The 67,900-nt window shown below is 34.2% G+C and overlaps 2 long non-coding RNA genes across 2 annotated transcripts; both read left to right on the forward strand.

The window, feature by feature from the left end:
• Positions 1 to 5,507: 5,507 nt before the first annotated feature.
• On the forward strand, positions 5,508 to 8,048 carry LOC143046608 (uncharacterized). The gene is made up of 3 exons (XR_012969181.1): positions 5,508 to 5,682; positions 6,790 to 6,887; positions 7,974 to 8,048. It is a non-coding gene; the product is annotated as an uncharacterized LOC143046608 (long non-coding RNA).
• A 14,578-nt stretch (positions 8,049 to 22,626) lies between these two features.
• LOC143046609 (uncharacterized) lies at positions 22,627 to 53,193 on the forward strand. The gene is made up of 5 exons (XR_012969182.1): positions 22,627 to 22,686; positions 31,802 to 31,934; positions 36,472 to 37,085; positions 51,817 to 52,170; positions 52,898 to 53,193. It is a non-coding gene; the product is annotated as an uncharacterized LOC143046609 (long non-coding RNA).
• The last annotated feature ends 14,707 nt before the right edge of the window (positions 53,194 to 67,900 follow it).

Consider the following 67,900-nt stretch of genomic DNA (forward strand, 5'->3'; position numbering starts at 1 on the left):
GTATCTATGATGAGTTTAACACTATTTCTTAATAAATGAATCGATAAAGGAATCAGATTCTACAAAACATCAAGGATTGTCTTCATGTTCCCCCAAAACGCAAAATCATATTGACGAATTATATTATCACAAACATAACGAATTCACCTTTCAATCATATGACGTCATAGTTATATTGCTTTAAATTACTTTTTATCCTGCTTGACATATGTTAAGAAAATATTTCAAAAGATATTCGAAATAGAGCAAAACGTGCAATTATAGCTCCTTATGGTAGGAGGAGATAATAACTTGTTTTTCAATTGTAGCTCAAGTGAATGTTTAAGCTGTCATTAAAACCAGGTTTAACAGACCATGTTCTTATATAAAAAAAAGTCTGTATATCAAGAAAATATAATCAGTCTCCTATGAATATAACTTTATTTCCCATTCGTAGAGTTGATTGATATAGTCTTACGTTTGTATTGTGATGTTCTATGTACTTCTCCTTTTTGAATTTACTTTGAGTAAGTTGATTATTTTTAAATTACAACCTTTATTACATACCCTTGCGTAGTTCTTTGACTTTGCGTTTTGCATGAGGAGGGACTTCGTTTTAGTTTTAAAGGTTCGTATTTACAACATTTAGGAGGCAAAACAAAGACTTCTTACAAAATAACGAATAGAGGCCCAATTTAATAAAACTATAGTGTAAAATACTCTTGACAATGTCATACTGTCAAGAATATGAATATTGTGTTTCATTCGTTTGATGTGTTTAAACTTTTGATTTTGCCATTTGATTAGAGACTTTTCTTTTTGAATTTTCCTCAGAGTTCAGTATTTTTGAGATTTTTCTGCAGTTAACTTCAATTTCAATTATTGATATAAAAACACTGCTCATAAAATAGAACGTGAACAAGTCCAAAAAAATATGTATAAAATAATTTTATATATTAAACTCGATGCATTTGACTAGTCATGTAGAGTTTGACATACCAAATGTTGCATGTTTAAGGATGGTGTATATATTCATGTAGTGAAACATGTAAACAAATTTTAATGTAGGGAAAACTTGTAAATTACACATTATTCCATTTGTATTTATGAATATTACTGTTACTGTTTAGTATGTTTTTATTGATATCCAATTGACGTGGCTCGGTACTTGTACATCTCGTCATTGTGTTATTGTTCTATGAAATTCTCGTACTCTTGACTTTTATTTTTGCTAAATTATATGTGCTTTGTCTATGTGCCCTTTGGTGTTTCTTTGATATATGTGACGCGGCTCTGTTCTTTTACATCACGTTATTGTACTATTGTAAACATTTTTGTATTCTTGTCTTTCATTTTTGCTAATGTGCTTTGTCTACATGCCTTTTTATGTTTCTTTGATACATACACATGACGTGGCTCAGTACTTATAAGTCCCGTCATTGAGTTAATAAACTATGGGAAATTTGAGTATTCTTGTCTTTAGTTTTTGCTGTTATGCTTAGTCTATATGCCATTCTGTGCTTCTTAGTTACATATTTGTTTGTTTTTATAGGGATTTAGATTATAACACAATTATGTATCCCTGTTTTGACATTTTCATCTATTATGTCTGTTTTGTTTTGTTCACACATCGTTGTCGATATAATGGAATTTGATGCGACTGTTATACAAGTGAGCGATTTATCTAGCTTTCAAACCAGGTTTAATCCACATTAGAAAATGCCTGTACCAAGTCAGGAATATGACAGTTGTTATCCTTTCGTTTGATGTGGTGAGCTTTTGACTTTGACATTTGATTAGAGACTTTCCTTTTTGAATTTTCCACTGAATTCAGTATTTTGGTGATTTGTCGGAAGAGCATTAGTCAAGGAACGAAATAAACTAGAAATATCAATAGGTCATGGAGATCCTTTTCGAGATACTTGATTTTTTCAAATATAGAGGGAAAAGGCTGACTCGGACTTTTACCTTATATTTGCATTGATATATAATTGGGTCTCAAATCAAAAGAAAAGAAATCTAGTATCTGCCTAAATCTTGGTTAATTAACTTTTATGAGTTATTTAGTCTTATATGAAAATAAAATGGGTGTTATGGGGCAAAATATTTTACCTTGTCTTGTAGGGAAAAAACTAAGGGGTTCGAACATGTGACCCAAATTTCAACATCTCACCTTAGTACATCATTAAGCTTATCTTAGCAGATTATTTATAAAACGAAACATCGGCACACAAACTGATGACAAGTGTGCTGTTTGGTTAAATTGCATTTATAAAATGAAACGTATTAAACAATTGCCTCGAGGTATACATATCCGTGGATGCTTTTTCTAAAAAAACATAGTGTGTCCCTTGCACTCAACTTTGTTCGTGATCGCATTTTCTGAAGATTAAACCGTTTGTTTTTAGTATGTGTGCATTGGCAATATTACATATTTACTTAATACATGTATATGCTATAATTACGGAAGATAGTCTATAGTACATCGATAAAATCAAGACAAAGACATGTAGTTAGCTTTTGAATCATTTTACATACTTATGAATAAATAAAAATGGTAAAAGTCCCAGGCAATCGTGATGGGGAGGATATTTGTATTACTTGAAAGTTAACTTGTATGATTATTCTTTTCGTTGGAGCTAGTTTGAAACGCTTTTATTGTTCTATTTTATCTAAGCACAGAAGCTACCGCACCAAGATAACCTAATGGTAAAATTGAAGTCATCAAATCAAAAAAATTTACGGCAATATATTTTGGTTAACCATTATGTTATATCAGTCACAAATGATCCCGAATAAGTTTCACTTAAAAAACACGATCCTGTCCATTTTGTGATACCACTGAGTTGCTAATCAACGAATGTTTACCACCATGAGCCACATGGGCTTCCCTATTTCAACAGGAATGTCTTACAACACCGAACCGGAGAAGTTGAGCTTAAGAAATGCATTACCAACAGATGTAGAAAATTTCATTTCACACAAAATTTAAGTATCTTTATATTGATGTATCATTCATAGTGGTGTTATAGTTACAAACGCGCATTCCCATTTGAAAAAAAACTTAAACAAAAAGCCAGATTGCCTTGCTGACTTATCTGTCAGTGGAAAATTAGTTGGTCAATCTTTCAAATACGACACTTAGTAATTCTCTGAAACTGACATTATCAAGATGCTTGAATTTTTTATTGACAACATATTTGTTACGTTCGGAGGACGTGTTTTTCAACAGACTGTCGGCATTTCAATGGGAACCAATTGTGCCCCTCTTCTTGCCGACATGTTTCTTTATTATCATGAGGCTGACTTCATACAGGAACTTCTTAGGAAGAAAGATAAGAAGTTAGCAATATCCTTTAACTCTACATTCCGCTATATAGATGACGTTCTTTCACTAAATAATTCAAATTTGGTGACTATGTTGAATGCATCTATCCCATCGAACTGGAGATAAAGGATACAACAGATGCATTTAAGTCGGCCTCATATCTTGACTTACATCTAGAAATTGACAATGAGGGTCGGTTGAAAACAAATGAAATGAGATGATTTCAGCTTTCCAATTGTGAACTTTCCATTTCTAAGTAGCAACATTCCAGCAGCACCTGAATACGGGGTATATATCTGCCAAATGATACGAAATTCCCATGCTTGCATTTCCTATAACGATTTTCCTGATAGAGGGTTGTTGTTTACAAGGAAGCTATTAAATCAAGAGTTCAAAATTGTGAAGTTGAAATCATCTCTTCGTAAATTTTACGGACGCCATCAAGAGTTGATTGACCGTTATGGAATAACCGTTTCACTAATGATATCGGATATGTCCCTTACGTCGTAACTACAATACACTTCCCTTTCATAAATGTGACCTACCGAATTAGACTATTTACCGGACTTTTTTTTATCTCATAAGCAACACGATTGGTGCCACATGTGGAGCAGGATCTGCTTACTCTTCCAGAGCACCTGATATCACCCCTAGTTTTTGGTGGGGTTCGTGTTGTTTATTCTTTAGAGTTCTATGTTGTGTCATGTGTACTTTTGTTTGTCTGTTTGTTTGTTTGTTCTTTTCATTTTTAGCCATGGCGTTGTCAGTTATTTTTCGATTTATGAGTTCGACTGTCCCTCTGGTATCTTTCGTCCCTTTTTTAAGCGCCACTTTTGAGCTAATTCCTGTCATCCAGTTTTTTATACTCACAGAAGTGATCCCATAGAAAACTAAAAAGAAGATATAAAGAAAGCACAATATTATTTTTTTTATTTGTCACGTACATCGTGAACTAAGTCTTCAAAAAAAAATGTGTCGTGATAGTCATTGAGATAACATTCAACAAGAGGCCAAAAAAATACCAGTTTTGTTTTTGCCATTCTTGTCTCAAATTCACTACATCATAAGTACATTGTTCATTTAAATTTTAACAGTAGATTTATTCATATTTTTATCATAATTATAACGTATGGTGTATATTTTATTTTAAAACAACTGATGCAAATGACTAATGTTGTCAGCAGATGGTATTACATTATTAGTTATATATATAGTCATCATCAATACACACCTTGTTATTTGAGAACAATGGACTCTCTTAAAGCATGTGTCGTTTCTTTCTGTCTTTTCACTCTAATCAAATCAGGTAAGACTTATTTTTGGGGTTTTCTACTACTGTTTGTCTTTTTTTCTTTTTTAATCATGGCGTTGTCAGTTTATATTCGATCTATGAGTTTGAATGTCCCTTGGTATCTTTCGTTACTCTTTTATTGTTCCTTTGCAGGTCACATAAACAAGCCCGTTGTTGTCGTTATAGTTTGTATATATCCCACGGTCCATATTATAACGTGAATCTGCAGTCGTAATTTTGCCATTGTCAGTAGTCTATCCATTAATTCATAATAAATTGAAAATCGAGATTTGGTTTATTCCGTCAAACCGTTCGAGTAGAAACGAATAGTATTTGATGTATCAAATTTGCTTTTTCAAAAATTATATTTATTTGCATAAAATATTGTATTGCTTGGAAGGTATCGCAAAAGTATATATTTTCTGCTACCTGGATAGACATTTCTAGCGCTCATTTTTTTTTTTTCGAACACCCCTCCGAAAGTGTTCCGTGTCACATATTTGAGACTACAAATGCAAGTTTTAGGGGGAAATACTTCTTGGCGACCTGCCACTATATTTTATTTTTTTTTTCATTTTTTTATTTAAACAAAAAAGCAAAGGAACAGTCTTTTTATGGCGGTTCTTCATCTCAAAATAATTGCGAGGCCTTAAACATGGATTGAAAACAAACTCTCTCCTAACTGCAAGTTTAAGACGGCCTCAAGCACTGGATTGAACCGATTTTTTGGCAAACTGATGATCAAGCCAGAACTGTGAAGTCACACCATCAAGGAAACAAACCCTGTATTATGAGTTTTGAGAAAATATTTTGTTGGTAATTTGATTTACTGAATTTTAAAAGTAAATTACATGTATTTAAAGTATTTAAGAACAATAATTTACTTATATATGCTTTTTTCACCAGGTCAGAGTTTGTGTTCTTTTCAATGCAGCTGGCAAAATAAAACGTTCAATATAACTGGAGGTTCATTCAATGGAGGATACCTGAAATTCTTTACAACAAAATTACATATCTTTTTCGGTGGTGAATTAATATCAATTGGTGAATGTTATGCTAGATCGGGACCTTTCCATACAGAGCGGTATTAACATTTTACGTATACTAAATATATTGTTTTAATTAAAAACAAAAAAGGCAATGTCAAAAGTATAAAACAGTATGTTCCTGATCATATTCAATTACTCTTTTAAATTGTCAACAGATCAGTTTTATTTATATAGAATTCTTCATTTTAATTTTTCTGATCTAACACTAAAAGGAATTAAAATTGAATGAAAATGAGGAATATGTTAAAGAAACACCAATCCAACCAAAGTGCAGACAACAGCCGAAAGGCTAACCTGAATGGGTCTTCAACGCAGCGAGAAATTTTTCGCAACCGGAGGTGGTGATCAGCTGGCCCTTGAATACATTTGTGTACTAGTTCAGTGAAAATGGACGTCATACTATACTTCTTGCTCGTTTGTGTTAAGTAAATAAACTCATCATAGATACCAGGACTTAATTTTGTATATACGCCAGACGCGCGTTTCGTCTACAAAAGACTCATCAGTGACGCTCGAATCCAAAAAAAAATAAAAAGGCCAAATAAAGTACGAAGTTGAAGAGCACTGAGGACCAAAATGCATGAAATTGTTCACTACAAAATCAATATGTTTTGATATGGTTAATATTTGTATTTATAACGTTAAATGGGTTTCTACATTTATGTCATAACAAACCTGAACACTCAAGCAAGTCATATCAAATCTCAAATGAAACTATTTAAATCACACTCTTTCTAGCGGCTTGAAAAAATCCATTTTTTTTATTTATCACTGATTATGAACTATAATTAAAAAAAATAGGGGTCTCTTATGCAAAGTTGACCTATGAGGATTTTGTCTAATCGCTTCAATTCCCTTTTGGTCATACATATAGATTGTATGCATTCCTGGCTTAAAAGGTTTATGTTTCCTGATGAAGGTACATTGGTACGCGCTCCGGAATTTTTAAAGCATTATTTTTTATATAGTATTATTTTTTTTCAATCATACAATTCGATTTAAATAGATTATACACATTTCCAAAGGGATATGAATGTGTTACACATTTTGGTGTTAAAGAAATCAAAATATGTGCAAAAGGCTTTTCAATTTGACAAAGACAGCACAATGCCAGTGATATTTCTCATTTGCATTTGTATTAGGGTTGCAGTTAATGAGACCCATAATGGATATTTTTGTTTGAAAGATATGAATCTTGATCCAAACGATTCTGGTCTGCTCTATTATCTGAGTAAATTTAGTGAGTATCTTATATTTAGTTTTTGAATTATTTACTTTAAAATTGCTTCTTCTTTTTAAAGAGGAAGTGTGCAAGCAATTTAATCCATGTACAAATATATCAGATCTTTAAATGTTTTGCTGTATACATTTTATTCGTTGTTCTCATACATTTCATTAATATTGGAAAAGGTCAGTAAAGTTGTTTACATATTAACGTGTGATACTGAAATACTGGCTTCTGGAATAACCCTATTCGTGTATATTATAGACCACGCATCCGAGACGTAACTCGTAATCACATATACTTTGCCCTTGTGTAATCAATCATTTTCTAATCTGAACACGATCTTTACAAACACTATCTTTATTTAGTAAGATAGACTGCAATTTATCACAATAACAATAATTTGATACCAACTTTTTGTACGAAACAGTGCTTTGATGATTTCTAAATATGAAAGTACTACAGATATAAAACTTAGAAGCATTTAAATCAGACATTTCGGTAATAAATTAACCTTCTGACGTGCCTTCATTAACTAGACATTTCTTTTTTTCCGTTTATCATCCTTCTTTCTTTACTGTGTGTTTTAGCTTTACAACATATGGTCTAGATAGGCTGGAAAAAAGAGCGCACGTTAAACTGGTTCATCCATACTACAATTTGAGCAATTATCTTCACGCTATTAAAACCATGTGTTGTTCGTTTTCCTTTATTTGATAGTATAATTGGGTTTGTTTTGTTTTGTGTTTTGGTAGTAAGCAACTTTAGTTTTATGCCTTTAAGAAAATGTCTGTATCTTAAAAGAAAATTGAAGAAAAAATAAAGCTGTTAATCTGTTAAAATATAATCGACAGAATATTAAGAAAAGATAAAAACACAACAAACTTTGCAGAAAACAGTCAAAAGACAAATAACAGTTATCATAGAATACAACTGAGACAATTATAGTTTTTGACGCTATAAAAGTACGGAGTAAACACATCTGCTGTGGTAGTGTAACCAATGTATGGTCCAGTAGTTGTACCTTTTAATGTAAATCTTTTGCTATTTCACGAAATAGTGCATATCAACAAAACTAACATAAATATAACTATATTACAGCGATACTTGAAGGCAATCCAACAATCTGTGATATTTGCACGGGTTCTAATTTGAATGATTTTGTTCTGGACATCGGTAAGTAAAGAACATCTACTTAAATCTAATAGATAAAACAATGTTTAATTTTTCATACGTTAAGTACAGTAATGTGTTCCCGATGCGTTTTAAACGTTCATGTAAATTTTAATGTCATTTGTATGAATAAGAATATGCTGTTTTATTAGTGACAAACGGGCTAGAAAGACTTATAACGTAGACAGATTATAATTAAACTTTAATATAACATATTCATCCATGATTTAACATGAAATGATAAATGGTAAAGGCTGAATATTTTGAATGAAATTATTGAGCTAGTTACAGCTGTTTTGTTTAGATAATTTTTGCAAGAATTATTTATTCCTTTTATACCTATTCAACCTTAAAAGACTAAATATTTTATTTCTCCATGCAGAAGAAACTGGTGAGTTAATGCATGATTGTTTACTACTTTAAAATCGCATACCAATAATATTGTATAGCTAAATTCAAAGAAAAATTAGTTGATATGAACAAGAGTGGACCTAGTTAAAACAAAATTTATCTTTGACACGTTTTTTCTTTTCTTTTCTTTTCTACATGTGGTCTATAGTATGAACCGTTTAGTTACGTTAATGTTAAAATAGTATAACAATTTAAATGTCCGTAGCATGATGATACATATTCCCAATGTTACAGCCCTCGCTGTAACATTGGGAGTATGTATCATTGATTGATTGATTGTTTCCGAATGTAATTGGTCATATGATGTACTCCTTTTATCAAAGGTACAGGATTATAATTTTATACACCAGACGCGTGTTTTGTCTACATAAGACTCATCAGTGACGCTCAAATCAAAATAGTTGTATAGCCAAACAAGTACAAAGTTGAAGAGCATTGAGGATCCAAAATTACAAAAAGTTGTGCCAAATACGACTGAGGTAATTTATGCCTGGGGTAAGAAAATCCTTAGTTTTTCGAAAAATCAAAGGAAATTTAGAACATTGTTATGTTCTACGTTAAATTTTACTGACAGCTAATTTATATATTAATTCGTACCAATCTTACTCCGGTAAATATGCATTTTAACAATAAATGTAATGACCGATGGCCAAAAGTCACAACTCGACTGAGGGAAAACTAATCCGAAACTGAAGGATAAAATCAACTACAAAAGGAAAACAACAGGAACATCAGGAACACCGCACTGTATCAATTGTTACTACACCTGATGCGCATTTCGCCAATCGCTATCTTTTCATTGATGCACCAGGTTAATATATTTAAAACCAAAACCGAATAGAAACTTTAAGGATATGATATAATAGAATATGACCAGTATAAGAAGACTTACATTTGAGCCTTTGAAATTGCAACAATAATAAGTATTCAGACTTCATACACAGGATAGTACAAATCCATCAGCATTTAAATCATTAAACAGTAACAAGTGTAACTGATGTAAATTACGGCAATCGATTTGTTTTCGGTTATGCTCGAGATTAAACTACTCAAACACCAAACCACTAATAGAAAATTTAAAACATGGACAGCTCCAGTGTTGACACTATGTGTTCAACTGTATATACGTTAAAAATAAGTCACATACTTTCAAGTTTCAGAACATGTTTAATTTTCTAAAGAAAGTTTTATATTCTTTTAATACTTTAGACTGTGTAGTCGGTGAGTATATTCTTAGTTTATTGTTATAAAACAATTTAGGATGAAGAGCTATAATCCAAAAGGTCCAAAAAGTACAGCCAAATCTGTGGAAGGAATCAGAGCTTTGCATGAGGGAGATACATTCCTCAATTAATAATTTCGATCATTTTTCTATCATTTCTAACAGTAGTACTCCAATTAATCAGTGTTACAGCATTAAATAAACAGTGGCAAGGAATAGAGGGAATCTGCAGTAATTAACAATTCATGTCACACTTTGCCGGTGACAGTAATTACAGAAGGCAGTAAAGCCATTCATGTTTACGTATCGTTAATGTCCATTCCTAGCTAAAGCACAAGGTTGACCCCAACATTTGTTCGGCTAACTCCGTACCAACTCAGGAATTGTTCTGTTAATTGAAAGCGTTTATTAGGCTTTCTTTTTTTTACCTCGCTCAAGGATGTTCGCTACTCAAAATAACAAGCTTTTTAAAGACTGATATAAATTGATTGTACATAAATAAAGGACATAACAAAACAGAAACCAATTATGGTCAGAGTGTTTGTTTCTTCGAGATACCAGCCATTGAAAATTTGGCGGAAAATAATTGTCTCTAAGCTTTTCATACATTTAACATTAGCACCTTTTTTCTTTAAAAATGTACAACCAAATAATAATGTTTTTATTGCATTTTCAAAATTGGCTTTTTAAACTATATGTATTAAGAATAGAAAGGTAAGGGTTAATTGGGTTTTTTTTATAAACACAAATGTATAAAACCAGAGGATAACTGGTAAAAGTTCAAAACATCCTTAATTGTTTGTAATTAATAATTAAACCTCTTTTTTGCTTTTCAGTAAAGGTACCTGGTAAGCATGGTCTATACTAAGATTCCAGTTGCTGCGTTCGCATGTATTATCACCTGATGTTTCAGAGTCAAAATGACCATTGTTGTAATCATAGAAACTTTAATATTCAACCATGTGAAAAGATAAATATTTTTTTATTTCGGATTCTTGCTAACATTAGTTATTAAAAGGAAGATTTTAGTTTATATTTACATGATGCTTACAATTAAATATACTGTCAATGAATGTTTTGAAAAACGACTGCGTATATATCTTTATTATCATAAAGCCAATGCATTACATTGGTATAGAGATAACATCAATAACTATTTATATAACAATATATACAAATTTACAAAACAAGCCAAGAAGACGAACAATATAGGGTTATTGCATGAATATTGGGGAATATTGTCCCGAGTAGAATTTTATATTGCACAAGCTTGCGACGTCATGAATTTTGAAGATTTATTGCACTAGTGCAATATTGGAATTTATTGCACGCTAACTTTTGGTTACTTTCTCTGGGAAATATTCTATTGCTATACAATAAAAGTATTTATAGTAATGACGTTTAGTTGTGAATAAGTTAATATGCAATACAAACTCTTTTGTAAGTTGATGAATTGTAACTACGATGGTATACATTCATTTTAACACAATAAGTATACCTATAGCAGAGTGAGCCAAGGCTCCGTGTTGCAGACCGTACATTGACCTATAATAGTTTACTTTTATAAAATACAACTTGGAATGAGAGTTTTCTCATTGGCACTCATACCACATCATCTTAAATCTATTACATATTTTGAAAATCATTCTGAAAATTTTAACAAATGCAAATCGTACAAGTGCAGCTAAAAATATATAAGATATTCATTGTAATAAACATGCATGTTTGTGTATAAATATTTAGTATTTATATCTGTTTCAGAACTTGGGTGTAACATTCCAGCTGTTTGCCCCGTCACTCACAAGGGCCAAATCAGATGTACAGGCTGCGAACCTTCCGACAGTAATGATGATGGACTGTGTTGTGCATAAATCATACGGTCAAAAAAATAACTCGCTTGAATTTTATTATTCTTAAAGATGCAATAAACGTTTTATTAAATGTATGGCATCTTTTTCCTCTTTCCCGTGCCTTTTGTTCATCCTCACTAGCGTTTGACTCCAGTGAGAAGGTTGATATGTATGTGGTATTATCTTTCTAAACATAAAACTCTTCACTGCGAAGATATAACAGTAGATTTCTGTATTATATAACGTAGAAAGAAACTTATTATAGCAAGAATTTCTCATGTATAATAAGGTTATCTAGTGATAACATTTACCCAGACTTTGCGTACCGCTTAGATTATACATGTCCACTGTCAAAGTTAACTCAAAATATATATTATGAAAATTTTGAAACTAGATGAAAAATTTTAAATTATCAAGAAACACTAAATGAGTAAAAGAGTTTATAATCCTAAAAGGGGCGAAAGATTCCAGAGAGACATTCGAACTCATAAATAGTTTATAATCTTAAAAGAGGGGCGAAAGATACCAGAGAGACATTCAAACTCATAAATAGTTTATAATCTTAAAAGAGGGGCGAAACATACCAGAGACACATTCAAACTCGTAAATAGTTTATAATCTTAAAAGACGGGCGAGAGATACCAGAGACACATTCAAACTCATAAATAGTTTATAATCTTAAAAGAGGGGCGAAAGATACCAGAGAGACATTCAAACTCATAAATAGTTTATAATCTTAAAAGAGGGGCGAAAGATACCAGAGACACATTCAAACTCGTAAATAGTTTATAATCTTAAAAGAGGGGCGAAAGATACCAGAGAGACATTAAAACTCGTAAATAGTTTATAATCTTAAAAGAGGGGCGAAAGATACCAGAGACACATTCAAACTCGGGTAGGGTAATTAGTTTAGGTTTTGCAAAACGTTTGGTCCTCAATGCTCTTCAGCTTCGTACTTTATTTGACCTTTTTAACTTTTTTTGGATTTGAGCGTCACTGATGAGTCTTTTAGACTCGTAAATAAAAAATAGCATCTTGGTATCTATGATGAATTAATTAACAGCCACTGGGTCGATGCCACTGCTGGTGGAGTTTTAATTTCCCGAGGGTGTCACAAGCCAGTAGTCAGTACCTCTGTGCTGACATGAATTGGTCATATTTATAAATTAACTGTTTACAATACTTTTGAATTTGAAATACTAAGGCTTTTCTACCTCAGGAATAGAATACCTTAGCTGGATTTGCCAAAACTTTTCGGAATGTCGGTCATCAATGTTCTTCAACTTCGTACTTTTAACTTTTTTAGAATTGGGCGTCACTGGTGAGTCTTTTTTAGACGAAACGCGCGTCTGGCGTAAACACAAAATTTAATTCTGGTTTCTATGATGAGTTTATTATAAATTACTCAAAAAAATCCATATTTTCACCGTAACGTAATTAGTCAGTGCTATATTCTTCATGACAATGTGTTAAAATCTAAAAAAGTTGTACTATAATTATCATTCGGAAACCTAAAATACATTTTCAATTTCATGATAATTATGTAGCATAGACTTTGAACCGTTAATCTCGAAAAACGTCAATTCAAAATCCCACCTGTATTTGGTAAAGTGATTCTTTAATTAGCATTTTAATTGAAAAGTAGACAGATAGAGGGACATATACGTCATAATAAACATTCACGTCGTTGAGATTGATGGGTAAAAAGACAAAAAAATAAAGGTATAAAAAATTTTTAAAAATGTAATTATAAAAATACATGTTGTTATTTATTCAGTTGATATGAATATCTGATAATCCACTGATCGATTCATCAAAGGAAAGTTTATATCTTAAAAAAAGGAAATATAATCATATATGATACCTGTATCAGTATGCCGGTGTCTGACTCAAGTCATGGCCCTCGTCATATATCAAAGTGCCGGAGCCTAACTCAAGTCATGGCCCTCGTCATATATCAAAGTGCCAGAGCCTAACTCAAGTCATGGCCCTCGTCATATATCAAAGTGGCGGAGCCTAACTCAAGTCATGGCCCTCGTCATATATCAAAGTGGCGGAGCCTAACTCAAGTCATGGCCCTCGTCATATATCAAAGTGCCGGAGCCTAACTCAAGTCATGGCCCTCGTCATATATCAAAGTGCCGGAGCCTAACTCAAGTCATGGCCCTCGTCATATATCAAAGTGCCGGAGCCTAACTCAAGTCATGGCCCTCGTCATATATCAAAGTGCCGGAACCTAACTCAAGTCATGGCCCTCGTCATATATCAAAGTGCCGGAGCCTAACTCAAGTCATGGCCCTCGTCATATATCAAAGTGGCGGAGCCTAACTCAAGTCATGGCCCTCGTCATATATCAAAGTGGAGGAGCCTAACTCAAGTCATGGCCCCCGTCATATATCAAAGTGCCGGAGCCTATCTCAAGTCATGGCCCCCGTCATATATCAAAGTGCCGGAGCCTAACTCAAGTCATGGCCCTCGTCATATATCAAAGTGCCGGAGCCTAACTCAAGTCATGGCCCTCGTCATATATCAAAGTGGCGGAGCCTAACTCAAGTCATGGCCCTCGTCATATATCAAAGTGGCGGAGCCTAACTCAAGTCATGGCCCTCGTCATATATCAAAGTGGCGAAGCCTAACTCAAGTCATGGCCCTCGTCATATATCAAAGTGCCGGAGCCTAACTCAAGTCATGGCCCTCGTCATATAACAAAGTGCCGGAGCCTAACTCAAGTCATGGCCCTCGTCATATATCAAAGTGGCGGAGCCTAACTCAAGTCATGGCCCTCGTCATATATCAAAGTGGCGGAGCCTAACTCAAGTCATGGCCCTCGTCATATAACAAAGTGCCGGAGCCTAACTCAAGTCATGGCCCTCGTCATATATCAAAGTGCCGGAGCCTAACTCAAGTCAGGACACATGTCATATTTCTTTGAAACAAATCACAGTTACTGAATGATTGTGATTACTAGGCTATATAAGTATCGACGAGTTAAATTTATTCAATTACTCCTAGAAACAAACACTCCTAGAAACAAAGTAAAACTAAACGGTCAACTGAATCAGAACCAGACAATAAGTAGAAAGTCCGCAATATCCACACAGGATAGTCGGACAGAAAAACCCATATATAATCATCATTTATTCAAATATGGTTTTGTATCCTGGTGATTTAGAACGTCTATCTTCTTTTCTATTATTCAAGATTTGTTCACATAAACAATTTGTAGGAAAATGTTCGCGATTTCTAAATTGGAGTCTGGTCTGTTCCTATTATTGATTTCATTGGACGATATTGAAGTTATAATTACTATATAAGAAATTCAAACACAATTTAATTGTACTTTTTTTCAAATGGTAAATATTTGATTTAAAATAGTGAAACCATGGTTCGATCTAATCAAATATTTATTTAAACAGTAAACGAAGAAAAGAAAAATTAATAATTTATATAACTGAATATTAGCGCCAAAAGACTGTAGAAATACAATGCTATTTGACCTGAATATTTGACCTTTTGTATTTCTTTTAAAAAATGAAATCGTGAATCAATCAATGCCAAGGTCATGTATGTATAAATACATGCGTTCAAGTAATGTCTGACTAATATTTTGTATGTACCAGTTTTAAGGAGATTATCAAAAGGGCCGTCATTGAATTCGACGGAACATAACGTATTCTATCCCAAATTCATGTATTTGGTTTTGATGTTATATTGGTTATTCTCATCGGATGTTGTCTAATGCTTAGTCCGTTGCTGTGTGTGTTATATTTTAATGTTGTGTCGTTGTTCTCCTCTAATATTTAATGCGTTTCCCTCAGTTTTAGTTTGTTACCCCGATTTTGTTTTTTTGTCCATAGATTTATGAGTTTTGAACAGCGGTATACTTCTGTTGCCTTTATCTATAATGCATAACAAACAGTTACTAAAATCACCATAATTTCATTTGGAATACTAATGATTTCTAAGGGAGCTTCCATTTGATTTTCATAGGTGGAATAGTTGTAAATTAGGGCTCGATGACCAACTTGTCAAAAAAAGGCAAGATTACAATTTATGTTAAAAAAACAAGGCAGGATAAACTTATCACAACCCCACCCCCACATTCATTGACATTCAATGCATTTGGTTATATTTTAATATCCATTTTGGTCCTCCTTACATTTCTACGTACTTTTGGCTTCCAAATATTTGGAAATGAACGTTCCTGGTGAAGTTTTAAAAATATCAAGAAAAGTGTGTTGGACTTACAGATTCAAAGTATTGGAATAATAAAAAAAAATCTGATTGGATGATTTGTTTTGTCTATCAGCTCAAAGACATAATTTTATCATGTGACCGTGACTTCATCTGGGTTTATTTTCATGATTTACTCCTTAAATATAAAATTAAGCTTTGAATTATAAGGAAAGATTAATATCAAATTATGTCTATTCGAAATAACATAAAACAAATGGGGTGCACACTTTTAAATAAACAAGTACACGGATAACTCAGTGTGCATCTTTCATGTCTTTTTTATGTTATTTCTGCTGAAACAAAAAAAAACAATATTACAGTCATTTGTTAAATGTTGCAAAGAAAAGCTATGACATCTAAAGTTGTGGATATTATTTGAAACAAGAGTTATAAATATAAAAAAAAAAGATTTGGTATGAATTCTAATAAAACAACTCTTCACAAGTGACATAATGACACAGACATAAACAACTATATAGGTCACCGTAGAGAATAAAACATGGTTTGTAACTGGGACGGAATAAGAATGAATAATCAACAATTATAACTTAAACATATACCGTATATTTACATATGCACATCAATAACTAAATAATTGTTTTCCAAATAAATAAATATCGTCGTTTTCAAACAAATTCTCCAATTTGATGTTGGAAACCATTTAATCATAAAGATTTTTTTCGTCTTCAAAAGGCTTACAAATCTCAAAAATGGCGTGTTGGATTTAAGTATCGGAAAATAATTATTTTTTTCTAATTGGATTGAATTTTTGTCTATCAGCTCAAAGGCTTAATTTTATCATGTGGATGACCGTGACTTCATCTTTGTTTATTTTCATGATTTCCTCCTTAAAAATGGAATTTAGCATTGAACATGTTTGATTATAAGGAATTACTTATATTTTGTTCTGTCTATTAACATAAAACAAACAAAAAAAAACATAAAAAACTGGGTTTACACTTTTAAAAACCAACTTCACGGGTATTTTAGTGTGCATCACATTTTTATGTTATTACAGTCATTTGTTAAATGTTGCAAAGAAGGTTAAGACATCCAAAGTTGCGGATTTTAATTGAAACCAAGAATTATAAATATAAAAAAGAAGGCGTGGTATGGACTAAGATAAAACAACTCTAATGACATAGAAATAAGTAACTATATAGGTCACCGTACACTATAAACATGGTTTGTAACTAGGTCGGAATAAGAATTAATAATGAACAATCAAACATAAACATAGGTTTCCATTATGTACATAAAAATATCTTTACATTTGCACATCAATAACTAAATCATTGTTTTTCATCAAAACAAATTCTCGAATTGGACGTTGGAAACCGTTCAATCATTAGAACGTGCGTTTAAAGATTTTATTTTCGTTTCCATAAGGCTTACAATATACATTTATATAAGATATACAAAATATATGTTTGTTCTCCTCCCAATTTCAAGTTTAGAGACAAAATGTCCAATACGCGATCTATTCGATATTTTCGTAGCAGTAACTTCAAAAGCATAAAATTAAAAAAATACGCATCATAAATATTCCTTTTATTTAAAATGTGAGAAGACCTACAGCGATAAGTAATTCAATTTTACAGATACACTGCGAAGGTATTGTTAAGTTTGCTTTTATAGCACTAAGTAAACTTATTAGAGATCGAACTACGGGATCGTTATGTAATCTTTCTGATCCGTTGTAGTCTTACTTATCAACGTCATCAACCGCCTCTCTTCAAAACATTACATAATAGAGTATGATAGCCAATTAAACTATCAATGAAAGAGGAAATAATAAAGATTTAAACAACTTTAGTTCGCAGTAAGGTTTTCGAATGAACTAAAATGTAATAGAAAAGAATCTCAGATATCCAAATGTGAAGGTAAAACATTTAAACCAACAAAATGTCTGTCTGTTTCAATTTCGTTTGATATTGTCTGAATGTCAGTACTTATTTCAAGGGGTAAAAGTACTTCAGAGAAATTTTTGAGGTGATTATACCAATACGATGCACAGCGGCTTATTACAATGTATTATGATTATACCGATTTGATGCACCGCGGTCTATTACAATGTATTACGATTAGAACAAGTTGATGCACCGCCTTTTACAATGTATTACGATTATACCGATTTGATGTATCGCGGCCTATTACAATGTATTACGATTATACCGATTTGATGCACCGCTTATTACTACGTATTACTCTTGACGCGTTATGCAATGACGGAAGTAATACAGTAGTAAATCAACTTGATAAAAAGTAAAACACCAAAAGTACCGATCGAAGTTCAAGAAAAATTCAATCGATATATAAGCAGAAATAAGTAATGTTTTTATGAGCTTCTTTTTATAAACCGCCTGCATATAATTTATTCCAGTCTCAAGGGTGACTGGTGACAACATATTTTTACTTTGGTTTTCTTCCTCCCGGTTGTTTAAACCTTAGCCATAATTGGGCGTCCGTTTGACTGTGTGGGATGTATAAGTACGCAAACACGTCCTGTCAGAATCAGGACGTAAGATCCAATTTCTCATTAAGAAAAAATGCCATGCTGTTTCCACGTTAACACACCTTGAAACAACCCTTTTGGTGGATATGTAAGTGACCTGTTGAATGGCATACTGCCTGTCCTTATCCAAGATACTCTCATATTGCAATAAACTAAGATACCCTCATTTTGCAGTTATCGAAGATACCCTCATTTTGATGATATCCAAGTACTCTCATTTTGAAATTATCCAAGATATCCTCATTTTAAAGTCATCCAAGATATTAATTTTTAGTACCCTCATTTTTAAGTTTAATCCAAGACACACTCATTTTGCATTAATCTAAAAAAAAATCATTTTGGAAGTTATCCAATATACTCTCATTTTGAAGTTATCCAATATACTATCATTTGGAAGTTATCCAAGATACCCTCATTTTCAAGTTATGCAAGATACCCTCATTTTCAAGTTATATAAGATATCCATATGTTTGCAGTTGTCTAAGATACCACGGCTTGAATCATTATCTGCCTATTGTAAATTTGGTCTCGGCCTAAGCGAACATCAATCAATATAGTTGCAACTAACATTGATATACACAATTTATTCGAAAAGCATTACAATAGGATACTACAACTAAACCGACATTTATAAATTGATAAGCTTCTCCTTATTTTTGTCGTATGCGAATTATCCAAGCGCTTAGACAAACAATGTTTTCATTTTACCCGTCCCCAAAAATCTAAACAATCGTAAATCAGATTATTTTCCCCACGTTATGAAACATTTATGTTTTAAATCTGTTAGTGAAACAATCGACCGAAAAAGTCGTACAGACAGACACATAAATTTCAATTATAGACAGGCACATCATCGTATAAAGTTAGGAAGATGGGAATACTAGGTAGATGGGCATACTAGGTAGATGGGCATACTCGGTAGATGGGCATACTAGGTAGATGGGAACACTAGGTAGATGGGAATACTAGGTAGTACTCGGTAGATGGGCATACTAGGTAGATGGGAATACAAGGTAGATGGGAATACTAGGTAGATGGGCATACTCGGAAGATGGGCATACTAGGTAGATGGGAATACCAGGTAGATGGGCATGATTGACAATAAGACAATTATTTACCAGAGTGCAATATATATATATGATGTTCAACTTTAGAAATTTTCCTTTCCGGAAATATATTGCTTCATATGATTTGATGCATCGCGGCCTATTACAATGTATTACGATTATACCGATTTGATGCATCGCGGCTTATTACAATGTATTACGATTATACCGATTTGATGCACCGCTTCAGTATTACAATGTTTACGATTATACCGATTTGATGCACCGCTTATTACAACGTATTACTCTTGACGCGTTATGCAATGACGGAAGTAATACAGTAGTGTACAACCTGATAAAAAGTAAAACACCAAAAGTTCCGATCGAAGTTCAAGAAAAATTCAAATCGCAAATCGATATATAAGCAGAAATAAGTAATGTTTTCATGAGCTTCTTTTTATAAACCGCCTGAATATAATTTATTCCAGTCCCAAGGGTGACTGGTGACAACATATTTTGACTTTGGTCTTCTTCCTCCCGGTTGTTTAAACCTTAGCCATAATTGGGCGTCCGTTTGACTGTGTGGGATGTATAAGTACGCAAACACGTCCTGTCAGAATCAGGACGTAAGATCCAATTTCTCATTTGAAAAAATGCCATGCTATTTCCACATTAACACACCTTGAAACAACCCTTTTGGTGGATATGTAAGAGACCTGTTGAATGGCATACTGCCTGTCCTTATCCAAGATACTCTCATATTGCAATAAACTAAGATACCCTCATTTTGCAGTTATCGAAGATACCCTCATTTTGATGATATTCAAGTACTCTCATTTTGAAATTATCCAAGATATCCTCATTTTCAAGTTATATAAGATATCCTTATTTTTGCATTTGTCTAAGATACCACGGCCTGAATCATTATCTGCCTATTGTAAATTTGGTATCGGCCTAAACTAGGCAAACATCAATCAATATAGTTGCAACTAACATTGATATACACAATTTATTCGAATAGCATTACAATAGGATACTACAACTAAACCGACATTTATAAATTGATAAGCTTCTCCTTATTTTTGTCGTATGCGAATTATCCAAGCGCTTATACAAACATGTTTTCATTTTACCCTTCCCCAAAAATCTAAATATTCGTAAATAAGATTATGTTCCCTACGTTATGAAAACAACAATCGACCCAAAAATTTAAGTCGTACAGACAGACACATAAATTTCAATTATAGACAGGCGCAGAATCGTATAAAGTTAGGTAGATGGGCATACTAGGTAGATGGGCATACTAGGTAGATGGGCATACTATGTAGATGGGCAAACTAGGTAGATGGGAATACTAGGTAGATGGGCATACTAGGTAGATGGGAATACTAGGTAGATGGGAATACTAGGTAGATGGGCATACTCGGTAGATTGGCATATTAGGTAGATGTACATACTAGGTAGATGGGCATGATTGACAATAAGACAATTATTTACCAGAGTGCAATATATGATGTTCAACTTTAGAACTTTTCTTTTCCGGAAATTTATTGATTCATAAGTTGGTATTTTCCTCAAGTTCAGGGACAAATATTTCATGCACATTTATTGACAGTTTGTTCTCGATTTTGAATATCGGTTAAATATATTTCGCCTATCTTCAGGACAAAATAAATCTAAACAATATATCCATCATATTAATTCTTAAAAAAGAAGTTCGACTGAGATGAAGGGGGGGGGGGCTAAGACTGTTACTGGGAAATGAGATATGTTCTATAAAGATGATGAAATTTATTACACACTGAACTGAAGTCATGTAAAAAAAATGAAATCCAATAAGATAAAAAAAAAGTTTCCTATTATTTTATGAAATATGTTGTTATAATATTACGTTATTTACATATGAAATAACTGTGTTACAAATTATTACTTTTTATACGCCCGTCAAAATTTTGACGGGACGTATTATGGTATACAAATGTCCGGTGTCCGTCCGTCCGTCTGTCTGTCCGTCCGTCTGTCCGTCTGTCCGGCGTAAACATGTCGCACCGTAACTTGAGAACGACTTATCCAAATTTCATGAAACTTAACATAGTTGTTTCTTATGATGGTCAAATGATCTGTATACTTTTTGGTGAAATTAGATTAAAACTTTTTGAGTTACGGCACTTTGTAACTAAAACAGGGTAGGGTTTTTTTTCACATGTCGCACCGTATCTCAAAAACGATTCTTGATTATTGCTTAAAACTTTAAACACTTCTTAGTTATATTAATCTAAAGATCTGTATAATTTTTGGTGATGATTCAACATTTCATTTTTGAGTTATTGAGTATTTTGTGAAAAAGGGGGAGGTTTTTTTTACATGTTGTGCCGTATCTCAAAAACAATTTATGATTATTGCTTAAAACTTTACACACTTCTTTGTTATATTAATATAAAGATCTGTATACTTTTTGGTGATGATTCAAAACTTTATTTTGGAGTTATTGAGTATTTTGTTAAACAGGGGAGGTTTTTTTTTACATGTCGCGCCGTATCTCAATAATAATTTATGATTATTGCTTAAAACTTTACAAACTTCTTTGTTATATTAATCTAAAGATCTGTATACTTTTTGGTTCTGATTCAAAATTTTCTTTTAGTGATATCTAGTTTTTTGTAAAAAAAAAAAAAAACAGGGTTGGGGGTTTCACATGTCCCGCTGTGTCTCAAAAACAATATATGGTTATTGCTTAAAACTTTCTCAGAAACTATTTATGATTATTGCATAAAAAAAAACTGGGTTGGGGGTTTCACATGTCCCGCCGTGTCTCAAAAACAATGTATGGTTATTGCTTAAAACTTTCTCAGAAACTATTTATGATTATTGCATAAAACTTCCACACAAGACGTCGGGCGTATCATGCGCTCATGGCGCAGCTGTTTATTAAGTGGTGTTATAGGAAATCAATTATACATGGTATAGAAATCGTTTTAGCTTTTTGATACATGCGTTCTGAATTTTTCACCATAGTTTTTAGATTGATTTGTTCCCTTAACATCCACTAACAAATACTATTTCATGCATATTGAGGTCAATAAAAAAATATCACTAATTATAAAAGATAGGTAATGCTAGGCGGGTTCGACAAAGAATGTGTAAATAAAATGAGCTTATACAATTACGACTATAACAAATATTGTTTGCCAATTCTCCTCCCTCTTGTAAGGCAAAATTTAATTGATAAAATTGATAAAAACAAACTGGACAAATAATATAAATACTTTTAAGACAAACATAATTGGTCTTTTTAACTGAATGTTGAGGCTGACTACAACTAAAGAAAAAATGAAGTGGAAAGGAGTACTGTTTGTTTTTGGTTAGTATAACTTCATTGATATACTTTTGAAAATGAAGTGTTGCATAAGGATAATATCGCTTTCTATCTAACTAATATATATGATATAACTCCTGGTCGCGTTTTATCAAAATAGATATAAGAAGATATGGTATGAGAAAACTCACCATTAAAGTCTCAATTTGCCAAACGTTTATTTTGTAATATTTTGAGATGATACGACAAGTACTTCCTATCTCAAATGTCAATTGATGGTTATAATCTATTCTACATCATCCACTTAAAGGTATGTAACATTCGGTTTTTTTTATTGTCGCGTCAGTTCTGCTTTTTTAGATATCGCCGCCATATAATCATAATATATTCCCCATCTCTATTCTCAAATTTATGTTTGTACTGATGTGTCCTTAAGCAATCAATCAATATATTTAACATTAAGGATATCAATCATTTTATATCAATCATGTTTTATTAATTGTGTCGGTAATTGAATATAACATTTTTAAATCTATGAACAAAATATGCTTCACGACAGATGTTATATCGATTGGCAATTCAATCCAGTATAGAACTCCCTTTACGGCTGAAACGGAACCACGTTTACTAGAAGTCTAGTCCAAATCTTTATGACGTCTTGCAAGGCTATTTAGACAACAGCCGAAGGCCACCAATGGATATTCAAGCAGCGAGAAAGTCCTTAAACTTATACTTTAATTCTGTACTACCCATACCTTCACTTCGGGACTCCCTCAAAATTCAAGCCTGTCGCTTTTTATTTTAGTTTATTTTGGAAACATTCCCAAGTTATGTCTCAATGATATGAAACATAGAGATCATAATTCGGAACCAGTTTGTAAACAAAACAAAATATATACAAAAGAGGTGTGGTTTGTGAAACAGTTGTATTTACAAAGTGCAACCTACTAAAACATGTGTTCCATTTTTATCATTTCGGGGCCTTTTTTAGTCGTTTATATGGTACAGGGTTTTCTCGTTGTTGAAGACAGAACAGTTGCCTATATTTGCTTACATCCACTTCATTTGAATGAATAATAGTTTTTTCACTGGCAGTCATATCATATCGCCTATTCTTTACAGCGAATGACCGTGAGGGCATTCCGGTGTATAATTGTTGCCACAGATATTTCTACTCACGGGAATTGCGTTTTTGATTGATAACCGAACGTATTCCGTATAATTACACAGATGTATCGAGTGCAAAATAACGTTCCTTTTTGGCTCGTTAATTTTATCAATAAATATTCATGAAAATAATTTTTAAGAACATAGATAAATGATATGAAGATGTTTTGTCGTGAGATATATATATATATATAGAATAATACACGGCAAAATATGTATCGCATGCTGTATCACTACGAGAAACCCCGAGGGCTGATATTGGTCGAGTGGTAATACAGACAGCATGCGATACGGATTTTGCCATGTATTATTCTGTTTATCATATTGTCTAATAGAATCAGATTTATTGGATTCCATTTCTTTAAAATCGTCCCCAAATGAAAGCAAGAATAGAACATTATGATATCCCTGTATTTTTCCAGCTAACTTGGTTTTTTTTTATAGACTTCCTTTTTTGCTTAATATCCACATCGTAATGCCCCTATACCCTTATTACATTCTTAATATATGTTTAAGACCATGAATTAAAATGCATCCACTAACGATACTGTCCTTTCAACTAAAATTAATTTAAAAAAAAAACTAAGTAACAACATGACTGATTTATGTCAAATGAATATCATGAGATATAGAAATGTTTAAAAGTTTTATTGTTTATTTGGAGATGACATTATTCATGATCATTTTATACTATGACGAGGTGAACACCAAGACAAATATTTCTTGAAAAATTGGCTATCTATTCTAACCAAATTAAAATCGTAAACATTTTCATTCGTTTTTAACCATCAGGTAATGAAAATAAACTTCATGAAAATTATGACCAAATACATAGAGAATAATACATGGCAAAATCCGTATCATATGAGGTATCATCCCGAGATACCATATCAGCCCGAGGGATGATATTGGTCGAGGGTGATACGGCATGTGATACGGATTTTGACATGTTTTATACGCTTTATCATATATTTCAACAGGAGAGCATAATATATATCAACTGCTTTTCTGATCCATAGCACCTGGGTTATCTTACAATTTGCGTGCTGTTGTTTTAAAAATATTTTGTTTATTGTATTGTTTTGTGTGTTTTGTCTTTTTTAAAGTTGCATTTCGTTTGCCAACAAAAATGAAAACTTGACGTTCGTGACGTCGCATGCCAAACAATGACGTCATTTAATATGCGTCATGCCCGAATGACCGTTCATATCGGACCAAATTTAAGCCAAAAATGAAAAAAGAATAAGTAGGGCTGTGATAAAGGGTAAGATAAAGGGTGCGCATCAAAGTTTAATTATCAAACATTCAAAACTACTGTATTAACTACTAAATATATGATAAATATGAATAAACAATAAAATGTCAGATCAAACGTTGACGTCATTCGATTTCTGACGTCACGCTATATACCCAATACGGGTTTTGCTATGCCATACGGGTTTAGCTATGCGATACGGGGTATGCGATACAGGGTAGTTGATACAGACTGAAAAAAAGAACCTTTATCAGATATACAAAATTGCTGTACTAAATATGTGATAAATATCAATAACAAATGAAAAATACCGAAAATGTTCAAAGAACAATTGAAGGTCTTTCCACCAATAAAGATCAATTTTGATATTGAACTATGAAAATTCAATTTGAAATAGTATATCCAGCGTCTAATGATAGCTTATTGTACACTGATTCCAAAAGTATATGGTTTCTATACATTTTTTTCTAAATATGGGTGATAAATTAATACTTCTGGTTTGAAATATGTCACTTCCGATTTTATTTGATAGTTTACTTGATACTAATTCCAAAACAATATATTGTTCAATATATTTTTTCATTAAAAATGTTAAAAAAAATAACTAGTTCCGGTTTATACAAGGTCACTTCCGGTTGGCTTTTCCATGGTCAACTGACTTACAACGTAATGCAATAAGTCCCATGGCTTCTATCATGTATTAATATGAGATAAAAGCAAAGGTCAAAATCTAGAACGTCAATTTTACATATGACCTTGAGTTCAATTTCAAGGTCATAAACCAAGGGCTTCAACTCAAAAGACCATAGGTCTGAATTATATATGGTGAATGAGTTATATCCCTATATGCCTAATTTTTAATATAAGAGAGGAGAAAGCTCCAATTTAATGTTACCGTACCCTTTCATCCAAATTTCATGTGTTAGGACATGACGCAACTTAAAATTTAGTAAAAATATGTTGTCGATTTCTTATACGGTTTTAGAAAAGAATTGAAAATAAGCCAAAATCAAAATTTAAAATATGACCTAGACCTCTGTCTTTAGCTTAATTTTCTTATTTTTAAATCAAGAACCTCAAATCAAAAGATCCTAGATCTCTATCACTTATAGTTTACAAGATGGAAATGCATATTACTTATATCACATGCATAAGGGGAAATAACTCTCATATGAAGTGTTCATATCGCTTCGGTCAAAATGGAACAAATCATGCAAAGGATATACCGAGCAACTTGATACAAAAATTTGTAACTTTCTTTTGCGATTACGAAGGAGATGCAAAATTGTTCGGGGAGATAACTCTTACAAAGAAAATTGTTTGGCTTAGAATAGGTGAAAATAAAAAGCGCATATTTTTTATTATACTACAGTGAAACCTGTTTAAACCGAACCTCTTCTGGACTAAGGATTGTGTTCGGTTTTGGCTGATGTTCGGTTTTATCAGGTTCACAACGCATACAATTTGATATGACGGTGCTTTAGAAAATGTTTGGTTTATACAGGTTTTCGGTTTAAGCAGGATTCGGTTTAGCCAGGTTTCACTGTATGTAAGAAATATATAAGAGACATATTTCGAAACAAAATGTTTACGCGAGAACAGAATTTGGCGGAAGAAGACAAAAATAATAATAATCAAACCAAATACTATAATAGATCTTTCTACAGAAAAGTGGAAAGACCTAAAAAAATATATCAACAAACCAGAGTATACTGATAACAAATGATTATATCACTACAAAATAATAGTTATTACGATGAGGTTGAATTCGCTGTCATGTATTTTTAATTCACATACGAACTTGTATCAGAAATAAAATATACCTATGTACTTTAACATCACTTTCAGGTATAGAGATGTGATTTTCTTGTGACCATCCACAAGAACTTGTGGTCATTCGAAGTTCAGTACTTCAGTACTTTGATTATAATGATAAAGTCTTCACCATGATTTCGAGGTTGAATTTAAATCCACAGAACTAATAGCTAGGTTATACAAAGTGGGTCAACTGGGAATATGTACTAGAAATAGCTAACTATGTGGTATGTGCTTAGCTCATTGTTAAATTTCCTAACTCATTTGGTATTCACGAGCTTGTACCGCAGACTTTGTTAAAAGTCACAACTGCTAAGTAGAAAGTTGATAATCCAGGGTTGTCAATCCGTCAGATGAAGGTACGGAATCAGTCGAGTTGTGACGAATGCCAGGGTTATGTCAAAGAATGTATCGTTCTTTTTCTTAAAAAGAATTAAATAAACGGATAAAACATAATGGTCTGGAAGTATAGATTCTAGGGACCGACGTTTTTAATCATATCAATTACGTGCGATCGTGTTCATTTTATGTGGCATGGTATATTTGAAACCTTTACTGTTTAATCCAGTTTTTGGTATTATGTATTCGGTATTTATACATCCCGCTATCGTGTTATTGTTATTGAATTATAACACAATGTTTACATTCATTATTTGTCCTTTCAAATTTTTGTAATACATTATCAGAACAAAAAAATATCTCAAACTAAAAATTTTGTTTGGTGGCGTTGGAAGATTTATTTATTGGTTATACAGAATAACAATCTTGTGTGTTCCAAATTTTTCCTCTAATATGAGTAAAGAATAATTATCACTAGATAAAGTTAAACCTGACACAGCACGATTAGCTTCTCCTTGTAGCTTGCTCCAAAGACAATTGAATTATTATCTGTCTTATCTGTCATTGCTCTGTTTTTATTTAGTAAAATGTCTTGTTTGTACTTGTCATATAAGATAACGTTGATGTAGTAAATGAAAAAATACTTGGTTTTTTTTTCTCCTCAAAATACATCTACTTGATGTTCTCAGTTTTGTTCTTTGAACGTTACGAACAGCCGTTCTATATAAATAATTCACGTTACGAACGGCTACCTTCGAAGTTACGTACGGCTTCTTGTTTTTTTAACGTCGTATAAAACCATTTGACGGAAATTACGAACAGCCGCTTGCACTGCACTAATATTAGAAAAGTAGAATAGAATGATATACAAAATGAATAAAAATTATATATAACTAATATTAATATAATAAATAACATCAAACCAGAGTATACTGAACACAAATGAATATATCACTACAATATATTTAGTTGTTACGATAAGGTTAAATTCCGTATTATGTAATCATCATTAACACACGAAATTGTGTCAGAAAAAAATATATCTTTGTAGTCTTTTGTAGACGAAACGCGGGTATGGCGTATATATAAAATTTAGTCCTGGTATCTATGATGAGTTTATTTGTACCTTAACCTCACTTTCGGGTATATAAATGGGATTTTCTTTTCTGAGAAAAGTGCTTGTGACCATCCACCTGAACTTGCGGTCATCCGATGTTCAGTGCTTTGAAAAGTAAAGTGTTTGTTTTAATGGTTATTGGATTATGACACAATGTTTACATTCATTATTTGTCCTTTCAAATTCTTGTAATACATTATCAGAACAAAATTCACTAATTTCTTCTGACAAATAAACACAAGCGTTCTTCAGGTTGAACTTTTTGGGCACATGCTTCTATGATGAGAATTTACTTTAATATGTTCCATTTCGCCTTAGCTCCTTTTGAAATATTTAACTAAAGTAATGCATCTTCGGGTAGTTTTGATCTGATAATAGATACAAACACGTCTTGGTTCACATCATGTTTCAAAACTTCGAATAATCTGTTAAATTTATAAAAAAAATCTCTCAAACTAGAAATTTTGTTTGATGGCGTTGGAAGATTTATTTATTGGTTATACAGAATATCAATCTTGTGTGTTTCAAAATCTTTCCCCATATATGGATAAAGAATGATATCACTAGACAAAGTTAAACCTGACACTGCACGAGCATCACTGAAGAGACATGTATTGTCGAAATGCACATCTGGTGCAAGAAAATTGGTAACGTTAATTTTATTACTACCACTGGGTCGATGCCTCTGTTGGTGGACTATTAGTCCCCGAGGGTATCACCACCCCAGTAGCCAGTACTTCAGTACTGGCATGAAAATACGGATTTTTTGTGTTATAAAAATTTACTGTTACAAAATGATAGAAATTATTATAAATTAAGGAATGTATCTCCCTCATGCAAAGCTGTGACTCCTTTCACGGATTTGGCTATACTTTTTGGACCTTTTGAATTATAGCTCTTCATCTTTTATATAAGCTTTGGATTTCAAATATTTTGGCCACGAGCATCACTGAAGAGACATGTATTGTCGAAATCCACATCTGGTGCCTGAAAATTGGTACCGTTAATGTTATTACTACCACTGGGTCGATGCCTCTGCTGGTGGACTATTAGTCTTCGAGGGTATCACCACCCCAGTAGCCAGTACTTCGGTACTGGCATGAAAATACGGATTTTTTTGTGTTATTAAAATTTACTGTTACAAAATGATAGAAATTATTATAAATTAAGGAATGTATCTCCCTCATGCAAAGCTCTGATTCCTTTCACGGATTTGGCTATACTTTTTGGACCTTTTGGATTATAGCTCTTCATCTTTTATATAAGCTTTGGATTTCAAATATTTTGGCCACGAGCATCACTGAAGAGACATGTATTGTCGAAATGCACATCTGGTGCAAGAAAATTGGTACCGTTAATTTTATTACTACCACTGGGTCGATGCCTCTGCTGGTGGACTATTAGTCCCCGAGGGTATCACCACCCCAGTAGCCAGTACTTGGGTACTGGCATGAAAATACGGATGTTTTGTGTTATTAAAATTTACTGTTACAAAATGATAGAAATTATTATAAATTAAGGAATGTATCTCCCTCATGCAAAGCTTTGATTCCTTTCGAGGATTTGGCCATACTTTTTGGACCTTTTGGATTTTAGCTCTTCATCTTTTATATAAGCTTTGGATTTCAAATATTTTGGCCACGAGCATCACTGAAGAGACATGAATTGTCGACATGCGCATCTGGTGCAAGAAAATTGGTACCGTTAATTTTATTACTACCACTGGGTCGATGCCTCTGCTGGTGGACTATTAGTCCCCGAGGGTATCACCACCCCAGTAGCCAGTACTTCGGTACTGGCATGAAAATACGGATTTTGTTGTGTTATTAAAATTTACTGTTACAAAATGATAAAAATTATTATAAATTAAGGAATGTATCTCCCTCATGCAAAGCTCTGATTCCTTTCACGGATTGGCTATACTTTTTGGACCTTTTGGATTATAGCTCTTCATCTTTTATATAAGCTTTGGATTTCAAATATTTTGGCCACGAGCATCACTGAAGAGACATGTATTGTCGAAATGCGCATCTGGTGCCTGAAAATTGGTACCGTTAATGTTATTACTACCACTGGGTCGATGCCTCTGCTGGTGGACTATAAGTCCCCGAGGGTATCACCACCCCAGTAGCCAGTACTACGGTACTGGCATGAAAATACGGATTTTTTGTGTTATTAAAATTTACTGTTACAAAATGAAAGAAATTATTATAAATTAAGGAATGTATCTCCCTCATGCAAAGCTCTGATTCCTTTCACGGATTTGGCTATACTTTTTGGACCTTTTGGATTATAGCTCTTCATCTTTTATATAAGCTTTAGCATGTTTAGATTTCAAATATTTTGGCCACGAGCATCACTGAAGAGAAATGTTTTGTCGAAATGCGCATCTGGTGCAAGAAAATTGGTTACGTTAATTTTATTAAGCTTCTTCTTGTAGCTTGCTCCAAAGATAATTGAATTTCTCCGTAGGGTGGAGGACCAATACAGCTGACCGGGAATCTATACCAGTTCCAACACGGAAACAGCCAGTTCATAACACTTTGATAAAATAATCCAACTTTTTCAATACAGATTTGTTCTGAATGCTGTATTACATACATCAAATGTGAATATAGGGCCAATACTTCCAATACGGACTGGTAATGATGTGAACATAGGGCCAATATATCCAATACGGACTGGCAATGATGTGAATATAGGGCCAATATTTCTAATAAGGACTGGCAATGAATCCTGAATTACATGCACAATATATGTTTACATATAATTCAGGATTCATTGCAAGTCCGTATTGCAAATATTGGACCGGGCCGAAGAGCAATATAGATCACGTGATTTATATGACCAGGACGAAGTCACCAGTATGACACATGCCGTTTTGGTAGTATTGGGGCTGTTTTAATCGTATTATCTAATAAAGTCATATATGAGACAGTTGCACGAAATTCAAATGAAGTACCTAAAAATGTTCACATATAATACAATCACCGGAGTCAAGGTAACAAAGAAAGGAAAAATTTCTAGTAACAATTAACGGAGCTAAAAAAAATAATTAATGGAGAATAACAGTCCATAAATTCAAATAATGAAACTTTCGCTATTCGTGACACTGCTGTACCTTAATTTTTGAAATTTTTACCTATTGTATGGGTTTGCTTTGTTCAAACATTGTTGTTAATATATATAAAGGAATTTTATGCGACTGTCGTACAGTGATAGATTAATGCTAGCTATACGACCAGGTTTAATCGACCATTTTCTACGTAAGGAAATGTCTGTACCAAGTCAGGAATATGACAGTTGTTTTCCATTTGTTTGTGCTTTTGATTTTTGCCATTTGATAAATGACTTTCCGTTTTGAAAGTTTCCTAGGAGTTCGGTTTTTTTAAACATATTTATTAAGCTATGTTAATATAAGTCGTTTATGAGTTAATTAAAATTCAATTATTGTCTTCTTGCAACAGGTATTCTTATCGGGTTATCGGAAGAGAGACGGGAAATAAATGATCTGATGATGTCAAAAGAGGAGCCTAACCCCTTGTACTTTTGGCAACTTAGATCGTCGAAACACGACCTGTCTTACCTCAGTCAACACAGGTAGGCATTATCCATGTGTTTAGTCATTGTACAACTGAATCCCGCCTAAGAAACAGGTAGGCATTAACCCTGTGTTTAGACATTGTATAACTGAATCCCGCCTAAGATACAGGTAGGCATTATCCCTGTGTTTAGACATTGTACAACTGAATCCCACCTAAGACACAGGTAGGCATTATCCCTGTGTTTAGACATTGTACAACTGAATCCCGCCTAAGACACAGGTAGGCATTATCCATGTGTTTAGTCATTGTACAACTGAATCCCGCCTAAGAAACAGGTAGGCATTATCCCTGTGTTTAGACATTGTATAACTGAATCCCGTCTAAGACACAGGTAGGCATTATCCCTGTGTTTAGACATTGTACAACTGAATCCCGCCTGACACAGGTAGGCATCATCCCTGTGTTTAGTCATTGTACAACTGAATCCCGCCTAAGAAACAGGTAGGCATTATCCCTGTGTTTAGACATTGTATAACTGAATCCCGTCTAAGACACAGGTAGGCATTATCCCTGTGTTTAGACATTGTACAACTGAATCCCGCCTAAGACACAGGTAGGCATTATCCCTGTGTTTAGACATTGTACAACTGAATCCCGCCTAAGACACAGGTAGGCATTATCCATGTGTTTAGTCACTGTACAACTGAATCCCGCCTGAGACACAGGTAGGCATTATCCCTGTGTTTAAACATTGTACAACTGAATCCCGTCTAAGACACAGGTAGGCATTGTCCCTGTGTTTAGACATTGTACAACTGAATCCCGCCAAAGACACAGGTAGGCATTATCCCTGTAATTAGACATTGTACAACTGAATCCCGACTAAGACACAGGTAGGCATTATCCCTGTGTTTAGACATTGTACAACTGAATCCCGCCTAAGACACAGGTAGGCATTATTCCTGTGTTTAAACATTGTACAACTGAATCCCGCCTAAGACACAGGTAGGCATTATCCATGTGTTTACTCATTGTACAACTGAATCCCGCCTAAGACACACGTAGGCATTATCCCTGTGTTTAGACATTGTACAACTGAATCCCGCCTAAGACACAGGTAGGCATTATCCATGTGTTTAGACATTGTACAACTGAATCCCGCCTAAGACACAGGTAGGCATTATCCCTGTGTTTAGACATTGTACAACTGAATCCCGCCTAAGACACAGGTAGGCATTAACCCTGTGTTTAGACATGGTACAACTGAATCCCGCCTAAGATACAGGTAGGCATTATCCATGTGTTTAGACATGGTACAACTGAATCCCGCCTAAGAAACAGGTAGGCATTATCCATGTGTTTAGACATGGGACAACTGAATCCCGCCTAAGAAACAGGTAGGCATTATCACTGTGTTTAGACATTGTACAAATGAATCCCGCCTTATACACAGGTAGGCATTATCCATGTGTTTAGACATGGGACAACTGAATCCCGCCTAAGACACAGGTAGGCATTATCCATGTGTTTAGTTATTGTACAAATGAATCCCGCCTAAGACACAGATAGGCATTATCCATGTGTTTAGTCATTGTACAACTGAATCCCGCCTAAGACACAGGTAGGCATTATCCATGTGTTTAGTCATTGTACAAATGAATCCCGCCTAAGACATAGGTAGGCATTATCCATGTGTTTAGTCATTGTACAAATGAATCCCGCCTAAGACACAGGTAGGCCTTATCCATGTGTTTAGTCATTGTACAACTGAATCCCGCCTAAGATACAGATAGGCATTATCCATGTGTTTAGTCATTGTACAACTGAATCCCGCCTAAAACACAGATAGGCATTATCCCTGTGTTTAGTCATTGTACAACTGAATCCCGCCTAAGAAACAGGTAGGCATTATCCATGTGTTTAGACATAGTACAACTGAATCCCACCTAAGAAACAGGTAGGCATTATCCATGTGTTTAGACATGGGACAACTGAATCCCGCCTAAGAAACAGGTAGGCATTATCCCTGTGTTTAGACATTGTACAAATGAATCCCGCCTTATACACAGGTAGGCATTATCCATGTGTTTAGACATGGTACAACTGAATCCCGCCTAAGACACAGGTAGGCATTATCCATGTGTTTAGACATGGTACAACTGAATCCCGCCTAAGACACAGGTAGGCATTATCCATGTGTTTAGACATTGTACAACTGAATCCCGCCTAAGACACAGGTAGGCATTATCCCTGTGTTAAGACATGGTACAACTGAATCCCGCCTAAGATACAGGTATGCATTATCCATGTGTTTAGACATGGTACAACTGAATCCCACCTAAGACACAGGTAGGCATTATCCATGTGTTTAGACATTGTACAACTGAATCCCGCCTAAGACACAGGTAGGCATTATCCCTGTGTTTAGACATGGTACAACTGAATCCCGCCTAAGACACAGGTAGGCATTATCCATGTGTTTAGACATGGTACAACTGAATCCCGCCTAAGAAACAGGTAGGCAATATCCATGTGTTTAGACATGGTACAACTGAATCCCGCCTAAGAAACAGGTAGGCATTATCCATGTGTTTAGACATGGGACAACTGAATCCCGCCTAAGAAACAGGTAGGCATTATCCCTGTGTTTAGACATTGTACAAATGAATCCCGCCTTATACACAGGTAGGCATTATCCATGTGTTTACACATGGTACAACTGAATCCCGCCTAAGGCACAGGTAGGCATTATCCATGTGTTTAGTCATTGTACAACTGAATCCCGCCTAAGACACAGGTAGGCATTATCCATGTGTTTAGTCATTGTACAAATGAATCCCGCCTAAGACACAGGTAGGCATTATCCATGTGTTTAGTCATTGTACAAATGAATCCCGCCTAAGACACAGGTAGGCATTATCCATGTGTTTAGTCATTGTACAAATGAATCCCGCCTAAGACACAGGTAGGCATTATCCATGTGTTTAGTCATTGTACAACTGAATCCCGTCTAAGACACAGATAGGCATTATCCATGTGTTTAGTCATTGTACAACTGAATCCCGCCTAAGACACAGGTAGGCATTATCCATGTGTTTAGTCATGGTACAACTTAATCCCGCCTAAGATACAGGTAGGCATTGTCCCTGTGTTTAGTCATTGTACAACTGAATCCCGCCTAAGACACAGGTAGGCATTATCCATGTGTTTAGACATGGTACAACTGAATCCCGCCTAAGACACAGATAGGCATTATCCATGTGTTTAGACATTGTACAACTGAATCCCGCCTAAGACACAGGTAGGCATTATCCATGTGTTTAGTCATTGTACAACTGAATCCCGCCTAAGACACAGATAGGCATTATCCATGTGTTTAGTCATTGTACAACTGAATCCCGCCTAAGACACAGGTAGGCATTATCCATGTGTTTAGACATGGTACAACTGAATCCCGCCTAAGATACAGGTAGGCATTATCCCTGTGTTTAGTCATTGTACAACTGAATCCCGCCTAAGACACAGGTAGGCATTATCCATGTGTTTAGACATGGTACAACTGAATCCCGCCTAAGACACAGATAGGCATTATCCATGTGTTTAGTCATTGTACAACTGAATCCCGCCTAAGACACAGGTAGGCATTATCCATGTGTTTAGTCATTGTACAACTGAATCCCGCCTGAGACACAGGTAGGCATTATCCCTGTGTTTAGTCATTGTACAACTGAATCCCGCCTGAGACATAGGTAGGCATTATCCCTGTGTTTAGACATTCTACAACTGAATCCCGTCTAAGACACAGGTAGGCATTATCCATGTGTTTAGTCATTGTACAAATGAATCCCGCCTAAGACACAGGTAGGCATTATCCATGTGTTTAGACATGGTACAACTGAATACCGTCGTAGATATAAAAAAACTCTGAGGCAGGTACCTGTGCGGAAAAGAGGAGAAACGATTGTAAAGAACACTGCACACCTCTTATGGTCACCGTTACGAAAGGTTGCCAGATGTGACAACTGTTACTCGATAGTGGCATGTTTTCCTGGTCTTTGATCTTTTGTTGTTATTGTTGTTATTGTATTTGGTAGGCGGCTTACTTATGTAGTAAAGTCTTAGATCTTGAAAATAGCAGGATAGTCGTCTGATCTGCACAGTAACTGGGTGTTTCCAATTCCATATCGTAATATTTTAATCAAACAAAGAATGCTGCATGCACAACTCTTCTGGTCTGGTTTCAGAATTCATGTGATTCTCCTTTGATTGGTGTATCATTAAAACTAGTTTTACGAGTTTTCAACAGAGGCGAAAGATACCAAAGGGACATCCAACCTACAAAGTCGAAAATAAACTGCTAACGTAATGACTATATGGGGGAAAGGCCAACAGACAAACAGTTATACACAAAACACAACATAAACATATAATAAGATTAAAGACAGAGTGACACGAACTTTTCCAAAACCTGGGGTGATCCCAGATGCTCCGGAAGGGGGAGCAGGTCCTGCTCCACATGTTTAACATCCGAATACTATATTAACTTTCAAAACTATTTAGACCTTTATTGTATTGTTTAACTTTTATTGTAGTTACGCCGTCTTGTACAACGTTAATGCTCCTCAGCTCTCCTCGATTACAACAGGAACCGATGTGCTGGATTTTACCCCAACCAGCAATCAGTATGTCAAAATATCATCTATTCAAGATTATGCTACCGCAGGCTTTGTTAATGCAATGACTATCGCGGTTAATATATATTTTACTAGTGAAACACAAAACACGCCGTTAATTCAGTTGTTTGACGCTGCAGGACAATTGACCATAGATATACGACTTACAGGGATTGTTCTAAGTGTATACTATGTAGATAGTAATGGCATTTGGTACAATGGAGAAGTAACTAAACTAAAGCCTGGAGAGTGGTTTCTCGTCGGATTTACGTTTAATATGAAATGGACCAATGACGACCAGGCTGACTTATTCATTGTAAAAGATGGGAGCAGGGCAACTGCTACTGAAATAGGGATGGGTGGAGAGAGCATTACATTGCCTGCATTTGAATCGATTGTGATCGGTGGAGATGGAAGTACGAATTTCCAGGGTGAGATGAACTGTGTACAGTTTTATAATATTGCAATCATAGGACCAACCAGAGACGGTAGTGTAGGACTATGTGACCAGCAAACAGAAACCCCAGACAATGGTATGTATGTTAGTATAAGATAACAGAAACCCCAGACAATGGTATGTATGTTAGTATAAGATAACAGAAACCCCAGACAATGGTATGTATGTTAGTATAAGATAGCAGAAACCCCAGACAATGGTATGCATGTTAGTATAAGATATCAGAAACCTCAGACAATGGTATGTATGTTAGTATAAGATAGCAGAAACCCCAGACAATGGTATGTATGTTAGTATAAGTTAACAGAAACCTCAGACAAAGGTATGTATGTTAGTATAAGATAACATAAACCTCAGACAATGGTATGTATGTTAGTATAAGATAGCAGAAACCCCAGACAATGGTATGTATGTTAGTATAAGATAACAGAAACCTCAGACAATGGTATGTATGTTAGAATAAGATAACAGAAACCCCAGACAATGGTATGTATGTTAGTATAAGATAACAGAAACCCCAGACAATGGTATGTATGTTAGTATAAGATAGCAGAAACCCCAGACAATGGTATGTATGTTAGTATAAGATAATAGAAACCCCAGACAATGGTATGTATGTTAGTATAAGATAACAGAAACCCCAGACAATGGTATGTATGTTAGTATAAGATAACAGAAACCCCAGACAATGGTATGTATGTTAGTATAAGATAGCAGAAACCCCAGACAATGGTATGCATGTTAGTATAAGATATCAGAAACCTCAGACAATGGTATGTATGTTAGTATAAGATAGCAGAAACCCCAGACAATGGTATGTATGTTAGTATAAGTTAACAGAAACCTCAGACAAAGGTATGTATGTTAGTATAAGATAACATAAACCTCAGACAATGGTATGTATGTTAGTATAAGATAGCAGAAACCCCAGACAATGGTATGTATGTTAGTATAAGATAACAGAAACCTCAGACAATGGTATGTATGTTAGAATAAGATAACAGAAACCCCAGACAATGGTATGTATGTTAGTATAAGATAACAGAAACCCCAGACAATGGTATGTATGTTAGTATAAGATAGCAGAAACCCCAGACAATGGTATGTATGTTAGTATAAGATAATAGAAACCCCAGACAATGGTATGTATGTTAGTATAAGATAACAGAAACCCCAGACAATGGTATGTATGTTAGTATAAAATAACAGAAACCTCAGACAATGGTATGTATGTTAGTATAAGATAACAGAAACCTCAGACAATGGTATGTATGTTAGTATAAGATAACAGAAACCTCAGACAATGGTATGTATGTTAGTATAAGATAGCAGAAACCTCAGACAATGGTATGTATGTTAGTATAAGATAACAGAAACCTCAGACAATGGTATGTATGTTAGTATAAGATAGCAGAAACCCCAGACAATGGTACGTATGTTAGTATAAGATAACAGAAACCTCAGACAATGGTACGTATGTTAGTATAAGATAGCAGAAACCCCAGACAATGGTATGTATGTTGGTATAAGATAGCAGAAACCTCAGACAATGGTATGTATGTTAGTATAAGATAACAGAAACCCCAGACAATGGTATGTATGTTAGTATAAGATAGCAGAAACCTCAGACAATGGTATGTATGTTAGTATAAGATTGCAGAAACCTCAGACAATGGTATGTATGCTAGTATAAGATAAAAGAAACCTCAGACAGTGGTATGTATGTTAGTATAAGATAACAGAAACCTATGTTAGTATAAGATAACAGAAACCTCAGACAATGGTATGTATGTAAGTATAAGATAACAGAAACCCCAGACAATGGTATGTATGTAAGTATAAGATAACAGAAACCCCAGACATTGGTATGTATGTTAGTATAAGATAACAGAAACCTCAGACAATGGTATGTCTGTAAGTATAAGATAACAGAAACCCCAGACAATGGTATGTATGTTAGTATAAGATAACAGTAACCCCAGACATTGGTATGTATATGTTAGTATAAGATAACAGACACCTCAGACAATGGTATGTATGTTAGTATAAGATAACAGAAACCTCAGACAATGGTATGTATGTTAGTATAAGATAACAGACACCTCAGACAATGGTATGTATGTTAGTATAAGATAACAGAAACCCCAGACAATGGTATGTATGTTAGTATAAGATAACAGAAACCCCAGACAATGGTATGTATGTTAGTATAAGATAACAGACACCCCAGACAATGGTATGTATGTTCGTATAAGATAGCAGAAACCTCAGACAATGGTATGTATGTTAGTATAGGATAACAGAAACCTCAGACAATGGTATGTATGTTAGTATAAGATAGCAGAATCCTCAGACAATGGTATGTATGTTAGTATAAGATAACAGAAACCTCAGACAATGGTATGTATGTTAGTATAAGATAACAGACACCTCAGACAATGGTATGTATGTTAGTATAAGATAACAGAAACCTCAGACAATGGTATGTATGTTAGTATAAGATAACAGAAACCTCAGACAATGGTATGTATGTAAGTATAAGATAACAGAAACCTCAGACAATGGTGTGCATGTTAGTATAAGATAGCAGAAACCCCAGACAATGGTATGCATGTTAGTATAAGATAACAGAAACCCCAGACAGTGGTATGTATGTTAGTATAAGATAACAGGCACCTCAGACAATGGTATGTATGTTAGTATAAGATAACAGACACCCCAGACAATGGTATGTATGTTAGTATAAGATAACAGACACCCCAGACAATGGTATGTATGTTAGTATAAGATAACAGAAACCCCAGACAGTGGTATGTATGTTAGTATAAGATAACAGAAACCTCAGACAATGGTATGTATGTTAGTATAAGATAACAGAAACCCCAGACAATGGTATGTATGTTAGTATAAGATAACAGACACCCCAGACAATGGTATGTATGTTAGTATAAGATAGCAGACACCCCAGACAATGGTTTGTATGTTAGTATAAGATAACAGAAACCCCAGACAATGGTATGTATGTTAGTATAAGATAACAGAAACCTCAGACAATGGTATGTATGTTAGTATAAGATAACAGAAACCCCAGACAATGGTATGTATGTTAGTATAAGATAACAGAAACCTCAGACAATGGTATGTATGTTAGTATAAGATAACAGAAACCTCAGACAATGGTACGTATGTTAGTATAAGATAGCAGAAACCCCAGACAATGGTATGTATGTTGGTATAAGATAGCAGAAACCTCAGACAATGGTATGTATGTTAGTATAAGATAACAGAAACCCCAGACAATGGTATGTATGTTAGTATAAGATAGCAGAAACCTCAGACAATGGTATGTATGTTAGTATAAGATTGCAGAAACCTCAGACAATGGTATGTATGTTAGTATAAGATAAAAGAAACCTCAGACAGTGGTATGTATGTTAGTATAAGATAACAGAAACCTATGTTAGTATAAGATAACAGAAACCTCAGACAATGGTATGTATGTAAGTATAAGATAACAGAAACCCCAGACAATGGTATGTATGTAAGTATAAGATAACAGAAACCCCAGACATTGGTATGTATGTTAGTATAAGATAACAGAAACCTCAGACAATGGTATGTCTGTAAGTATAAGATAACAGAAACCCCAGACAATGGTATGTATGTTAGTATAAGATAACAGTAACCCCAGACATTGGTATGTATATGTTAGTATAAGATAACAGAAACCTCAGACAATGGTATGTATGTTAGTATAAGATAACAGACACCTCAGACAATGGTATGTATGTTAGTATAAGATAACAGAAACCTCAGACAATGGTATGTATGTTAGTATAAGATAACAGACACCTCAGACAATGGTATGTATGTTAGTATAAGATAACAGAAACCCCAGACAATGGTATGTATGTTAGTATAAGATAACAGAAACCCCAGACAATGGTATGTATGTTAGTATAAGATAACAGACACCCCAGACAATGGTATTGTTAGAAATTACGCACAGAAGAACGTTAACGTAACGCGCCATCATTGTAGATCGGACGTCGTGTTCTTATGACGTTAATCTTGTATCTTTAGTCATCAATACAAATTCATACAGTTTAGACGTCTTTGTTATATTACATGCAGTTTTAGTAAAACCACTTTACGATATTGGTACCGTGACCAGATGAAGACGACTACAAAGCTTAAATCTATTCGAGCGGGACACAGAAGCGCAGTTTCTAGGATTTTAAGAAGATTTGAGGAGAGAAGTGAAACAGAAGATAAACCGGAAGAGGACGAGTTAGAAACAATTTTGGATACATTGAAGGAAAAGCAAGATATTCTAAAGGATTTGGATAAGAACATTTTGGATAGTGTACAAGAGGAGGATATAGAGCAAGAGATACTTGACACAGATGAGTATAAATTTAATTTAGAGACGAAAATACGCAAAATTCGTAAATTTATTCAAGCTCAAACATCAAATTTAAATGCAGCCGCTAGAAGTTTTTCGCCACACAATGAGATACTGCAACCCATTCAAAATGTTGGTCCTGTATATAGCATAAGAGATGACTTACAAAATACTGACCTCAATTTCACGTCTTTACGTTCAAATTCAAGCGTCAATAGCAGCAACTTTCATAAACTACCGAAATTGAATTTACCTACATTTGACGGAAACGTACTTGAATGGCAATCCTTTTGGGATTCTTTTGATTCCGCAATTCACAACAACAACACTCTAACCGACGTTCAAAAGTTCAACTACCTAAAATCTTTACTAGAAGGAGAAGCGTCATACACCATTGCCGGATTTGCTCTTACGCACACAAACTACAACAAAGCTATTGAACTCATACATGAAAGATTCGGACAAAAGCATAAGATAATTCAGTCGTACATGCAAGCATTACTAGACATACCCGCACCAAAGAATACGCTTACGCACCTTAGAAGCTACTACGACAGGACAGAAACATACATACGTGGCCTTGAATCTCTCGGACAGGCTCAAGACTCATACGGCTCGTTATTAGTACCAGTCATACTCAACAACATGCCCAGTGAAATACGCAAAAACCTGACTCGTGAACACGGTTCAACAGATTGGTTTCTCGGTGATCTTAGGAGATCTATCTTTAAGGAGCTGGCCATTTTAGAGTCTGGTAACAGTACAGAAACAGGTGAGAGTCCGAGCGCTACAGCTACGTTCTACACAAATACAAAATCACGTAAAATCTGGCCAAAAAATAATTCAACCAATTCAACACAGAAATCTCATACCATAAACTGTGCATACTGCAAGGAGCCCCACTATTCATCAGAATGTACTAAATATACTGATCCAAACGACCGCATGACAATTGTAAAAAAGGAAAGACTGTGCTTTAATTGTTTAGGGCGACACAGTGTAGCAGATTGTAAATCAAAATCAAACTGCAAAAAATGTTTAGACGTCTTTGTTATATTACATGCAGTTTTATTAAAACCACTTTACGATATTGGTGCCGTGACCAGGACCAGAGGTCGCTGTCGGCAAATTTATCAAAGTCTACTCCACGCGATAAAAGGTCAGCTGGATTTGAGTTCGTTGGGCAATATTTCCATTGGTATTTCTCCGTAAGTTTCTTGATCTCTTGTACTCTGTTTCTTGTGAAGACGTTAAGCGGTTTTGTTGTGTTCATCCACTGCAAGACAATTTGACTGTCAGTCCATAAAAATGCGGTAGAAAATTGTATATTTTTTCCTATATAATCCAATAACCTTGCGCCAATTACTGGTCCCATTAACTCTAGCTTTGGTATTGTTATCTGTTTTAACGGAGCAACTCTGCTTTTTGCCATAACAAGCGAACTTTGTTTTTCTGTCACAATATATGCGCATGCTCCGTAAGCTTTAGCACTTGCATCAGTAAATATATGTAGGGTTGAGTTCGAAATATCTTCCTCTCCTTGAAGGTACATGCGGGGTATTTCCGTTTCTAGCGCCTTTTCTGTATTTTGAGCGATTTCTGTCCATTGTTTTGTAAATTCTGACGATAACGACTGGTCCCAATCTAGTCCATTCTTCCATAACTCCTGTAAAAACATTTTATTTTTCACTGTGATTGGGCTTAAAATTCCCAACGGGTCGTATATTCTAGATGTCTGTTTTAGTACATCTCGTTTTGTAACAGCTTTGTTTTTATTACCAAGTGCATCCTTTTTAGCAAATGTAATTGTGTCTTTCTCAGCATTCCATTTTAAACCAAGTACCTTGATAATTTTGTCATTGTCCACAACACTGTCTTTTCTTGCAAATTCCTGCAATATCTCACTATTTGAAGCCCATGATCTAAGATTAAATCCTGCGTTGGCAAATAATGGTCGAGTCTGGTTGTAGTAATTTATTAAATCGTTTTCTTCTGAAAAACTTGAAATAATGTTGTCGACGTACAGGTCATTTGTTAACCTCTCTGTCCAGGTGCACACCTTGTCTTTCAAATGTTTCAGCAAAACAGCATTCAAAATAAAAGGAGAGCATGTTGCACCGAAAAGAACGGATTTAAAACGGTAAGTTACTAACTGTCCTGTTGGGTCTGTTGGGTTGCTGTACCAATAAAATCTTGTAACGTCTCTGTCCTTTTCTTCTAGTCCCACATTAAGAAACGCTTTCTCAATGTCTGTTGTTACTGCATATTTATGTAGACGAAACCTGAGAAGTATTGCAGCTATGTCGTTCAGATTTGGTGGAATGTTTAGTAAACAATCATTCAGTGAAGGGATATCAGGTGTTTCACGGCAACTGCAGTCGTACACTATTCTTATTGGGGTAGTTGCAGAATCCTTTTTCACCGGGTGGTGTGGAATATAATGTACTTTTCTGTCTTGTGGAATTTTGTCGTCAACTTTTTCTACAAAGCCTCTTCTCTGCTGTTCTGCGATGATTTCTCCATATTTTGTTAACATGTTTGGATCTTTTCTTAATCTATTAACAACGTTTACTGTCCGTCGATATGCAATATGTCTATTCAATGGTAGTGTTGGGTGGTCCTCTTTCCATGGAAGTTTTGCAAAATAGCGGTTGTCATAGTAACGGATCGAAGTTTTTTCATACACGTCCTGAAATTCCTGATTAAACTTAAAATCGGCGTCCATATTCTCGGTCCCAGTTGTTTCTATCTTCCAGAACTTTTCTAGATCAAACTCTTCTCGTTTGGTTGAAACAATTACATTCATCATTGATGCGTTTGTGTTCACTGAGTGGGTTCCTTTCAGAGGTCCTGAGAGTAGATATCCTAGTTTGGACCTTACTGCTGTAGGTCCCTCGCCTCTGATGTTCTCATCCTCAACTATGTTCCAATATTGGTCAGCTCCAATAAGTAATCCTATTTCAAATGATGCATCTTTATTTACGGCGTGAGCTAATCTTAAATGTTGTAAATACGGCATATTTTTGGCAGTATGAATGTAAGTCGTCAATGGTGCGGCTATTTTTGGTACAATTAAAACATCTACTGAAATATGGTCGCCATAAATAGTCTGTAACTTAACTGTTGCAGTATCTAGTTGTTGAACTCTGCTGTTCTTGTCAGTGTCTCCAAATCCCGATAATGCTATTGCCTCTCTTCCTGTTGGTCTTATATCTAATGTATCTGCTACTTGCCTAGTTATAAACGACCTTTGGGCGCCTTCGTCGAAAAGTATATTGGTGTCAATTGTTTGTCCTCTGTAGTTTAGTGGTGCAATTGCGGTCTTCAACAAAACATTTGGGCGATCACGGCCTAGAGATGAATATAAAACTGTTGTCTCAGATTCCTCCGCGTTGTGTGTTTGTACTGTACATGTACTACTTGTACTTGCAGTTTCTTTGTCGTGGTCTTTGTTGCATAGGCTTGTGTGGTGACGTCTTTTACATTTGCTAAAAAGGATGCACTTGGTAATAAAAACAAAGCTGTTACAAAACGAGATGTACTAAAACAGACATCTAGAATATACGACCCGTTGGGAATTTTAAGCCCAATCACAGTGAAAAATAAAATGTTTTTACAGGAGTTATGGAAGAATGGACTAGATTGGGACCAGTCGTTATCGTCAGAATTTACAAAACAATGGACAGAAATCGCTCAAAATACAGAAAAGGCGCTAGAAACGGAAATACCCCGCATGTACCTTCAAGGAGAGGAAGATATTTCGAACTCAACCCTACATATATTTACTGATGCAAGTGCTAAAGCTTACGGAGCATGCGCATATATTGTGACAGAAAAACAAAGTTCGCTTGTTATGGCAAAAAGCAGAGTTGCTCCGTTAAAACAGATAACAATACCAAAGCTAGAGTTAATGGGACCAGTAATTGGCGCAAGGTTATTGGATTATATAGGAAAAAATATACAATTTTCTACCGCATTTTTATGGACTGACAGTCAAATTGTCTTGCAGTGGATGAACACAACAAAACCGCTTAACGTCTTCACAAGAAACAGAGTACAAGAGATCAAGAAACTTACGGAGAAATACCAATGGAAATATTTCCCAACGAACTCAAATCCAGCTGACCTTTTATCGCGTGGAGTAGACCTTGATAAATTTGCCGACAGCGACCTCTGGTTTAAAGGACCAACGTGGATTAACGAAGAAAACTTGTGGCCTAAGTGGAATGGCAATGAAACAATAATTCTTACAAATTTAGAAGACACAGAAAATACACAAACTACCGAGGATAACACAGACAGGAATTCTATTAACATTGCCCATATTTCTGGAATAGTAGACATTTCAAGGATTGACACTTACAATAAGTTGCTACATGTTACTGCCTACGTCATCAGATTTATTGAAAATTGTAGGACAAGACAAAGGACCACTAGTCAATTGACCGTGAATGAAATAGACAGATCAGCATTAATGTGAATAAAAGATATTCAACAAAACAGATACTTGGATATTTACGTCGATTTAGAAAGAACTGGAAAGTCAAAACATTCTCTGTTCAAACAACTTAAATTATATTTGGACGAGGACAAATTAGTTCGTTGTGCGGGAAGAATACACAATGCACCGATTAGCGATATGGCGAAATATCCGATACTTTTACCAGCACATGACAAACTCACAAATTTGATAATACAAGATGCACATAAGCGAAGCTTACATTCAGGAGTTAACGGCACAGTTACATTATTGAGACAATCTTACTGGATACCGCAAATCCGTCAAAACGTGAAAACTATTTTGCGTAAATGCGTCACATGTAAAAAAGTTACAGGACAACATTACCGTACCCCAGAAGCACCACCTTTACCAAAAGACAGACTGCGCGAAGCGCCTCCTTTTACTTTACTGGTGTAGATTTTACTGGAGCGTTAAAAGTAAGGAATAAGAATGGAAAAGACAGTAAGGCATACATATGTCTTTTTACGTGCGCTAGCACCAGAGCTGTACACTTAGAAATAGTTACAGATTTAACAGAAGAACAGTTTATTTTAGCTTTCCGTAGATTCTCAAGTAGGAAATCACTCCCAAAAATCATGTTATCTGACAATGCGACAACATACGTAGCATCAGCGAAAGAAATTGAAAGGCTAACTTCATCACCAACACTTCAAGCAACATTGAATAGTCAAGGGACAGAGTGGAAGTTCATACCGAAGCGAGCGCCTTGGTATGGCGGTTTTTGGGAAAGACTCATTGGATTAACAAAAAATTGTATCAAGAAAGTTTTAGGACGATCTTTTGTGAGTTTAGATGTACTTAATACTACAGTAATAGAAGTAGAGGCGATTCTAAATGACCGTCCGTTGACATACATATCTACAGATCCGATAGACGAGGACCCACTGACTCCATCTCATTTATTATATGGAAGGAAAATCGTATCATTACCGTATCCTAGCAACCAACACGTCGACGACAACCTTGAACAAGACTTTACGCATTCTTCCTCAAACAAACTTTATACAGTACAATGCCAGATAATTAAGCATTTTTGGTGTAGATGGAAGAAGGAATATTTAACCGCTTTACGCGAATTTCATCGCATCAACGGTAATAATGAACAGGATATCAAAGTTGGTGACATCGTTCAAATATACGACGAAACTCCCAGGATTAATTGGCAACTAGCTATTATAAAAGAACTTGTTTTTGGACAAGATGGACTCATAAGGTCAGTTATTTTAAGAACGAAAAACGGAATAACATCAAGGCCAATAAAGAAACTTTACCCTTTGGAAATAAGTACGAATGAAGTCAACACATGCGACACAAAGGAACAGGATCATGATTCAAACACACCGAAAGATCGCAAGGCAAAACGTGTAGCAGTAGAACGAATCAGGACTTGGACTACAGGGAGAACATGAACAGATAATCGAACGTTAAATTCCAAGTGACATTATATTATGAACTGTGGTAAAAGTTTTTAATTTTAATGATGGACTTTAAAGTTAATTTCATTTTATTATTTTAACCGAGAGACTTTAATTATTTTACAAGTTTTTTAAAATTTTTACTTTTCGTGGGCCGGAGAATGTTAGAAATTACGCACAGAAGAACGTTAACGTAACGCGCCATCATTGTAGATCGGACGTCGTGTTCTTATGACGTTAATCTTGTATCTTTAGTCATCAATACAAATTCATACAGTTTAGACGTCTTTGTTATATTACATGCAGTTTTAGTAAAACCACTTTACGATAGGTATGTATGTTCGTATAAGATAGCAGAAACCTCAGACAATGGTATGTATGTTAGTATAAGATAGCAGAATCCTCAGACAATGGTATGTTTGTTAGTATAAGATAACAGAAACCTCAGACAATGGTATGTATGTTAGTATAAGATAACAGACACCTCAGACAATGGTATGTATGTTAGTATAAGATAACAGAAACCCCAGACAATGGTATGTATGTTAGTATAAGATAACAGACACCCCAGACAATGGTATGTATGTAAGTATAAGATAGCAGACACCCCAGACAATGGTTTGTATGTTAGTATAAGATAACAGAAACCCCAGACAATGGTATGTATGTTAGTATAAGATAACAGAAACCCCAGACAATGGTATGTATGTTAGTATAAGATAACAGAAACCTCAGACAATGGTATGTATGTTAGTATAAGATAACAGAAACCCCAGACAAGGGTATGTATGTTAGTATAAGATAACAGAAACCTCAGACAATGGTATGTATGTTAGTATAAGATAACAGAAACCTCAGACAATGGTACGTATGTTAGTATAAGATAGCAGAAACCCCAGACAATGGTACGTATGTTGGTATAAGATAGCAGAAACCTCTGACAATGGTATGTATGTAAGTATAAGATAACAGAAACCCCAGACAATGGTATGTATGTTAGTATAAGATAACAGAAACCCCAGACAATGGTATGTATGTTAGTATAAGATAACAGAAACCCCAGACAATGGTATGTATGTTAGTATAAGATAACAGAAACCTCAGACAATGGTATGTATGTTAGTATAAGATAACAGAAACCCCAGACAATGGTATGTATGTTAGTATAAGATAACAGAAACCCCAGACAATGGTATGTATGTTAGTATAAGATAGCAGAAACCTCAGACAATGGTGTGTATGTTAGTATAAGATAACAGAAACCCCAGACAATGGTATGTATGTTAGTATAAGATAACAGAAACCTCAGACAATGGTGTGTATGTTAGTATAAGATAACAGAAACCCCAGACAATGGTATGTATGTTAGTATAAGATAGCAGAAACCTCAGACAATGGTATGTATGTTAGTATAAGATTCTAAAAAGAGGTAGAATATACCAATAGGACATTAATTGTGTTTAGATAAACCGATAAAACCTTGGCATATAAAAATGAAAATTGACGGGGAAAAAACAATTATCAACAAAGCACAACATCAAACTTAAGACAAAGCAAACACGAACCCCTGCGATATCAGAGATTTTTTCTACGAAAAAGAGCGCAGACATTATAAGATAGATATCAGTGCCTCAACGACTCATCAGCTGAAATAGGAATACTATAAAATTGTATGATTGCAATTTAAATCCTTCTTTATTTATTTTATTAGCATATTCAAATTTTGTTTTAAATCTGAATTCGAGGCATAATATTTTTTAAAGTGTTGTTTTCATATTTTTATTTTGTCTAGACTCGGTTTAGGACATATCATATTGTATGGAAACTGGTTTATTTTAATTGATCGATTGCTTTCTCACTGAAGAATCGCTTATATGTCCTTTCATTTATATTCTGACTTGTAAATGTTTAAATTAACCATGACATACAAAGAGTCATGATTATGACAGGTTACTTCATGTAACTACACTCGAGGTTTGACATAAGCTCAGTATATATGGCCAGTACCCGGAGTGACTGCCATTAATGGGGTCCCCTACAGTCATGCTCCAGTAGTTCTCTATATAATCAACCAATTTTTTCCCAAAAAAGGGGGGGTGTGGGCCGTTTGCCCCTGTCTAAATCAGCATCTGACAGTTAAGTAAGCATATAAATATTCAATATAAACATTATGTACATATCCCAAGTCACGATCACCCTGTAATTAAGACATTTTTAAAAGGGGGAATAATAATTTGCTCTAGTTATCATTTGTGAAATTGTGTTTAGACTTTAGACACAGTCATTGTTCACTAAAAATACCTGTAGCTAATTTGGTGTTGGCATCCCATATCTTGTTATGTCTTTTCCCAGTTGCAACATTGTTTATGTGAAGACATCTGGTATTATAACATGGTATCTAAAATGTTAAGAAAAAATATTCTTACAAATTCATTATAATTTAATGTAATGCAATATGTACTTACTACATGCAGTGTGTTTTATACATTCAACAGTAAAAACAATGTTTGTCGATGCAGATTGTGTATACTATTTGGAGTAAAATGATTGTTATTACTTTTTACTTGTAAGCTTTACAGAATTAAGCGATTGACTAAGAGTCATTTTGTTTCTATTACCTGACCTCAGCCCCCATAAGCTGTGTTTGTCCATTTTCAATTAAGCACTATCTTTAATAGTTTTAATTTATCTTTAAATTAACCCAAATGATTTGTTTTATGTTACAAGTCTTTTTTGTACATCAATATATAAGTATACAAAAAATTAAGTGACTTCAAAAAAAGATTGATAGTTTTCCAAATTATTACCACCAGCTTTATTGAATCCGGGTCCATTCGCCCTGATTCATGTTCTCCCTAGTATCTGTTCGCCCTGATACCTGTTCGTCCAGGGTCCATTCACCCGGATTTTTATTTTTTTCTAATTGTTGTCTAGTTGCATTGATTTAAGTATTTGAACAAAATATGTTAAAGTTTGTTGAAAAATTGACAGAATATTTATATTGCCGCAATCAATTGTTACTATTAATTTCAAGCTGAATATTTTATCAAAACAAAACGTTTGTTTTTATTATTAATCCATCAAAAGACAAGTATGACAATAATTAGTGATCCGAATTATTTTTTCTTTGAACAATCTAAAATGATCCTAAACAAGCAATAAACTCTTAAATATTGCAATGTTTCCATAAATATCAAGAATATACATGATATATATACATGTACCATAGAAATATCTGAATAAATTTATTCAACTTCAATTCATATTGATATTTTTATAGTTAGGCGAACGGACTCTATGAGCGAACGGACCTAGGGCGAACATGTCATTAGGGCGAACGGTCCCGATACCAGCTTTATTTCACCCCGTCAATGTCCATTATTCAAGTTGGTTTATAATGCAGATTAGTTATGTATTAAATACAAAACAAAAAAGATTCCTGTAATAATCCTGTGTTTAGTAGAGTTGTTGATATTTTACAAATATTAAATCCTGGTGCAGTCCATTCGACAAATTGAATAGATGCATTATTTTAGTCACAGCTAGACCCAACCTGTGTGGTCACTTAAAAAGATGAGATTCTACTGTAACCAAGTATTAGGAAGCTACCATTTGATTTTTAGGAGAGGCAGACTAGGATAGAATTTGAAAAAGGCAAGACAAGTGTCTTGATTAAAAAATTTAGAATAGTGAAAAAAAGGAAGGATGAAAATCTATAAAAAAAAAGAGAGTAGGATATGAACAAATGAAAAAATCCAAGATCATGAGAATGGATTTGTAAAAAATAATAAGGCAAGTCAGAGATTACAAATAAAAAAATGCAGGGCATTATAATTCATACTTCTCCTAAAAAAATCAAATTCTTGTCCAAAAGAGAGGGGGTTGCTATGCTGAAAAATTCTAAAGATAAGCGGTTCAACCACAGGGGCTTGTTACAATTGCCGGGTTTACTATCCATACGAACCCCTAAAAAAACACTGTTTTTTTTTAGGGGTTCGTATGGATAGTAAACCCGGCAACTGTTTTTTTTAGGGGTTCGTATGGATAGTAAACCCGGCAATTGTAACAAGCCCCTGTGGTTCAACATTAAAAAAAAATTGGGCAACATAACCACTCGAAAAACACATTTCTCATGATCACTTAAAGGTTGGTTGTTTAAAGTTTGTGAATTTGAAGAATTTGAATTAAAAAACGAGAAACGAGAAACACTTATGAAACACATCACAAAGAACTAGGTTTGAACATCAGATTGAATTTCTTTGCTATCCCCACTAGCAAACATTGGTACCTTGAAATTAACATCGGCAGCAAGCTCCAAGCGTAGCATTACACCCTATGCAAAAATCCTCTAATGACTTATCTTTATAATCGGTTCTCAAAATGTATTATCAACAATACATTATACCGATAATAATGTAACATGACTTCCATATTCAATGCAATGTGCTTCGTGTATTTTTTCCAGGTGATTTCTCAATAGATTCATTTAACTTACCAATTCTAACCACCGAAGGACCAACAACAACAGAAGAAATAACGACAGAAGAAGCAAGTACCATCGCAGAAACAACATCAAAAACAATAACTACAGAAGCAGCAAGTACCGTCGTTGAAACAACAGAAACCGCAAATACCGTCGTTGAAACAAGAACGGAAGCAAAAACTACAGAAGCAGCAAATATCGTCGCAGAAACAACATCAGAAGCAATAACTACAAAAGCAGCAAATACCGTCGCAGAAACAACAGAAGCCGCGAATACCGTCGCAGAAACAACAGAAGCCGCGAATACCGTCGCAGAAACAACATCTTTTATACCGCGTAAGTGCTTTTTTATAACTTTAAATACTTAGTTATGTTTAGATTATTCTACAATTTTATACCATTTCGATCGTTTAATTGAAATGCAGTGGATCTGAATATAAACATTTCAATCTGGATCGTGATTTGTTTTTCTTCTTTTTGAGCACTCTTGTTTATAAATACCTTATTGTGGTATGCATATTTCATATCTTTGGTTCTGTACATGCTAGAAAAAAGTCTAAACCATCAGTGCTCACAAATCGCTTCAAAATAGGAACGTCTTATTAAGTGCATTTATTCTAAAATCTTATATATATCAAAAATAAAATGTATTAATGATCAGATAAGAATCGTGACATATTCATATTTTGTCCAAAATACTACATACATTTACGTCATTCTTTCGATGGTCGCTCCCATAAATATACATATAGAACTTTAAAATACCAGTCTTATAATTTAGAACCCCAGACGCAATTGCTCTTCGTTGGACTCATCACGGGCGCTCGTTTCAAAACAGTTCAAATGCAAATCAATAACGAGGTTTAAAAGCATTAAAAATGAAGTTCTCAAAAGTTGTCTGTCAAATTTGGCTGATACCATCTCGGCCTTTGGAAGTTAAACATTAGTATTTTCTCAAAATCTTCAAGTAAACGTTTAATAAAGTCTTAATTTACAAGAAATTACCGTAACATATTGAACGTATTTTTGTCATGGGTGACTCAAGACGCTTATCTATTTTTAGACAGGGGACACACTCCGGTCACTGAAAGCTGTTCGTATCTACGAAAACAAGGGAATGATGTCAGTTTATTATATCCACTTGAAACTATAACTGTGACGTCACTTGAAAGGTGTGTATCAGCTTGCATGCGGGATGTTAGATGCAATGTCGTCAGTACAACGACAAATCTGAATGGTGAAATCACGTGTAGAATCAGTGACATGTCGGATACCACATTTATGCTTAATTCTGTTGTTTATCTTGTAGAGTGATAGAACAATCATTTAAACTTTTATGTCAGGTATCTATGTTGAGTTTATTTGTAACAATCCAGTATTTGTATTTTAAAATAAAAATAAAATAAAAATGTTCATTTGATTTTATTTGGTATTCAAATGTTGACCTACAAAACTACTTGGTTGTCTTTGCTAACCTTAACCCCTGAGGGATATTATGTAAAATCCAAACCTGTGGATCACAATTGTGCATCGTCGCCATTCAAATCGAGTATCGCTTGTCATTTTTCTAAATGGAGACCTTCACATCGTAAACATTTTATCAGGTTTGATAGTTGTTAGTCAAAGGGTTGATATATCAAATTCCAAAACCTATCAAGTGACAAGGAACTTCAGGTTACTGGTGGATGTTGCTGAGGATTATGGCAATAGATAATGCGCGAAGCAGATGAACCGAAACTGGACTCTTTATAGGAAGGCATCGAAGCTGTTTGGTCATGTATTCAAAATCTATGATGTACAATGAGCTCACGGTTTGATGATCCTGTCAAGAAGCCTGAGGTAGTGGACATGTGTAATTTATTCATGAAATATATTCCAGCATCTAGAAAAAGTCCTTATAATTTTTTCTCCATTTTTTAAAATGCCTCACTAAGAAACATTAAATTCACATTATAACAAGGAACCACACATATATACCACTACATCATTCACAGAAGAGAAGATTTTAGTAAATCACAAACTCGTCGTTTATCTCCTTCACAAAAATCCTTATAAAGATCGATATAAAACCTATTCTTTAAGATTTTCTCAAGTTCTTACTACCTATGTGTTAACAGTAAAAGATTACCGTAAGAATTATTGTGATGAGGTATATTCAACCAGTGGTATCAATCAGATATGTAATATCAGACTCTCTAATGGGATCAACTATCTTCAACTTCTCATGTGATAATCGTCATAAGTAGCAGAAGAAGTATATATAAAAAGATGTATAGAAGTTGGCGCAAAACAAACATTTGAATAACAATTAATCAAAGGAATCTTTCTTATGAATTTATGTGCATGTGACTACCTCGGCTTCTCCAAAAATGTCCTTTTCAAAATATGATGCATTCCGGACGTATGCCAAACATTGCTTTGATTCAACTATACAATCAAAGTGCAAAAATTTCTTAGAAAGACAGTAATATGTATGTCGAATTTATTTGTTAAAATCGACGACATATCAGAATCTTTAAATTCAAAACGAAATGTGAATGGATAAGTCGATTAGCATAAATGAGACCACCATGAAACAAATCTTACTTCAATTATGAATTGCGTACAAAAATAGATTTCCCCAGTTCATTTACTGGGAAAGGCATTACGGGTGAAATGTACTTAGTAGATGCAGGTGAGGACTCGGACAGACAATGGGTAAAAAGGCAAATGCATAGGATCTACACACTTTATCGGAGTGATTCGAAGCTGTTTCGTAATGTATTCAAAAACTATGATGCACATTGATTTCACTGTTTTCTGGTTCTTCAGTGAAAGCAATGGTTGTAAACGTGTGTCATATCTTCATGGAAAATTGTCCAGCAACTAAAAAAAGACTCTATCAGTACTGTGTGTATGCAAAATCTATTATTTAACGATGTCGTAACTACAATCCCGTTCCCTTTTCACGAATGTGACCTACCGAATTATACTACTTATCGGGTTTGTAATAACATGAGCAACACGACGGGTGCCACATGTGGAGCAGGATCTGCTTACACGTCCGGAGCAATGGAGATCACCCCCAGTTTTGGTGGGTTCATGTTGCTTAGTCTTTAGTATTCTAAATTGTGTCTTGTGTACTATATTTGTCAGGTTTTTCTTTTCTTTTTTAGCCATGGCATGGTCAGTTTATTTTCGATCTGTGAGTTTGACTGACTCTCAAGTATCTTTCGCCCCTCTTTTATTTGGAATTTGGAATTCATAACAAAAAAAAGGAATACCCCATATTCCCCTTCATCATTCACGAAAGAGAAGATTTTAGAAAATCTCAAATCCGTCCTTCTCTCCTTTGATATAGGCAATAAAAGTTCTGCCTGCATTATGAACATAAAAAAGAATGATCAACCTCTCTCATATGTATACTGGACAACTATTAACTTCACAAAAAAGCTGATAAAGAGCAATATTGAGCCGGGTCTTCTTTATTTTATTCGACCAGTTTAAACATCTGTCTAAAGTTCATACCACCATCAATGTTCACAGTAAAAGATAACCGTAAGAAGGGGTATATTTAACCAGTGGTGTCAATTAGATGTGTCATATCAGACTACCATATTCAGCTTCGCATGTGATAAAAGAGGGACGAAAGATACCAAAGGGACAGTCAAACTCATAAATCTAAAACAAACTGACAACGCCATGGCTAAAATGAAAAAGACAAACAGAAAAACAATAGCACACACGACACAACATAGAAAACTAAAGAATAACCGTCACAAGTGGCAGAAGAAGTATATAGAAAACCATTTATAAGTACGCGCTAAGCTAAAAACAATTAATCAAAGGATTTTTCCTATGTAGATATAGGAAGATTTGGTATGAGGGCCAATGAGACAACTCTTCATCCAAATAACAATTCATAAAAGTAAGCCATTATAGGTCAAGGTATGTCCACATCACTGCATGTCTTGGTTTCTCCAAAAACGTTAATTGCATTCCGGGTTATATCGTCAAAACGTACGCCAAACATTTGCTTTTAGTCCAACTATACTGTCAAAGTGCAAACATTTCTTATATTAGAAAGACAGTAAAATGTATAAAAATTAAAAACGCTAAAATACTAGATAGGTAGATAGATACTTTATTGTCTAAAAACTTAACACAATGTTACAGAAAAACATACAACATCAATACAAAAACAAATACAATAGTTGAGGTGAACAAAATGCAGTACGATATTCAAAAATGATGAACAAAATGATGATGGCATACATGTCTAGTAACATGTATTACACTAGATTTAACTCAATAGAAAGAAACCAGTACGGTGATTATGCGTATATATTTTCATGGAAGGACTATCTTTTTTATTAATAAACACAGTTTTCTTAAACCTTATTGTTTTTTAGTATTAAACAGTGAGCAGAACAACATAATTGAGATCGGAGGAAAATTCAAAACGGAAGTCCCTAATCAAATGGCAAAATCAACGTATGTTTAATTTTTGTTTCTTTTGTAATTGAACTCCTAAAGTTGAGATCAGTTTACAATCTAGAAAAAAAAATATTCATCATCATCATAAATTTATTACAAAATTTACCTAGCCTTTGGTCTCTGTGTATTTTTACTATATCTTTTTATTTCAATTTCTACATGAGGGCAACTTACACGAAATTAATATGTTTACAACTGTCTTGTTTTAAAATAAAATGATTCTTTTTATATGCAGTCCTCTGTTTTTGTCTCAGATTGTTTTTAGCTATATAGAATTAATTTTAAACTGCCTGTATTCATCTTATAGGAATATTTAAATTGATATATAGTTCAACATCAGTTTTAAAATCTGTAGCATCTAATCATGTCTTTCAAACGTATGTAGAGCACAATTGTACCGACTATGAATACCATCTTTATGTGGAGATAAATTTCACGGGTGTCGTTCGGTTTAACGAGAGAAATGATCGTGAAAGAATATCTAACGGGGGTCAAGTAATGCGAGACGATCGTGAAAGCTCCTGTACCGGATCGTGAAAGATATTTATTGTAAATTATAGTTTAAAATCGGTGAAAAAATCGCTTAAATTTCAAAACGCGGAACAAACCCAAACCAAAAAATGTGTCTGTCAAAATGGTTCAACTTCCTCAACATTACTGTGGAATAAGATAAAGAAAATATGAAGTACTTTATGAAAAAACACAAAAGGCGCAATGCATGTCTATGGAATTTATTTTTAAAAAAACACGCTATTTGTACCTATAATAGTCATATTTCAATATATCATGATATATTTGAAATTTAATCCTTGGTGTATCTGATAGTACAATAAAATAAAAGTATGCTCTTCCCTTAAAACAGTTAATCTGTTTATGAAAACCTTGAATTTTATTGAATTTTCATCAAACTTGATCGTGAAAGATCAGGCAACGCATTATTTTGATAAGTAAATAAGTAATGACTTTATTTAAAGAGGGTGACTCAATTAGCTTTCGCTAATATACCTTGAGGCCCTCACAAAGAACAAACAGTACAAATATTACAAAGCTTACAGTTTCTAACATTTTATGTAAATGCACTATTCATACTAACTATAAACTGTCTGTATCAAAGAGAAAAATAAATTCATATATATAACTCGTCTAAACATCAACCCAACAATGTTAGATCTGTAAATTTCGCAAATTTTTTTGTTCTTCCCTCGCCGGGATTCGAACCCATGCTACTGAGATATCGTGACACCTAATCGCCTGCACTGTAGCCGTCGCGTTAGACCACACGACTACCTGAGCTTCACAAAAATAAAGCTTTCGGTGGCCGTGTGTTACTTTTCCTCGTCAGTTTTAATCTAGCGTCGTACTACAGTACATGATATATAAGGCATGGAGATGTAATTGTTACAGATGAACACAGCCATGTATATCACCATCATTGCTGGTGATCCGATGGATAAATCTGTTGTAGAGTTGTCACTGACTCAGACGTACTTATATATACTAGTCTAAATTGAAAACTATGTTCAAACCTATGATTGCGTTGGATAAAAACCGCAATTTTTATACGTGTGCATGTTAAACAAATTTCGTTGTACAAGGGTAAAAAAACAGCACAAACAACATTTTCCAAAAGACCAAAATAGTGAAAAAGTATATTTAAACAAAACGCATTTGACTGACAGGTCGAACAACTGATGTTCTTTAACCCTGCTGACTGCCATTGGCGATTGCCAAATAAAATTGATCACAAGATGTAACAAGATGTAACCGAATACCGTCCGTATATATAGACGGTATTCGGTCTATGTTTCATTTGACCATTTCTTGATGAATTAAGAAGGACGAAAACAAATCAATTCTACGAATTATTAAAAAGTAACTTGTCTGTATTTCTTATTTGAATCGAAATTAAATAAAACCTCAGTGATTTTAATAAATAAAATGTTCTGTCTTATTTTATGATTAAGCAATAATTCCGTATTCATAGTGCCATATTTGCCGTGTAAGACGTAACAACAAGAACCAACCATCCAAATATAAACGAAGAAATAAATACAAACTACTGAATGGATTTCGATAAAATTTGTACAGATGGGATATAATATGATCATATTTATGATGTGAAACGGTCACGATAAATATCAAGTCTGTTCACAATCTAGCGGCTATTTTCGAAATTCCAAAGAGCTTTAAAATTTGAAAATTCAAGTACACAAAAATGAAAGCAAACACTTTGATATTATAATATTTTCATATAAATTATAGGAAAGGTTCGCCAACTCTACACGAAAATGTGACTTTATTGAATTTTACAAAAAAATTATTCTTAAGAGCCAATCTGCCAGAAAACCATGCAAAACCGTCCGAATGCCACTTTTGCCAAATGAGTTCATATTTGGCACATTGGTGCACCTTAGTAATGTATTTAACCACACAAAATTTTTTTGGGAAATTTTGAACCGATCTTGATTTTTTGGGGGCGCCATTTTTTAACAGCTAAAATTGCTCGAAAACAGCAAAAATAAGCCTTTTTGGCATATTTCGATGGTTTAAATAAAAAAATATGGCAACATTTATAATTTTTTGATAGTTGTTTCTAGTAATACATCACTTCAAGTGTAAGAATGCATAGAAATAACAATGCTGTCTATAAAGTGTATGTATAATCTTAACTGTTTCAATATGTCTTATTTAGCCTCATGTCCAAAATGGCTGATTTTGGTCATCTTTCAGAGCCAAAATACTCCAAGACCCGTTTATTATTGTAAAACAACATATCTAATTGCAAAGTATAACTATATATACCCAATCAAAAAAATATTAAGCTCGGCAAATAATGTTGGTGTCTAGTAAATGCCACAACAAAATGGGGTAGACTGCATATTCTAATTTTCATAGCTTCTCTCATTTTATTTTTTTTTTCAGTAATTTCCGTGTCTCCCTTAAATGTTACCATAGAGCCATTGTTCAAGATTTTTCAGTAACAAGATAATTAAGGGTATTTTAAATTTGTCACAGACAAATGAACTATGAAAACAAATGTTATTACTGAAATGTGATTTTTTTCAAGATCTGTTTAAGCCTTCAATGTTAAGGAAACGCTAAATTTTTCATCAATTTCCATCAAGGTTTCCGTGTCTCCCCAAAATGTTACCACGTCCAAACTGAACGATTTTTGCACGGAACGTCAACGTTACCGGCGTTATATATAAAAAAATATATAAATTATTTTCCATTGACTAAACATGTATCATGATCTGCGTAATGGTATTATTTTGAGAGAAAACTTTTTAATAATTTTTTTCAAATGGTAATAACAACAATAAAAACCATCAAAGTTTTGTAAAAAGTAAAAACACAAAAATACTGAACTCCGAGAAACCATTCGCTGATCATAAAAGCGTCTATTTTTTTTCGGATAAAAACAATAATATCATGCAATGGGTTAGTTATTTTTAATGCAAAAGAATTGCGTTTTACGGCGTGTAGTATGGTTAAACAAGTCAATTGCCAAGCATGATTCTCTTGTTATAATCCCACTATTTTCATGAGTTAATTTACACGTATTTTTTTCAAAGATTACCCGAAATTTTAAGATAAGTATATGTAGCACAAGCTTTAATAGTACTGAAGCTAAAGTTTTTGAGGACAAGTAACATTTATTTGTCTGCTGGTACGAATGTTTGTTTTCATGATACACTAAAAGTCCATGATACACTAAAAGTCATGTCCACGCATCCGACAAACAGACGCATGTGAAAAAAGTCATTCTATTCTAAGGCCGACTGTAGACTACTTTTTTTAATTTTGCAATAAAATCAATAATTTAAAATTACCCACTGCATTCCAAAGTCTTAAAATGAAATTAAATTTACAGATCAAGCAAACAGAAGGATACATAGTAGCTGGTGTTGCCATTGACCCGAACGAGGATTATTTTTCTTTACCATCTTCTTGAAAGACACATATTTGATATGTTGATAGTACGAATAAAAAGACGAACTGCAGTTTGAAAAACTACAGTTGAAGGAGGGTTGATAAAATGTGGAGCACAAAACAGCTTTGGTACCGTACTGGCTTTCTCAAAGCGATATATATGCATATACATAGGTACTTGTGATGACGGAATCGTGAGCATCATAAAGCATTAAACATTTTGCAACAATTGATATGCTTGGACAGTGACAAATATTTGAAATATATACTTTCGATAAGTTAAGATTATGATGAAATAAAGTTTGTTTGTCAAAAATATAAAATCAGCCATGTTAACAGTCTATTATTTTTAAATAAAAAAGTAAAACATCAAAATGACAGCTGTTTTTTAAAAAGATGCATTTGCTTTGACGTTTCGTACAGAAGTAGGTTGAAATAATAGAAAAACGACGTCGAGTAACGTTACCATTACTAAACCGAATACCGTGCGTAACATACAAATCATTAGAATATTTAAGTAAGTTGTTATAAATCATTTATAGTCAAGAAATTAACACATTTTTGTGTAAAAGTGTCCAGGTTTTCAAAATTTTTTATTTCATTTGGTAGTTTATTCCAAAGTATAGATGATCTATATGCAAAAGATTTCTTCATTGAATTTGTGTTCGGTCGTACAACAGCTAAATTATTATTTGCAGATGACCTTAGATTTCTACTAAGTAGGTTAACAATTGGATAACAGAGTTCCTTCAATAAGTAATCAGGTGCTTTATCGTTTAGAATTTTATGAACAAGAATAAGTTTATGATATGAAATTCTAGATTTGAAATTCAACCACTTTAGCTCTTTAAATAAATTTATACTAGGTGTTAGTATTGGTGCATCAAGTATAATCCTTGCAGCTCTTTTTTGCATTTTAAGAATTATTTTATATCCATCCTCATAGCAATTTCCCCATATTGAGCAACAAAAATCAAATATGGGCAGAATATAAGCATTTTAAAACAGCTTTCTACTACTTATATCCAAATTTCTTAATTCTAGAAAGCAGTGCAATACCAGAACTTAAGTTTTTACATACATAGTCAATTTGAAATTTCCAGTCCAAACTTTTGTCAATATATATACACCCAAAAGTTTCTGTATTCCAACGGGTGTGATTGGGCTGTCTTGTATACATATATTCATATCATTTCCTAGCAAAGTTCGTTTCTTATTTGTTCCAATCAACATAGAAGTAGTTTTTAAGGGATTTATAACCATCCTATTGTTCAGATACCAATTATTTATGGTGTTGGCATCGTAATTTAGTTTCCTTTCTATCTCTTCCTTATTTGTTCCATATGTATGAAGTGTTGTATCATCAGCATACATATTAATGGCTGTATGAGTGGCTTCGAAAGTCATGTCATTTATGAATAAGACAAACAAAAGGGAACCTAAAATGGACCCTTTGGGAACCCCATATTTGATACATTTAGATTCTGAGGCTGTATTACCAGAGCACACTTTTTGTTTTCTATTAGACAGGTACGACTCAAACCATTTTATTGAATGATTAGAGACTTTGTATAAATGTAATTTATTGCAGAGAATGGTGTGATTAACGAGATCAAATCCCTTTTTTAAATCTAGAAAGACTGTTCCTACAACATTACTATTATCAATACATTTGAGCCAGGTGTCAATTAATTTGGTAAGGGCTGTCTGACATGAGTGGTTAGATCGAAATCCAGATTGAGCCTAATGTAATACTTTATATTTTGACAGATATAGATAAAAATGTTTTGCGACATGTTTTTCAAATATTTTTGATAATGTAGGAAGTATTGATATAGGTCTGTAGTTTTCTGGCATATGTTTATCACCATTTTTAAATATTGGAGTTACTTTAGCTAATTTAAGATTTTCTGGGAAAACACCCTCTAGTATACTTAAGTTTATTAAATACGTTATACTTCGGGCTAAAGCTTCCGATGACAATTTAATGAAAAACGGACCAACTTCATCAAGTCCAGTTGCTTTTGATGTTTCTAGTTTAGAAAGTAATTTCTTAGTTTCGTCTAGTTTAATAAACGGAATCGTAAATCTAACACCAGCGGGTATTTTGTCTTGAACATAATCATTTAATTTATTTGTTTGATATTGCGTGCTATTTGTAACATATTTATCACCTATTGTTGTAAAGTGAGTGTTGAAATGATTTACTATATCTTGCACATTATCATACTCTATTGTCAAAATGCATGGTAGATGGGATTTCATTTTGGGTTTTGGGTTTTAAATCTTTGAGTAAAGCCCAAATTTCTTTAGGATTTTTGTTATTTTCTATTGCTTGCTTGAAATGGGACTGTTTAGATTTTTCTATTAATTTAGTACATTTGTTGAGCCAATAACGGAATTTTTCCCAATCCCTTTTGCTTTGATGATAGTTTTCTTTTGAGCGTCTTTTATCTCATCTGTAAGCCAGTCTGGTTGGCGTATATGTTTAATTCTTTTTACTTTGACAGGAGAGTGCCTGTTAATAACTGACAGAAATAGTTTATACCACATGTCAGTGGCAGATTGAGTATCACTTATTTGTTCAATTTGAGCAAAATTTGTCTTATTTAAATCCTCCAAAAACTTGTTTTCATTAAAAGTTTTTGAAACATCGATACCTAATTTGTTTATGCTGTAAGCTTGGAACATCTTTTTGGTTTATTTTTCTCGTAATTTATACTTGATAATGATCACTATTGGACATTTGTTTCAACTATATTTTCAGGGTGGTTAGTATAAACATGATCAATGATAGTACTTGATGTTGATGTGATACGGGTAGGAGTATCAATTAATTGTACAGTAGGATTGTGGCATATCAGGAGGTCTGTAGATAAAACATATTAATAGGGATTTGGAGTTTTTGAAATGAATCTGAAGCCAGATACTTTCCAGTGAACTTATTTCTAAATCAGTTCTTCTTTTGTATTTTAAAGAGCTAGAAACGTAAGCAACTACACCCCCTCCCTTTTTCTCACTTGTTTCACATCGATCTTTGCGTTCAAGTTCAAATCCTTTAATACTAATAAAACTGTCTTCCGTGTTAATTGTGAGAAATGTTTCACATATTCCCATAATATGTGTGTTATTTTTTTGATTTATAAATAATTTCATCTCATCAAATTTAGATAGGACCCCTCTTATGTTTAAATGAGAAATTTTTAATCCATTTTTCTTAAGGCCAAAATATGTATCTTTATTTTGATATTTTGTTGCTTTTATTGATTCTTTTCTGTTATTATTTAAAGATCTGTTGTTCTTTAAAGTAGTGTTCCGTGTAAGCGTAAAGATTTTTCTGCACTTATGGAAGAATAGTATTGATCATTTTTCATTCCTTTACATTTACATTCAATATTATCACACAAGGTACATATGATATTTAAACATTCAAATTTGTTCATTGTTTGTAAAAGAAAAGTTTCGGCATAACATGCATTGCCAGTGTCCTAATTTGATGAATACCAGCAGTTTTTCATTTTATGTCCATATTTTGAGCAGGTCCAACACTGTATTTTTGTCTCATGGCGGCAAAATCGAGAGTTGTGTCCCTCTTCGCCACAGAAAAAACAAACACCAACGTGAGAGTTGTTGTGATTTAAAGATGTTGTGTCCGACTTTTCTTTGGTGACTTTGACAAGTGTATGGTATAGTCTGAGAAGTGTTGCCGTTCCTCTGTCAGTGAGGTGAGTTCCGTCACACCAGATTTGTTCGCTGTTGAGATGACCATTTTGTCTAATAAAGCTTTGGACAGTTTGTAGACATTCCACATCATAACTTTCGGCTACTTTCCCAATTATGTTGTTAACGATTTTTACGTTTGCATCTCGTCGTGGTGGACATTCGGCTAAAATAATTCTAGCATTCCTAGTTGTTTTACCAATTATGTTGATCATATTAACAAATTCACATTCAACGAGTTCAGGATCACGCTTGTTGCTAGCATCATTGCCTCCTACTTGTATGAAAAAAGTTTTAAAATCTTTTAAATCCATATTTTCTAGTTCGTGTCTAATGTGTGATGTATTAGCCCCACGAATTGTCTTTACGGCGGTGTTTTTCATGATCGTGAAAGATAATGCGTGACCAGACCTGATACTAGTAATCAGAAATCAATATTTCTTTTACCACTTGATATACATGCAACTGGTTGAACCCTGTAACTATTTTGTTAAGAATGAACATATTAAAGCTGTCATGTGTTTTTTACTTCGAAAGTTAAAAAAACACAACTAAAAACGTGTCTAAATCAGTGTGAAAAATTCAGCTCCGAGAACGGTACAACTCAGGCAGACCGCCACTATTTAGCTATTTAATATGGGTATGCAACGATTAAACCAAAATGTTAACCATCAACCAAAAACTTATAGCAAAAACAGCATCTTTCACGAACAATTTGAGATTGAACGATAACCAAATTTTGTGCAACAGTACTTTCTTTTTAAGTTCTATGTATCTTTATATACAACGTAGCAGATGTGGATTGATTTCCAATGAGATAACTATATACTACAGACTAACGAATACCAGAGCGCAAATGCTGAAATGTCTCTTTTGCTTTACTTGGGATAGAATATTTGTTGAACGTCTGTAATATTTAGGGTTTGACTAGAAATGTCAAATACGCTTACAATTGTCAATGGTTAATAAAAAGATCAGAACCATGCCATACATATCTTTACAAACATTCCGTAAACCGAATACAGGTGTTCCGATCCTTACAGTACATAAGAAACTGACAAATGTACAAGTTATGTTTGGGCAATTAATTTGGAACATAATGTCGAAAGTATATGAACCCTGACCGACAGCCAGACATAGACATCTTACTATCATTCAATATATCAAATTCAATTGACGTCATATATGAAACAAGCAGACAGACATGTACACAATACACCAAATACCGTGGCGCTATAACATACAGGTATATAAGCAAAGGGCCAAACAACATAAAACGAACATTGCCAAATGATGCATGATAATGAGGTCAATGTTATTTGAAACCTTGCAGAAGTCGACAATGTACACCTTACAATCATAACAACAGACAGTTATCGCTTTCATGCAGGAACTTCTTAGGAAGAAAGACAAGAAGTTAGCAATATCCTTCAACTCTACTTTCCGCTATATAGATGATGTTCTTTCACTAAACAATTCAAAATTTGGTGACTATGTGGAACGCATCTATCCAATCGAACTAGAGATAAAGGATACTACAGATACAATTAAGTCGGCTTCATATCTTGACTTACATCTAGAAATTGACAATGAGGGTCGGTTGAAAACAAAACTTTACGACAAAAGAGATGATTTCAGCTTTCCAATTGTGAACTTTCCATTTCTAAGTAGCAACATTCCAGCAGCACCTGCATACGGGGTATATATCTCCCAATTGATACAATATTCCCGTGCTTGCATTTCCTATCATGATTTTCTTGATAGAGGTTTGCTGCTCACAAGGAAGCTATTAAACCAAGAGTTCCTAATGGTGAAGTTGAAATCATCCCTTCGTAAATTTTACGGACGCCATCACGAGTTGGTTGACCGTTATGGAATAACCGTTTCACAAATGATATCGGATATGTTTTTTCACGATCCGGTACCAGAGCTTTCACGATCGTCTCGCAATACTTGACCCCCGTTAGTTATTCTTTCACGATAGTTTCTCTCGTTAAATCGAATGACATCCGTGAATTTAATCCTCATGCTTCCTTTAACATAGAGTTAGTATCATGACAACAAATGGAAGGCGATTGGTGAGCGTTTAAATAATGTTTGCCTACATCGGTCAGGAACAGGGCCATTTTGGAGGTCGCCATCTCGGTTTTGTGAGTTCTTTATGGTTTGTTTACTATTATGTTGTTATTTCTTCACAACGGCTGCTATCAGGGCCAGTTTGGTCAGCTTGGCAGCCCGCTAACCTCGATGATGGAGTACTGGTAGATGCGTTTTGGACGTAGTACTAAAGAAGCGTTATCAGGACCAAAGCCGTGAGGCAGTGAAATGAAGGCCAATCATCTAACACCTTGGACGTTAATCGGCATAACACTCTCCCATCTACAATGGGTTTTAGAGTACATGTTAACGCGGGAATACGCCAAGTATTACGTTTACTGTACGGCGTGGGGTTTCTGTCATCTTAAGCATTATGTCGTTGATCGTCTATCTGCAAACCCTCTTCGAAGATAGCGGGTGTAGGACAGCTGGCCCAGCACGTCCGTTTAGTCCGGGCGATTGGTGCAGATATAGAGCGAAATTGCTCACTTGATGAGGAAAGCATGAAACTTTGCATGGTAGTTCTTGGTTATATACCCTTTGATTTCAGCTATGGACCCACTCTGAAAAATCCAATATGGCTGCCATTTTCAAGATGGCGAAAAAAAAGGAATAAATATCAAGATTGTCCTAAAGGTATTCCACATAATATCGCAAATTAAAGTAATGATTCTTTAAAAATGAGTTTCATGTTCTTGAATTTTTTATCAATTAATTTTAAAATATAAAAAAAATAATTTGGTTATTTCTATACCACATACATTTGCAAATATGGTTGCATATACAAAAGCAAATAGTGAAATTCAAAATGTTTATCAATATGTTACATGTTATTGTAATTGTTCTTTAAACGCTTTCAGTTTTGATGGTTGGAATGAAATAGGTTGAAACGAGTCGATTGAACGTTAATATAGGTTGGTTAAATGTGGTGGAATAGAATGTAACTCATCTGAACTTTGAGGCAGTGCCGAGGGCACCTTGTCTCGTGTCTCTTCAATGCCACGTCTTAGGTCACTTATCGCGTTTTCATCTGCCGTACCCACTACATCGTCAAATTATTCTATGTAATCAATAGGTTAAACGATTGCCATCATTTAAAATGGTTAAAGGGCAACCATTTCCTTTTCCAACTACGTGCGAAACCAATTTGCAACTATTTAGCGAGCATGGTCCTAAAATACACTCATGATCAGCACTTTTTTTTATTTAATGGTAACAGTCATTTTTGAGTTTGGCGGAACTGTAATGGTTCGTTTTATACAAACTTGCTGAGTTGAAATCTCGTTTCGACTGTTAAAAAATGCCGCATTTATCACTTTATTGTTGATGGTGATTTTGATAGTACTCAGGTTTATCACTGCGCTCAGTGTGTCCAAAATATCTAGCCTAAGTATAAAATCGTCTATTAATGGCTCTTTGCACACATCCCATCGTATGTTCCCAATAACAAGCTGTTAATCCAAACCACGTAGCGTTACGTTCTCCAAATCTCCATTTTCTACCGGAATTAATTTCTCATTTACTAATGTAATCATTGCAGCAGTGTCCACAATCATGCTCACATTCTGGTCATGCATAGTACCTCGTACTGCTAAGCTCTTTCAAATGGTTCGTCGGATGACAATATCGGACGAGGACATGGGCCTCTGTTCTATTTTGTGATGAGGTGATGTTTCATGGTCAATATACTTTGGAATCGTGCGTTGGCCTACTGGCCCGACCCTTTGCTGTTTAAAGACTTCATTGTTGGAGCTGCACTTTGATTTGCTCCGTATCCTGGTGAAGGTGACCGTTGTCTGAAATAACCGGGATTTCTGGAGTTTGTCCGTGGAGATGCTAA

Source organism: Mytilus galloprovincialis, chromosome 9 (genome assembly GCF_965363235.1).
Source record: "Mytilus galloprovincialis chromosome 9, xbMytGall1.hap1.1, whole genome shotgun sequence".
Taxonomy (NCBI): Eukaryota; Metazoa; Mollusca; class Bivalvia; order Mytilida; family Mytilidae; genus Mytilus; species Mytilus galloprovincialis.